This window comes from Zophobas morio, unplaced genomic scaffold (genome assembly GCF_036711695.1).
Source record: "Zophobas morio isolate AGI-343-1 ecotype UQ-CSIRO unplaced genomic scaffold, CSIRO_AGI_Zmor_V1 ptg000011l, whole genome shotgun sequence".
NCBI lineage: Eukaryota > Metazoa > Arthropoda > Insecta > Coleoptera > Tenebrionidae > Zophobas > Zophobas morio.
In genome coordinates this window covers 25,846,486-25,918,574 of record NW_026972116.1, presented here as the reverse complement: position 1 = coordinate 25,918,574, position 72,089 = coordinate 25,846,486, and the positions used below count along the sequence as shown (strand labels likewise).

At 30.0% G+C, this 72,089-nt stretch overlaps 3 protein-coding genes and 1 long non-coding RNA gene across 4 annotated transcripts; 2 read left to right on the top strand and 2 right to left on the bottom strand.

Moving 5' to 3' along the window:
* Positions 1 to 3,922: 3,922 nt before the first annotated feature.
* On the bottom strand, positions 3,923 to 4,710 carry LOC135127389 (pickpocket protein 28-like). Its single transcript, XM_064053835.1, has 4 exons — positions 4,559 to 4,710; positions 4,292 to 4,510; positions 4,126 to 4,243; positions 3,923 to 4,021 (listed from the first exon to the last, which is right to left on the bottom strand). The coding sequence occupies exons 1-4, from the start codon at positions 4,708 to 4,710 to the stop codon at positions 3,923 to 3,925; spliced, it is 588 nt and encodes a 195-aa protein (XP_063909905.1).
* Positions 4,711 to 11,384: 6,674 nt separating this feature from the next.
* On the bottom strand, positions 11,385 to 11,787 carry LOC135126911 (uncharacterized). Its single transcript, XR_010280152.1, has 3 exons — positions 11,711 to 11,787; positions 11,545 to 11,662; positions 11,385 to 11,485 (listed from the first exon to the last, which is right to left on the bottom strand). It is a non-coding gene; the product is annotated as an uncharacterized LOC135126911 (long non-coding RNA).
* Positions 11,788 to 37,271: 25,484 nt separating this feature from the next.
* On the top strand, positions 37,272 to 39,179 carry LOC135127388 (pickpocket protein 28-like). Its single transcript, XM_064053834.1, has 8 exons — positions 37,272 to 37,309; positions 37,371 to 37,568; positions 37,613 to 37,828; positions 37,873 to 37,981; positions 38,030 to 38,181; positions 38,231 to 38,679; positions 38,733 to 38,792; positions 38,839 to 39,179. Exons 1-8 carry the CDS (start codon positions 37,272 to 37,274, stop codon positions 39,177 to 39,179), a joined length of 1,563 nt encoding a protein of 520 aa, XP_063909904.1.
* An 11,610-nt stretch (positions 39,180 to 50,789) lies between these two features.
* Positions 50,790 to 52,357, top strand: LOC135127387 (pickpocket protein 28-like). Its single transcript, XM_064053833.1, has 6 exons — positions 50,790 to 50,962; positions 51,021 to 51,147; positions 51,199 to 51,350; positions 51,399 to 51,847; positions 51,901 to 51,960; positions 52,008 to 52,357. The coding sequence occupies exons 1-6, from the start codon at positions 50,790 to 50,792 to the stop codon at positions 52,355 to 52,357; spliced, it is 1,311 nt and encodes a 436-aa protein (XP_063909903.1).
* Positions 52,358 to 72,089: the final 19,732 nt, after the last annotated feature.

Here is a 72,089-nt window from a genome sequence, read left to right as displayed (position 1 = left end):
CAAATTGCAAAAGCGAAAAGTTGAAAAACTGAAAAATTAAAAATTAGGATACTTGAAAATCGAAACATCGGGAAACGGAAAAGTGAAAAATTCAAAAGTTGAAAAATCGAAAAAAATTGTAAAATAGAAAAACTGCAAAAACTCGAATCATTGAAAAAACGGAAACGTGAAAAATGATTTGTTGAAAAATTGAGGTATTGTAAAATTAAAAATTGCAAATCAAAAAATTGAAGAAACGGAAAAGCGAAAAATTTGAATTGAAAATGGAAAAGTCGTAAAATCGCCAAACTGCGACACGGAAAAATAAACAAAAGATTTTCAGTTTGAAAATTTAAAAAATCGAAAAAGAGGAAAATGAAAAACTTGAAAAAACGGAAAACTGGAGGAACGAAAAATGAAACAATCAAAAACTGAAGAAACGATAAAGTGAAAAATTCAAAAGTAAAAAATGAAAATTTGAAGAAACGACGAATGGAAAAATTTTAAAGTGAAAACTCAAAAAAATTACAAATCGGAGAAGAAATGAAAAATGGTACATTTATGTATTTGAAAAAAATGCAATCGACGAAACGAAATATTGAAAAATTGCTAAATTAAAAATTGAGAAAATAAATACCTGAAAAATTGAAAAAACGATACACTGAAAAAATTAAAAATTGTAAAATCGAAACATCGAATAATCAATTAATGAAAATGTAAAAAATTCAAAAGTTCAAAAATCGAAAAATTGTAAAATTGCAAAAGCTGAAAAGTAAAAAATTTTAAGATTGAAAATAAAAAAATTGTGCAACGAAAAATTAAAGAAACGAAAAATTGAAAAAACTAGAAATTGAAACGAAAAATTGTAAAATCCCCAAAATTGCAAATCAAAAAATTGAAGAAACGAAATATGAAAAATTGAGAAGGTGAAATATCAAAAAAATATAAAGTCGAAAAATTACAAATAAAAAAAAAATTTTTTCGAAAATCTAAGATTTAAAATTCGAAAAACTGAAAAATTAACAAATTCGGTAAATTAAAAAATTAAAAAATCGAAAAGTTGAAAAAATGAGAAATCGACAAAACAGCTGAAAAATCGAAATTTCGAGAAGTCCAGAAATGGGAAAATCAAAAATAGATTAATTAAGAAATCGGAAAACTGAAAATTTAGCAACGTCAAAATTTGAAAAATTGAAAAATAGCAATACTGAAGAACTGGAAAATTAAAAGTTCGAGACAACGAAAAATCTAAAATTTAAAACACTAAACAATTAAAATATCACCAAATTGAAAAATGAAGAAATTCAAAATGTCAAAAAACAAAAACTCGAAAAACTAAAATATAAAAATCGAAAAGCTGGAAAATGGACAAATCGAGAAATCGAAACTCCAGAGTTATATATTTGAAAAATTGAAAACTCGGAGAACTGAAAAATCGCAACATCGAAAAATTCAAACTCTGAGACATCGAGATCTCGAAAAAACCTAGAATTTTACAAATTGAAAAATTAAAATATGAAAAAGATAAAAAATTGAGAAATCGAAGTATAAAACAGTCAAAAAATTGAAAAATCTACAGTTTAACGAAAAACTGAAAATCCACAAAGTATAAAATCGAGCAATCAAAAAATCCAAAAATCGAGAAGTCGAAAAATCGATATGTTGAAATTTCCCAAAGCTGAAAAAATATCCAAAAAACTTGAGAAAATAAAAAATTGTAAAATTGAGAAATTGAAAACCTGGAAAAGCAAAGTCGAAAAATAGTAAGCTTAAAAAAATCGAAAAATTGAAGAGTTGAAAAAATCGAAAATTTGGGTGGTCGAGAAATTGGAAAAAAAAGATAGTTCAGAAATTGGAAAACTGGAAATTTAAAAACATCAAAATTTGAAAAATTAAAAATCAAATTTTTGAAAATTGTAAAATTGAAGAGGATAAAAATTGAGAAATCGTATCATTGAAACATCGGAAAATTAAGAAATCTAAAAATAAAAAAATTGAAATATTGAAAGATCGAGCCATAGCCACAGTTGGAGAATCGAGAAATCTAAAAACCGAAAAATCTCAAGACTGTTACTTTTTAACATTTAAATAACATTTATTCGACAAAATTGACAAAAGTGACATCATCAATTCCTGGAATCATGAATGGATAAATTTAACGATTTAACATGCTTCTAATAACTATAAATTGGAAAAATATTGACGTTTAAGGTAAAGACTCAACACGGACTCATAAACATAATAAGCGTTTTGGCATTTGATAATACGTAGAATTTGAAATGTAGATTGTGTCGTTTGGGACATTAGTTCTCCGTAGTGGATGTGTATCAGATCAGTTCTAACGAAAGTCGACTTATAGACAAATCGCTTAGAGCCGATAGTGGCCTGAGTGCGCCCTGGTCTGTAGATCAAACAAGTTCTCAGGCGACGATCTTCTTAAATAACAATTAAAAAAAATGACGCTGTGGTGACTTTCACCGTTAATATAAATCGCGAAAAAGGAAAAATTTTGCTCACTATTGGTTTCGTGAAAATCTTTTTTGAAGAGAGGCGAATTTCTAGTTCAAAGTGTGCCCTAGATTCTTTCAAATTTCAGAGAAAATCTCTGAGACCCTTTCAAATTACTTCAAACTTAGTTGCTGAACTTAACTACTGTATGAATTTCAACGTTCATTTGAATATAATTTATACCTACAGTAGAACTCATTATCTCCTATTAAAGTATTAAAAGATGAAAACCTCAAATCTTTCAAGAAATGGAATCTTATATTTGTGCATTATAAGCTAACATTTACATATTTCTATTCATTAATTAATTCCATCTACAGCATTAAAAAAGTTGTTGTCAACAAAGCGATCACTTTATCCTACAAAATTACATTTATTTTCACTAAAAAGAATAATTATTATTTAAGTAATATAAAACAAGACATAATTATTTTTTAAAAAGTGACAATTTATTCCACAACCGTCTGACCCAAGCACACAACCATCGAACTAACAAAAAATATCCGATTTCCGCGAGCGATATAATCGAAAAACCCAAAAACAGTCCCAGAATTCCCCCGCAGCTGGCCCAAAAATCTACATCTCCGAATAATTCCTGCCTCTCCAGGACGTCAAATGAGGTATCATCGAATTTTATTCCGACTCGTGTTATAGCAGAATTAACCCAATTAATTCTTGCGTTGTACCGTATCGAATTGCAAGACGGCAAACAATTGCAGAGGGGTAAATTCAAATCATTTTCTCTTAGTCCAGATTCTGTCTCATCCATTATTCCTAAAAAAATCGAAGTTTATTTAAATTTTTTACAATCGGTGATTCACCATCAGATTTGGTGAGACAATGATATGTTGTGAGGTTAGATCTTGCGCAAAGTTTAGTCGTTTTGTTATCTAGAATGTCATAACTTGTGGTATTAGGAAATTTTACGGGATACTTACGTGGTAATTCGTGAGGGACGCAGCCACAATTTCTGAGTGTGTAATTAGCTCGACATTCTAACTTACAATTTGCTTGTGTGTAAAATTTGTAAAATTTTAAATAGCGTTCATCTGAAAAGAAACATTTTTTTCTGTAAGGAGAGTAAGTTTTAAGATGTTCCGATGCGATGATTATTTCAGGCTTAATAAAAATTAAATAATCTCTTTGAATTTCTATGGGGATTATATCCTGCGGGTTCGGAATTTCTCCCGGATGATGTAACTGGATGTAATAATAATTTTCACCATAACATCCTAGTTCTTCCAATCGAGAATTTAGACCTATAGTCAGTACGTCGTCCATAGTTTTCGCTCTGTGAGGATAAACAGATTTATTTGTTTTACAATAATTTTTGTCATAGCTCCAACAAGAGACATTGTCCTGGTTTCCAAAGAAACTTGGTACGTAGCTAAAAGATTATAACTTGGTGGTACAGGTTTCCGAAAAATAGCATTTCTTACCTGGCGTTACTCAGAAGATTCGTTTTGTCCAGCGTATTGAAGGAATAGCAGACTCCTAATCTTGTTAGAGTCGGAGAGAATAGTACTGATTTTAACTGAAATGACACGAAATGTAGAAATTGTTGGGGGAGTATTGCTGTCTAGAAAGTTAAAAAAAAATTAATGTGAAACTTCGTCCTTGAACGGGTGTAGTTTTTACCCGAATAGTAAACTCTTCCCATTTTGGTCCCTCAGAAAATTCCTTCAAGCTAAATTCGTTAAAAAACTTGTAGTGTCCATAGGCTTCACAGGCCTCTGAGGCAGTACCTACGTGCCAGCTAAAATACAATTTAAAAAAATAGAAAACTATTTTTACTTAACTCAACTCTTTTCCGTCGGGGGTGCACGAGAACGTATAATTTGACTGTTTGTTATACGCATAATCAAAGCAAATAGTAACTGCTGGGAATGGAATTTCCCATACACGCACAGGAGTCTGACTAAAAGACACGAAAGTGGGATTTTCCTCCCATTTTTGCCACGTCGACTTAATCAATATCGAACACGTATAGACCGACACAGACAGTACTAAAAACCAGAGACTTCTACGAGAAAACAGTAGCATAATTTAAGCAACCACGAAATTGACTTACTTTTCGAAGATTGTTCGATTACTTCCAGTTAAATATTTAAATCCATGAATGCTGCTATGATCCATAAATTCTGAAACCTGCTTCCATATAGGTCCCAAAGAAGAATTTTTTTTTTCGATTTTGGCTCGGTCTTCCCCTTCTGGTGTAGTCATTTTAGCACGGCCCGACTGCTGTGTTCTCTTAGTTAAATGAAATGCGTTTCGGTAACATTCGCATGTTTCAACAATATGATTGCACATTTACCCCTCCTAGTTACATTAGCGTTTTTTGTTTCGCACTTTAATATCAGAAATTTTAATCTTGTTGACACAATTAAAAAATAATAATGCTCTAAATTTGCAACTAAAATTTACTCACCATTGAAATATATATATTTAGAATTTTGCATTACACAGTAATTACAAAAATAAATAACTGTAATAATAACGTTTACTCCAAATATTTTATTGCTAAATCTTCACAGTGCTTACAAAAATAATAAAATAGTGATATTTTTCTTCTAGTAACATACTACTACTATATCGTATTTACTAAAACAATTTTCGAAATCATTTTCCTATCTTTACAAAAAGCTGAAACTTTTCCCACATTCAGACTACAATTAAAAGAATTATTCAAAATTTGTTTGTGGCTACTTATGACGACCTTTCACGGTTGACGAAGTAGCGAAATGTACATATAATTTGATTTTTTATTATTAAAAAATTACTATAACCAGGACGAATAGTAAGAGCTGGAAACTGTATTTCCCACGGATGTACAATGTCTGACTAAAGCTTATAATAGTAGAATTTTCTTCCCATTTTCGCAAAATTGACTTAACCAAGATCGACCCCGTGTAGATTGATATAGATAAAACTAGAGCCCATAATCTACACAAAATATGTCTCCCATCAACTAAATAAAATCTCTCTTTTTTAAGTACACCAGTCCATGAATGCTGTTGTTATTCATGAATAGGGAGACATTTCCGGAAATGCGACTCAAAAATGCAGACTTTTTGCTAATTTTCTTTTCTTCTTTCTTATTTTCTTCTGGTATAGTGATTGTTACAGACGACATTCTCACTCGATTAGGAGATTTACGCATCAAGAAACCTTGCTTTGGTGACACAGTGCATACGCTAATTTGTTTATTTATTAATGTTTCAATAATGCACACACCACAGTTTACATATAAGGTAGTTGAGGCTTTTACAGATATTAAACTGCGTTTACTGAACATGACTAATTAGGGAAAATTACCATTAACTATTACTTTATTAAAGCACGCAAATATACAAGTTGGGTACTAATAATAGACGCAAATTATGCAGAAGACTATATCTGTAAACAATGAAACCACAAATAAAAGCAAAACACGTCTCGTCTGACATAAATTCTAATTTTATTGGTAAAATATAAAGTACCAGAATCAAAAACATAAACCTATTTAAATTCAACTGCTGGAATAGCCGTCTCCTTAAATTAAACATTAAACAACGAAAAAAGAAATAATATACAATTTCCACACAGGACGCAACAGACAATCCTGTGAAACGACCAACGAGTCCTCCACAACTAGCCCAAAAATTAACGTCACCAAACAACTCCTGTTTCTCCAACGGAATAAATTCCGTATTTTTAAAATTTATTCTAGCAACTGTAATCTCAAAGTGGTTCCCGAAATTCTTTCAAACCATTGAAAGGGGCAGACACACGAGCTCTCCGAGGTTCTTTCAAAAGTTTCAAAGGATCTCCGAAATCCTTTCAAACTACTCCAAAAACCCGGCACAGGAGATCTTCAAAATTGTTTCAAACTATCTTAAAAACAAAACACAAGAGGTATCTGAGCTTATTTTAGACTTCTTCAAAGCGAAACAAAACTGATTTTTGAAAATACTTCAAAACCAAAGTAAAAAAACTAGTCAAGAGATTAACAAAATTCTTGAAATTACTTCAAAAACAGAACAAAAGGGATTCTCGAGCTTCTTTGGAACAACCAAACCGAAAATGATGTTTCACTGGATGCTGTTTTTTTTTTGTTTAACTAAGAATTAATTCTTTAATAATTGTAAATTGGACAATCCGATAATTGAAAAATCGAAAAATTGGAAAATCGAAAATTGAAAAATTGAAATATAGAAGAACTGAAAAATTGAAAAACCTAAAGTTTAAAACGAAAAATTGAAAATCCAAGGAGTAAAAATCGAGAAATCGAAAAATCCAGGACTCGAAAAATCAAAAAGTCGAAATAATAAAAAATCCCGAAACTTCAATAGCGAAAAATTGAAAAAATAGTAGAAAAATTGAAGAATCGAAAAACTGAAAAATCACAAAATGAACGAAATATCCAAAAATTTGGAAATTAAAAAATTGGAAAATTGGGAGATTGAAAGGTTTTCGACTTTTAAATTTTCGATTTTCGAATTTTTTTTTTCGATTTTTTGAATTTTCAGTTTTTAAGTAGGTATTTCTTTTTTTCAATTTTTCTAATTTTGACGTTGCTAAATTTTCAGTTTTCGGATTTCTTAAGTTGTTTTTCATTTTCCCATTTCGTTTCGATTTTTCAGTTCTTCAATTTTTCGATTTTTCAATTTTTGACTTTGCGTTTTTGGTTTTTCGATTTCTCAATTTTCCAATTTTTCAATTTCACAACTTTTGGACATGTCTTTCAGTTTTGGGATTTTTCGGTTTTTCGACTTCTGGATTTTTTGATTTTTCGATTTTTTTTGGATTTTCAGCTTTTGGTTTCTTAAACTTTGGATTTTTCAATTTTTCGACTGTTTTATATTACGATTTCTCAGTCATTCAACTTTTCGATACTTTAATGTTTCAATTTTTAAAATTCTAGATTTTTCGATTTCTCGAATTTGCATTTCATCTATATTTTAATTTTTCAATTTTCGGAAATCGGATGTTTCGGTACTTTGATTGTTCAATCTATCGATTTATCAATTTTTACATTTTTTAAGTTTTCGATTTTTCGATTTTCGCTTATTTACATAATTTCGAAACATCGAAAAATTGGAGAATGGAAAAATTAAGAAATAAATTGGAAAATCAAAAATTGAAAAATTCCTAAAATTGAAAAATTGAAATGTAGAAGAGCTGAAAACTCAAGAAATCGAGAAATCTAAAATTTAAAAAATTAATAAGTTAAAATATCGAAAAGTTGAAAAACTGAGAAATCAAATTACAAAACAATCGAAAAATTGAAAAACCTAAAGTTTAAAAACGAAAAATTGGAAATCCAAAAAGTAGAAAGTCGAGAAATCGAAAAACCCAGAACTCAAAAAATCGAAAAGTCGAAATATTAAAAAATCCGAAAACGTAAATACCGAAAAATTGAAAAATAGGAGAAAAATTGAAGAATTGAAAAACTGAAAAATCACAAAAAAGTGAATATTGCAAAACGAAAAAAACGAAGAAACGAAACATTGTGAAATTGAAATCGACAAATTGCAAAAACGAAAAATTGAAAAACCGGAAAATAAAAAATTAGGATACTTAAATATTGAATACCGGAAACGGAAAAGTGAAAAATCGAAAAAATTGTAAAATAGAAAAACTGCAAATAGAATCATTGAAAAGTTGTAAAATCGCCATTCCGACTCGAAAAAATGAACAAAAGAACAACAACAAAAATTGAAATTGAAAAACTAAACAATCGAAAAAGCGGAAAATGAAAAACTTGAAAAAACGGAAAACTGGAGGCACGAAAAATCAAAAAATCGAAAAACTGAAGAAACGAAAAATGGAAATGGAAAATTTTAAAGCAAAAACTCAAAAAAATTACAAATCGAAGAAGAAATGAAAAATTGTAAAATACGACAGTGGTACATTTATGTATTTGAAAAAATGCAATCGACCAAACGAAATATTGAAAAATTAATAAATTAAAAATTGAGACAATAAAAACTCGAAAAATTGAAAAAACGATATAGTGAAAAAATTAAAAATTGTAAAATCGAAACATTTCAGATGGAATAATGGATTAACGAAAATGTAAAAATTGAAATGAAAAATTGTCCTCAAATTCCTAAAACGAAAAATCGTAAAATCACCAAAATTGCAAATCAAAAAATTGAAGAAACGAAATATGAAAAATTCAAAAGGTCAAATATCGAAAAAATATAAAATCGAAAAATTGTAAACAGAATAATTGAAGAAACGAAAACGTGAAGAATTCAGAAGTTGAAAAGTCGAAAACTCAAAAGAAAATATTTTTCGAAAATCTAAAATTTAAAATTCGAAAAACTGAAAAATTAACAAATCTAGAAATCCAAATTCGAAAATTTAAGAATTCAGAAAATTAAAAAATTATCGAAAAGTTGAAATTATGATAAATCCAAACAGTCGACAAATTGAAATTTGCAAAATTAAAAACATGAAAAACTGAAAATCCAAAAAATTGAAAAGTCGGAGAATCAAAATATTGAAAAAACCCAATACTGAAAAAAGACCCAAAAATCGAGAAATTAAAATGGGAAAATCAAAAAATTTAGCAACGTCAAAATTTGAAAAATTGAAAAATAGCAATACTGAAGAACTGGAAATTTAAAAACCAAAGCATCGAAAAATCTAAAATTTAAAACAATCTACAATTAAAATGTTCCCAACTTGAAAAATGGAGAAACCCAAACTCCAAAAAATCAAAAAATAAAAATTCGAAAATTTAAAATACAAAAATCAAAAAACTGGAAAACTGACAAATCGGAGAACTGAAAAATTGCAACATCGGAAAATTCAAAAACTGAGACATCGAGAAATCGAAAAATCAGAGGATCGAAGAAGAAGAAGAAAAGTTAAAAATCAAAAAATTGATAAATTGAGAAATCGTCCAATCAAAATTTCGAAACATCTCATTCGATAAATCGAGAAATCAAAAGAATTGAAAAATCGAAAAATTTTAAAAAGGGAGAATTGGAAAAATCGAAAATTTAAGAATTCGGAAAACTGAAAAATTGAAATATAGAAAAACTGAAAACTCGAGAAGTCGAAAAAACTAGAATATTAAAAGTTGAAGAATTGAAATATCGAAAAATTGAAAAATTGGAAAATCTAGAGTTTAACGAGAAATTGAAAATCCAAAAAGTAAAAAATTGAGAAATAAAAAAATTAGGAGTTCGAAAAGTCGAAAAGTCGATACATTGAACTATCCCAAAACTGAAATAAATATCGAAAAATTGAGAACTTAAAAAACTAGAAAATTAAGAAATTGAAAAACTAAAAAAAGCGAAAAATTGAAGAATTAAAAAAAAAATCGAAACTGGGAAGTCGAGAAATGTTAAAAATAAAAAAAGATTAGTTCAGAAATTGGAAAACTGAAAATTTAGAACAGTCAAAATTTGAAAAATTGAAAAATCGAAATATTTAAAAATCGTAAAATTCAAGAGGACAAAAATTGGGAAATCGTATCATTGAAACATCGAAAAATTGGGAAATCTAAGTACAAAAAAATCGAGAAATCGCAAATTTGAAGACTGAAAAAATTGAAAAAGCCCAAAATTGAAATATTTAAAAATTGACATATCTACGTCTCAATAACCACAAGTTCAGGAATAAGCTGCTTTTTAACATTTAAATAACATTTATTTGACAAAATTACAAGATGACAAGTTCACTTTTTCCAAAAATCTTGACGTCTAAGGTATTAAAAGGTAATTAAAACAAGAAAACCTCAAATCTTTCAAGAAATATTGTGCATCATAGCTTAACATTTACATATAGTGTTAAAAACAACATTTATATATTTCTATTTATTAGGGACATGGCTATTTTTAAATAAGTGCCAGCATAATAAACCCGGACGAATTTATTTCCACAACCGCTTGACCCAAGCGCACAACCATCGAACTAACAAAAAATATCCGATTTCCGCGAGCGATATAATCGAAAAACCCAAAAACAGTCCCAGAATTCCCCCACAGCTGGCCCAAAAATCTACATCTCCGAATAATTCCTGTCTCTCCAGGACGTTAAATGAGGTATCATCGAATTTTATTCCGACTCCTGTTATAGCAGAATTAACCCAATTAATTCTTGCGTTGTACCGTATCGAATTGCAAGACGGCAAACAATTGCAGAGGGGTAAATTCAAATCATTTTCTCTTAGTCCAGATTCTGTCTCATCCATTATTCCTAAAAAAATCGAAGTTTATTTAAATTTTTTACAATCGGTGATTCACCATCAGATTTGGTGAGACAATAATATGTTGTTAGGTTAGATCTTGCGCAAAGTTTAGTCATTTTGTTATCTAGAATGTCATAACTTGTGGTATTAGGAAATTTTACGGGATACTTACGTGGTAATTCCTGAGGGACGCAGCCACAATTTCTGAGTGTGTAATTAGCTCGACATTCTAACTTACAATTTGTTTGTGTGTAAAATTTGTAAAATTTTAAATAGCGTTCATCTGAAAAGAAACATTTCTTTCTGTAAGGAGAGTAAGTTTTAAGATGTTCCGATGCGATGATTATTTCAGGCTTAATAAAAATTAAATAATCTCTTTGAATTTCTATGGGGATTATATCCTGCGGGTTCGGAATTTCTCCCGGATGATGTAACTGGATGTAATAATAATTTTCACCATAACATCCTAGTTCTTCCAATCGAGAATTTAGACCTATAGTCAGTACGTCGTCCATAGTTCTCGCTCTGTGAGGATAAACAGATTTATTTGTTTTACAATAATTTTTGTCATAGCTCCAACAAGAGACATTGTCCTGGTTTCCAAAGAAACTTGGTACGTAGCTAAAAGATTATAACTTGGTGGTACAGGTTTCCGAAAAATAACATTTCTTACCTGGCGCTACTCAGAAGATTCGTTTTGTCCAGCGTATTGAAGGAATAGCAGACTCCTAATCTTGTTCGAATCGGAGAGAATAGTACTGATTTTAACTGAAATGACACGAAATGTAGAAATTGTTGGGGGAGTATTGCTGTCTAGAAAGTTAAAAAAAAATTACTGTGAAACTTCGTCCTTGAACGGGTGTAGTTTTTACCCGCATAGTAAACTCTTCCCATTTTGGTCCCTCAGAAAATTCCTTCAAGCCAAATTCGTTAAAAAACTTGTAGTGTCCATAGGCTTCACAGGCCTCTGAGGCAGTACCTACGTGCCAGCTAAAATACAATTTAAAAAAACGGAAAACTATTTTTACTTAACTCAACTCTTTTCCGTCGGTGGTGCACGAGAACGTATAATTTGACTGTTTGTTATACGCATAATCAAAGCAAATAGTAACTGCTGGGAATGGAATTTCCCATACACGCACAGGAGTCTGACTAAAAGACACGAAAGTGGGATTTTCCTCCCATTTTTGCCACGTCGACTTAATCAATATCGAACACGTATAGACCGACACAGACAGTACTAAAAACCAGAGACTTCTACGAGAAAACAGTAGCATAATTTAAGCAACCACGAAATTGACTTACTTTTCGAAGATTGTTCGATTACTTCCAGTTATATATTTAAATCCATGAATGCTGCTATGATCCATAAATTCTGAAACCTGCTTCCATATACGTCCCAAAGAAGAATTTTTTTTTTCGATTTTGGCTCGGTCTTTCCCTTCTGGTGTAGTCATTTTAGCACCGCCTGACTGCTTTCTGTTAGTTAAATGAAATGCGCTTCGGTAACATTCGCATGTTTCAACAATATGATTGCACATTTACCCCTCCTAGTTACATTCGCGTTTTTTGTTTCGCACTTTAATATCAGAAATTTTAATCTTGTTGACACAATTTCTAACACCAATTAAAAAATAATAATGTTCTAAATTTGCAACTAAAATTCACTTACCATTTAAATATATATTTAGAATTTTGCATTACACAGTAATTACAAAAATAAATAACTGTAATAATAACGTTTACTCCAAATATTTTATTGCTAAATCTTCACAGTGCTTACAAAAATAATAAAATAGTGATATTTTTCTTCTAGTAACATACTACTATTATATCGTATTTACTAAAACAATTTTCGAAATCATTTTCCTATCTTTACAAAAAGCTGAAACTTTTCCCACATTCAGACTACAATTAAAAGAATTATTCAAAATTTGTTTGTGGCTACTTATGACGACCTTTCACGGTTGACGAAGTAGCGAAGTGTACATATAATTTGATTTTTTATTATTAAAAAATTACTATAACCAAGACGAATAGTAAGAGCTGGAAACGGTATTTCCCACGGATGTACAATGTCTAACTAAAGCTTATAATAGTAGAATTTTCTTCCCATTTTCGCAAAATTGACTTAACCAAGACCGAACACGTGTAGATTGATATAGATAAAACTAGAGCCCACAATCTACACAAAATATGTCTCCCATCAACTAAATAAAATCTCTCTTTTTTAAGTACACCAGTCCATGAATGCTGTTGTTATTCATGAATAGGGAGACATTTCCGGAAATGCGACTCAAAAATGCAGACTTTTTGCTAATTTTCTTTTCTTCTTTGTTATTTTCTTCTGGTATAGTGATTGTTACAGACGACATTCTCACTCGATTAGGAGATTTACGCATCAAGAAACCTTGCTTTGGTGACACAGTGCATACGCTAATTTGTTTATTTATTAATGTTTCAATAATGCACACACCACAGTTTACATATAAGATAGTTGAGGCTTTTACAGATATTAAACTGCGTTTACTGAACATGACTAATTAGGGAAAATTACCATTAACTATTACTTTATTAATTCACGCAAATATACAAGTTGGGTACTAATAATAGACGCAAATTATGCAGAAGACTATATCTGTAAACAATGAAACCACAAATAAAAGCAAAACACGTCTCGTCTGACATAAATTCTAATTTTATTGGTAAAATATAAAGTACCAGAATCAAAAACATAAACCTATTTAAATTCAACTGCTGGAATAGCCGTCTCCTTAAATTAAACATTAAACAACGAAAAAAGAAATAATATACAATTTCCACACAGGACGCAACAGACAATCCTGTGAAACGACCAACGAGTCCTCCACAACTAGCCCAAAAATTAACGTCACCAAACAACTCCTGTTTCTCCAACGGAATAAATTCCGTATTTTTAAAATTTATTCTAGCAACTGTAATCTCAAAGTGGTTCCCGAAATTCTTTCAAACCATTGAAAGGGGCAGACACACGAGCTCTCCGAGGTTCTTTCAAAAGTTTCAAAGGATCTCCGAAATCCTTTCAAACTACTCCAAAAACCCGGCACAGGAGATCTTCAAAATTGTTTCAAACAATCTTAAAAACAAAACACAAGAGGTATCTGAGCTTATTTTAGACTTCTTCAAAGCGAAACAAAACTGATTTTTGAAAATAGTTCAAAACAAAAGTAAAAAAACTAGTCAAGAAATTTACAAAATTCTTGAAATTACTTCAAAAACAGAACAAAAGAGATCCTCGAGCTTCTTTGGAACAACCAAACCGAAAATGATGTTTCACTGGATGCTGTTTTTTTTTTTTTAACTAAGAATTAATTCTTTAATAATTGTAAATTGAACAATCCGATAATTGAAAAATCGAAAAATTGATAATGGAAAATTGAAAAATTGGCAACGTCAAAATTTGAAAAATTGAAAAATATAAACACTGAACAACTGAAAAATCAAAAAATATAGAAATCCAAATACCACAAAATCAAAAAATAAAAATTCGAAAATCTAAAATTTAAAAATCCAAAAACTTTTCGATTTCCCGAGTTTTTGTTTTCGATTAGCTGAAAAATTGAGAAATGGAAGTACAAAACAATCAAAGAATTAAAAAATCTAAAGTTTAAAACTAAAAATTGAAAATCCAAAGAGGAATCGAAAAATCCAGAACTCGAAAAATCGGAAAGTCGAAATCGTAAAAAATCTCAAAACTTAAATAGCGAAAAATCGAAAAAATAGAAGTAAAATTGAAGAATCGAAAAACTGAAAAATCACAAAATGAACGAAATATCCAAAAATTGGAAAATTAAAAAATTGGAAAATTGGGAAATCGAAAAGTTTTTCGATTTTTAAATTTTAGATTTTCGAATTTTTATTTTTTGATTTTGTGGTATTTGGATTTCTAGATTTTTTGATTTTTCAGTTGTTCAGTATTTATATTTTTCAATTTTTCAAATTTTGACGTTGCCAAATTTTCAGTTTTCGGATTTCTTAATTAATCTATTTTTCATTTTCCCGTTTCGTTTAGATTTTTCAGGTCTTCAATTTTTCGATTTTTCAATTTTTTGACTTTGCTTTTTTGATTTTTCTATTTCTCAATTTCCCAATTTTTTAATTTCTCAATTTTTGGACATGTCTTTCAGTTTTGGGATTTTTCGACTTCTGCATTTTCTGATTTTTCGATTTTTTTTTGGATTGTTCGACTGTTTTCTATTACGATTTCTCAGTTATTCAACTTTTCGATATTTTAATGTTTCAATTTTTAAAATTCTATATGTTTCGATTTCTCGAATTTTCAATTCATCTATATTTTAAATTTTCAATTTTCCGATTTCGGATGTTTCGATATTTTGATTGTTCAATCTATCGATTTATCAATTTTTCCATTTTTTAAGTTTTCGATTTTTCGATTTTGGCTTATTTACATCATTTCTCAACATCGAAAAATTGGGGAATGGAAAAATTTAAAAAAAAATGGAAAGTAGAAAATTGAAAAATTCCGAAAATTGACAAATTGAAATATAGAAGAATTGAAAACTCAAGTAATCGAGAAATCTAACATTTTAAAAATTCAAGTTAAAATATCGAAAAGTTGAACAACTGAGAAATCAAATTACAAAACAGTCGACAAATTGAAAAACCTAAAGTTTAAAAACGAAAAATTGGAAATCCAAAAAGTAGAAAGTTGAGAAATCCAAAAAACTTAAAATCCAGAAAACTTAAATACCGAAAAATTGAAAAATAGAAGAATAATTGAAGAATCGAAAAACTGAAAAATCACAAAATTGAACAAATACCCAAAAATTGGAAATTAAAAAATTGTAAAATTGGGAAATCGAAAAGTCAAAAAAGCCAAGTCGGAAAATCGCAAACCAAAAAACGGGAAAAATCGAAAAATTGAAGAACTGAAGAACTGAAAAATCGCAACTTTGGGAAGTTGAGAAATGGGAAAATCGAAAAATAGATTAACTGAGAAATTAGAAAACTGAAAATTCAGAAACGACAAAATTTTAAAAAATTAAAAAGCATTGAAAAACTGAAAAATCGAAAAATCTAAAGTTTAAAGCATTGAAAAATTAAAATATCGAAAAATTGGAAAATGGAGAATTGCAAATCGAAAAAATGAAAAATAAGTAAAACCGAGCAATTGAAGAAAACGAAAAACGAAAAAAAAAATACAAGATGAAAAGGTGAATATTGCAAAACGAAAAAAACGAAGAAACGAAATATTTTAAAATTGAAATCGACAAATTGCAAAAACGAAATCGACACACTGAAAATCGAAAAGTTGTAAAATCGCCAAATTGCGACACGGAAAAATGAACAAAAGTATAACAAAAGAATTTGAAATTGAAAAACTAAAAAATTAAAAATGAAAAACTTGAAGAAAAGAAAAACTGAAGGAACGAAAAATGAAACAATCGAAAAAGTGAAGAGTTCAGAAGTTGAAAAGCCAAAAAATAAAAAAAATTTTTTCGAAAATCTAAAATTTAAAATTCGAAAAACTGAAAAATTAAGAAATCGAGAAATCGAAACTCGAAAATTTAAGAAATCGGAAAATTAAAAAGTCAAAATATCGAAAAGTTGAAAAAAAGAGAAATCCAAATATGAAATAGTCGACAAATTGAAAATTCCAAAGTTTAATAAACGAAAAACTGAGAATCCAAAAAATCGAAACAGTGAAAAAACCCAAAACTGAAAGAAATATCCAAAAATTGAGAAATAAAAAAATTGGAACAATCGAAAAATCGAAGAATAAAGAAAAACGAAACTTCCAGAAGTTTCGAAATGGGAAAATCAAAAATAGATTACTTAAGAAATCGGAAAACTGAAAATTTAGCAACGTCAAAATTTGAAAAATTGAAAAATAGAAATACTGAAGAACTGGAAAATTAAAACATCGAGACACCGAAAAATGTAAAATTTAAAACATTAAACAATTAAAATTATGCCAAACTGAAAAACGGAGAAATCCAAACATCAAAAAATAAAAAAAAAAATCGAAAATCTAAAATATAAAAATTGAAAAACTAGAAAATCGGCAAATCGAGAAATCGAAACTCGAGATTCAAAAATTTGAAAATTTGAAAAATCGCAACTAATTCAAAAACTGAGACATCGAGAAATCGAAAAATCAGAGGATCGAGGAAGAAGAAGAAAAGTTAAAAATTAAAAAATTCATAAATCGAAAAATTTGAAAAAGGAAAAATTGAAAAGTCGAACACATGAACGCATAAAGACACGAAAGTGGGATTTTCCTCCCATTTTCGCCACGTCGACTTAATCAACATCGAACACCTAATTGACTTACTTTTCGAAGATTGTTCGATTACTTCCAATTAAATATTTAAACCCATGTATGCTGCTATTATCCATAAATTTTATCCCAAAAAAGATTTTTTTTTTCGATTTTGGCTCGGTCTTTCTCTTCTGGTGTAGTCATTTTAGCACCGCCTGACTGCTGTGTTCTCTTAGTGAAATGAAATGCGCTTCAGTAACATTCGCATGTTTCAACAATATGATTGTACATTTACTCCTCTTAATTACATTAACAATCCGTGTTTTTATTTCGTATATTAATATCAGAAATATTTAATCTTGTTGAAACAATTTCTAACACTAATTAAAATTTGCAACTAAAATTCACTTACGATTTAAATATATATATTTAGAACTTGGTGTTACACACTATTTATGAAAATCAATAATTATTGCTAAATCTTCTCAGAGCTCACATATTTCGACTAAATAAGGTTTGATGCTTTACGGTTGGAAACATTTAGTAAAGATTATTCACACTACACCAAATTACAATACAATGAACACTCAATGTATTTTCCAGACCAATATGGTGAGTCACCAGAACCTGACAACGGACTGTCAGTCAGTAGCGTAACAAGCACGTTCCCCGAAACGAATTTTGCTTTTATTTTTGGTTTCATTATCTTCAGGTATAATTTTCTGCATTTTTCGAGTCTATTATTAGTCACCAACTCGTAATTTTGCATGTTATAATCAAGTAATGGGTAATAATAAATTTAGCTAATTGTTTCAGTACATTAAACGCAATGTAATATCTCTAAAAGCCCACCTATATGTAAATTTTTGTGTGTGGATTGTAAAAAAAATATTAAATCACCACAGTAGCGTATGCACCGTTTCATCAAAGCAAGCGTCTCCTAATTAAGTGAGAATGTCGGGTGTAACAATCCCTATACCAGAAGAAAATAACAAAGACGAAACTAAAATAAAGAAAAAGTCTGCGTTTTTGGGTCACATTTCCCAAAATGTTTCCGAATTCATGAATAACAGCAGCATTCACGGACTTAAGTACTTGGTTGGAAATGATCGAACACTCCTCGAAAAGTGAGTTTTTATTTAGTTCAATACAGACAAATTTTCTGTAGAATTTTATGGGCTCTAGTTGTACTTATATCAATCTGCACGTGTTCGCTCTTGGTTAAGTCAACTTGGCGAAAGTGGGAAGAAACTCCAACTATTTTAAGCTTTAGCCAGACACCTGTACATCCGTGGGACATACCGTTTCCAGCTGTCACTATTTGTCCTGGTTATATATATAATAAAGAATCAAATTTTACGTTTCGCTACTTCGGCAACGGTGAAAGGTCGTCACAGAAAAAAGCCCCAAATAAATTTTAAATTATTTTTTAAATTGTAGTGTGAAAGTGGGAAATGTTTCATCTTACTGTAACGAAAAGACTACAAATTGCAGATCTTGTTTTAATGAATTCCAACTGTTCGACTTCTTTGAAAATCCAGATGTGGAGAATTTTTTTTCGCAGGTAATAAACATGTTAGTATTTTATACTTGTTTTTCACACAGTTTCTGCATTTTTAGACCTCCATTTTCCCTGAACAGATTTTCAGCTATTGTAGTTGGAACTCGGACGAAGACTGTCAAAAACTATTTTCTCCTGTACTAGCACAAATGACAGTTTGCCATTCGTTCAACATGTTAGACAAAAATGACATTTTTCGCAACGTTAGGTGGGCAGAATTTATCGTGTTTTCACTTAATTGCTCGAAAATATTTTTCAGTTATGTACCAAACACATTTGCAAACCAACCCAAAATCTTCCACTGGACTTTGAATAAAAATTACGATGCTACAAACGAAGACGTTTATCCCCGAAGATCCGAATCTGCAAAAGACATACTGTATTTCAGCTTAAATTCTTTAAAAGAAGTGGGGTGTATAGGATCTGATACGTTTACAATCAAGTTACATCACCCGGTAGATTTTGCCACAAGGCCTCACGACATTAATCTAAACATCAACAAAACTTACAACATATTGATCACGCCGAATATAATCGTCAGTTCTGATATTTTACGCACTTATTCACCTCAAAGAAAAAAATGTTTTTTTCCTGAAGACCGGTATCTACATTTTTACAAAATTTACAGCGTTCAAAACTGCAAAAGTGAGTGCTTGGCGAACCACACACTGAAAATATGTGGATGCGTTCCGTACTATTTACCCCGTAACTGCTTTCTCATTACAATCTTTTAATTATACTAACTAGAAGTTTACAGATAACAAAACAACTAGACTTTGTGCCAGAGGTTACATGAGTGAAGGTGGAAGCTGTCTCTTCAAAGTTGAAGGTACTTTTGACTAAGTGAAAAATGTTTAATGAGAGAAAATTTTCAGAAATGTTTCTTCAGTCAGAAGCTGGAATTAGGAACGGCTCACACTTATCTCTTTGCAATTGTCTACCTCCTTGCAACTGGGTGTCGTATAACGTCGATATTAGATCTACGGATTCTGGTGGAAAAACACATGTCTTAATATATTTTAAAGAAGCAGAATTTATTGCGTTGGAAAGGCAGGAGTTGTTCGGAGATGTCAATTTTTGGGCTAACTGTGGCGGACTCGTTGGTCTTTTCATAGGATTTTCTGTTGTGTCCTTCGTGGAAATTCTATACTATTTGGTTTTTCGTTGGATGTATAATTTTGGCAGGAGGTTGTTGCAGCGGCTGAATCTAAACAGACATGTTATATTTATTACTATGTTGTTTTCGGTTTAATTCTTTACGAAATAGTTGTTCACCCATTGTATTTTACAAACGTAAAGCATTAAACCTTATATAAGTATTCGAAATATGTAGGCACTGTGAAAATCTAGCATTAATTATTATGGATTCTCTTCTCCCCTTGGAATAAATGTTATTATTATAATTATTGCACTATTATTTTTCAATTAGTGTTAGATAGAAATTGTTTCAACAAGATTAAACATTTTTGTGCGTTTGTGGCATTTATGGCGTTTTTTCCTTCCCATTGTGCTTAGGAAAAGGAATTAGAACCCTAAAGGAAACAATTAACAGTACCTTAAAACTGTCTGCAAAAGGAATGTGGTACGTAGAGGTGGAAATTTTCCATCTTCCGTTTATGGTTGATGAATCCATGTTGAGTTTTTACCTGAGGGATTCCGAATTTTGGAAAAAAAAATCAACAACATTTTACAATTTATGCTTATTGGAAACATCTTAAATCGTTAGTCAAAATTTATCCATCCATATCTTCCAGGAATTGATGATGTCATCTTAAAGTTCGTCGAATAAATGTTGTTTAAATGCTAAAAGTAACATAGTCCTGAACTTGTGGTTTATGATTATGGGTTGATTTTTATCCTGGATATTCTCAATTTTGCAATTTGCCGATGTTTCAGTTTGACGATTTTTCAATTTTCTCCTCTTCCATTTTAGGATTTTTAAATATTTCCATTTTTCAATTTTTTGCAATTTTAGAGTTTTCGATTTTTCGACATTGCTTTTTTGCTTCTTCGATTTTTCTGTTTTAATTTCGCAATTTTTGAATTTCTTTCAATCCTGGGATGTTTGAATTTTTCGATTCTTCAATTTTTCTTCCATTTTTTAATTTTTGGATATTTCCCGTTTAGGGCTTTTCAGTATTCCGATTCTTCGACTTTTCGATTTTTGGATATTTCTTCCAGTTTTGGGAATTTTCAATTTTTCGAATCCTTCATTTTACTTATACTTTTAATTTTTTTTTGCTTCTGGATTTTTTGATTCCTCGATTTTGTATTTTCAATTTTTCGTTTTTTAAACTTTAAATTTTTCAATTTTTCGGCTACTTTATACTTCGATTTCTCAATTTTTCAACTTTCCGGTATTCTAATTTTTCAACTTTTAATATATATTTTGGAGTTTTCGTTTCCTCGAGTTTTCAGTTCTTTTATATTTCAAATTTTCAATTTTCCGAATTTTTAAATTTTGGATGTTTAAAATTTGTTCTAATATTTCGATTTTTTCTCAATTTTTGGATATTTCTTCCAGTTTTGGTATTTTTCAATTCTTCGAACTTTTAGTTTTTCTTGTATTTTTTAATTTTTCGATATTTCAGTATTTCGATTTTTTGACTTCTTGATTTTTTGATTCTTCGATTTCGTAATTTTAAATGATCAATTTTTGGTTTTTTAAACTATTTTATACTTCGATTTCTCAATTTTTCAACTTTTCGGTATTTTAAATTTTCAACTTTTAAAATTTCGGAATTATTCGATTTTTCAATGTTTTGTTTTCTCAATTTTTGGATATTTCTTCCTGTTTTGGGATTTTTCAATTTTTCGAATTTTCAATTTTTTATATTTTTTAATTTTTCGATATTTCAGAATTTCAATTTTGTGAATTCTGTATTTGTTGATTCCTCGATTTTGTACATTTTGAATTGTCAATTTTTCGTTCTTAAACTTTAGATTTTTTAATTTTTCGACTGTTTTATACTTTTCGATTTTTGAATTTCTCAACTTTTAAAGTTTTGGAAATTTCGTTTCCCGAGTTTTCAATTCTTCTATTGTACAATTTTTCAACTTTCCGATTTTTTTTTTAATATTTTGAATTTTCAATTTTTAACTTTTTCAATTTTTGGATATTTCTTCCAGTTTTGGAATTTTTCAATTTTTCAATTCTTGAATTTTTCTTATATTTTTAATTTTTCGATATTTCAGTTTTGAGATATTTCCGTATTACGATTTTTTGACTTCTGGTTCTTTTGATTCCTCGATTTTGTACGTTATGGATTTTCAATTTTTTGTTTTTTAAACTTTAGATTTTTCAATTTTCCGACTATTTAATACTTCGATTTCTCAATTTTCCAACTTTTCGGTATTTTAATTTTTCAACTTTTAAAATTTCGGAATTTTCGTTTCCTGAGTTTTCAATTCTTCTATATTTCAATTTTTCAATTTTCCAAATTTTTAAATTTTCGATTTTTCGACTTTTCTTTTTAAAATATTTCGAGTTTTCAATTTTTTATTTTCTCAATTTTTGGATATTTCTTCCAGTTTTGGGATTTTTTTTTCGATTTTTCAATTTTTCATATATTTTTTAATTTTTTGATATTTCAGTTTTGCGATATTTTAGTATATCGATTTTTTTACCTCTGGATTTTTTGATTCCTCGATTTTGAATTTTCAATTTTTCATTTATTAAACTTTAAATTTTTCAATTTTTCGGCTACTTTATACTTCGATTTCCCAATTTTTCAACTTTTCGGTATTGTAATTTTTCAGCTTTTAAAATTTCGGAATTTTCGTTTTCTCGAGTTTTCAATTCTTCTATATTTCAATTTTTCTCATTTAAAATATTTCGATTTTCAATGTTTTGTTTTCTCAATTTTTGGATATTTCTTCCTGTTTTGGAATTTTTCAATTTTTTGATTCTTCAATTTTTTTGTTTTAAATTTCAGATATTTCAGGATTTCGATTTTTTGACTTCTGCATTTTTTGATTCCTCGATTTCGTACATTTTGAATTTTCAATTTTTCGTTCTTAAACTGTAGATTTTTAAATTTTTCGATTGTTTTATACTTTTCGATTTTTGAATTTCTCAACTTTTAAAGTTTTGGAATTTTCGTTTCCTCGAGTTTTCAATTCTTCTATTGTTCAATTTCTCAACTTTCCGATTTTTTTTTATTTCGAATTTTCAATTTTTAATTGTCTCAATTTTTGGATATTTGTTCCAGTTTTGGGATTTTTCAATTTTTCGATTCTTGAATTTTTTCTATATTTTTTAATTTTTCGATATTTCAGTTTTGAGATATTTCCGTAGTTCGATTTTTTTACTTCTGGTTTTTTTGATTCCTCGATTTTGTACATTATGATTTTTTTTTTGTTTTCTAAACTTTAGATTTTTCAATTTTCCGACTGTTTTATACTTCGGTTTCTCAATTTTTCAACTTTTCTATATTTTAATTTTTCAAATTTTAAAATTCTAGAATTTTCGTTGTCTCGAGTTTTCAATTTTTCAAATTTTGAAATTTTGAATTTTTCGAATTTTCTTTTTAAAATATTTCGAGTTTTCAATTTTTTATTTTCTCAAATTTTGGATACTTCTTCTAGTTTTGGGATTTTTTTTTTTCGATTCTTCAATTTTTCATATAGTTTTTAATTTTTTGATATTTCAGTTTTGAGGTACATATTTCAGTATATCGATTTTTCTACTTCTGGATTTTTTGATTATTCGATTTTGAATTTTCAATTTTTCGTTTATTGAACTTTAAATTTTTCAATTTTTCGGCTACTTTATACTTCGATTTCTCAATTTTTCAACTTTTAAAATTTCGGAATTTTTGTTTTCTCGAGTTTTGAATTCTTCTATATTTCAATTTTTCTGTTTTGAAATATTTCGATTTTTCAATGTTTTCTTTTCTCAATTTTTGGATATTTCTTCCAGTTTTGGGATTTTTCAATTTTTCGATTCTTGAATTTTTCTTATATTTTTTAATTTTTCGATATTTCAGTTTTGAGATATTTCCGTATTACGATTTTTTGACTTCTGGTTTTTTTGATTCCTCGATTTTGTACGTTATGAATTTTCAAGTTTTTGTTTTTTAAACTTTCTATTGATTTTTCAATTTTCCGACTGTGTTATACTTCGGTTTCTCAATTTTTCAACTTTTGGATATTTTAATTTTTCAACTTTTAAAATTTTGGAATTTTCGTTGTCTCGAGTTTTCAGTTCTTCCTTATTTCAGTTTTTCAATTTTCCAAATTTTTAAATTTTTGTTTTTTCGAATTTTCTTTTTAAAATATTTCGAGTTTTCAATTTTTGTTTTCTCAATTTTTGGATACTTCTTCAAGTTTTGGGATTTTTCAATTTTTCGATTCTTCAATTTTTCATATATTTTTTTATTTTTTATATTTCAGTTTTGAGATTTTTTGATTCCTCGATTTTGAATTTTCAATTTTTCGTTTTTTAAATTTTTTGAATTTTTCAATTTTTCGGCTATTTTATACTTTGATTTCACAATTTTTCAACATCTCGGTATTTAAACCTTTCAACTTTTAATATATTTTTTTTATTATATTTCGATTTTTTCTCAATTTTTCGATATTTGTTCCAATTTTTGGGATTTTTCAATTTTTCGATTCTTCAGTTTTTCTTATATTTTTCAATTTTTCTATATTTCAGGTTTGAAATATTTTAGTGTTTTGGATTTTTTGATTCCTCGATTTTGTACATTTTGAATTTTCGATTTTTTCTTTTTTAAACTTTAGATTTTTCAATTTTCCGACTGTTTTATACTTCGGGTTCCCAATTTTTCAATTTTTCGATATTTTAATTTTTCAACTTTTAAAATTCTGGAAATTTCGTTGTCTCGAGTTTTCAATCCTTCTATATTTCAATTTTTCAAATTTTCTCTTTTAAAATATTTCGATTTTTCAATGTTTTGTTTTCTCAATTTTTGGATATTTTTTCTTGTTATGGGATTCAATTTTTCGATTTTTCAATTTTTTTTATATTTTTTAATTTCTCGATATTTCGTTATTTCAATATTTTGACTTGTGTATTTTTTGATTCCTCGATTTTGTGTATTTTGAATTTTAAATTTTTCGTTCTTAAACTTTAGATTTTTAAATTTTTTGACTGTTTTATACTTCGATTTTTGAAATTCGCAACTCTTAAAGTTTTGGAATTTTCGTTTCCTCCAGTTTTCAATTCTAATATATTTCAATTTTTCGATTTTCCGATTTTTTTTTTTATATTTCTAATTTTCAATTTTTAATTTTCTCAATTTTTGGATGTTTCTTCCAATTTTTCTTATATTTTTTAATTTTTCGATTTTTTCAATTTTGGTCTTTTTGATTCCTCGATTTTGTATATTATGAATTTTCAATTTTTTGTTTTTTGTATTTTAGATTTTTCAATTTTTCGACTGTTTTATACTTCGGTTTCTCAATTTTTCAACTTTTCGATATTTTAATTTTTCAACTTTTAAAATTCTGGAATTATCTTTGTCTCGAGTTTTCAATTCTTCTATATTTCAATTTTTCAATTTTCCAAATTTTTAAATTTTAGATTTTTCGAATTTTCTTTTTAAAATATTTCGAGTTTTCAATTTATTATTTTCTCAATTTTTGCATATTTCTTAAAGTTTTTAGATTTTTCAATTTTTCGATTTATCGATTTTTTACCTCTGAATTTTCATTTCTCGTTTTTTAAATTTTAAATTTTTTAATTTTTCGGCTATTTTACACTTCGGTTTCACAATTTTTCAAAATTTCGGTATTTAAATTTTTCAACTTTCAATATTTTGGAATTTTCGTTCCGAATTTTTAAATTTTGGATGTTTGAAAATTGTTTTTAAATATTTCGATTTTTCAATTTTTTTTCTCAATTTTTGGATTTTTCTTCCAATTTTTGGAATTTTTCAATTTTTGAAATATTTTAGTGTTTTCGATTTTTCGATTCCTCGATTTTGTACATGTTGAATTTTCGATTTTTCTTTTTTTAAATTTAATTTTTCAATTTTTAGACTGTTTTATACTTCAATTCTTCAATTTTTCAACTTTGATATTACAATTTTTTATTTTCCGAAATTTTAAATTCTCGATTTTTCAAATTTTTGATGTCTTGATTTATTGAGATTTGATTTTTTCATTTCTCGATGTTTCAGTTTTTGAATTTTTCGACGTGTCGGCTTTTCGATTCTTCAATTTTTCAGTTTTTTTTATTTCTAAATGTTTGGAGTACGAATTTGTAGTTTTTGTTGTTTGAATTTCCCGATTTTTCAATTTTTCGATAATTTAATTTTTCTATGTTCTAAATTTAAAATGTTTCGATTTCTCTTCAATATCTGCATTTTTTCAATTTTTTCTGTTCTTGGCTTTTCGATTTTTAAAATACATATATTCAACTTTTCAATTTCTAGACTTCTCGATTTTTCAACTTTTCGATATTTCAGATTTTTCCAATTTTTGAAATTCTGTTTTGCGATTCCTCGAGTGTTCAATTCTTCAATATTTCAATTTTTTAATTTTGCGAATTCTTAAATTTTCGATTTTCCATTTGATTCTACATATTTAGGTCTATCAGTTATTGGATTTTTCGACTCCTCGATTTCTCCATCGTCTTTATTTTCAATTTCTCGAAGAAGTTTTTGAATTTTTTGATGTTTCGATTTTTCGATTTTCCAATTTTTCGATGCTTCGATTTTTCAGTTATCCGATTTTTCAATTTTCAATTTTTAAATTTTGGTTTTTCGATTTTAAAAATTTTTAGACTTCCGATTTTTAGATTTCTCGAGTTTTCCATATTTTCATTTTTTGATTATTATTCAACTTTTCTATTTTTCAGTTTTTCGATCGCTGGGAGCTTTTTCGTCGTAATAAAATTTCAAGATATTCCATTTAACGTCCTTGAGAGGCAAGAATTATGCGGAGACGTCGATTTTTGGGCCAGCTGCGGAGGAATTCTGGGACTATTTTTAGGCAACGCTATTCACAAAATTAATTAATAGATAGAAATATACATACACTTCCAATACTTACATATATACAATTATAAGATTCCATTTCTTGAATGATTTGATGTTTTCATATTTTAGTTACCTTTTAACATATTAACAACATCTAAAGTCGCTAAAGTAACTAAGTTTTAAGCGGTTTTTCACGTTTGTGAGAAATGCCGCTTCTCTCTGAAAGACATTATCCAGAATATATTTTTCACAAAAAATCGAAGTCAATTTTTCACGAATTCCACGAATTTTCTGGCGTATTCTCTCTAACACTTAATTATCCCCAGTCGCTATTTCAATTTAAATAATTAAATGTTATTAATTAAAAATAAAACAAAAAATCGAGACTTACATTATATTAAAACTACAGCATTAAAGCATTAATTAATTTTTTAATTGGGAGCGGCCATTGATCCACTATATTATTACTTAAAACATGCGAATGTTATTAAATGCGTTCATTTAACTAAGCGAACGTTGCAATAAAGTGGTATTAAAATTATCATAAGAGAAACCAAAGAAACGTCCAAAATAAAAAAAGTGTGTACGTTTCTGGCACCTATTTTCAAGCATGTCTCAGAATTTATGGATAGTACCAGCATTCACGGATTTAAGTATTTGGTTGGAAGTAGAACAATCTTCTAAAAGTAAGTAAGTTTGTTAAACTCTTGTCCAAATTATTTTGTTTTTTCTTGTAGAACTCTATGGTTTTTAGTACTGTCTGTGTCAGTTTACACATGTAAGAAAGTAAAAAGAACCATGAAATTTGAATCCAACCTAAAATAACTACCACATCTCTCCCTACCAAAAAAAATGCTTCTTTTCGGACGAAGGCCACTTAAAATTTTATCGAATTTACACGCAAGAAAACTGTAGGGTAGAATGTTTGGCTAACTATACATTGAGGAACTGCGGATGCGTCCCTCGTGAATTAACCCGTAATAATAATCCTTTAATAATTCTGAACACCGCAAGATATGTGACATTGTAGATAACAAAACCGCCAAACTTTGTGGAAGATTCAACCAAACAACTTTTGGATGTATGTTACAGTCACCGAACGTGTGAAATCTAAATAAACTTCAAATTTTTACAGAAATGGTGATCGAACTTGAAACTGGACTTAGCGAAAATCGTTTGAACCTATCCCTCTGCAAATTCTTCGAATCTTCGAATTCCCGTAAAAGTAGGACTCAGGTTACAGTACAATTCAAAGATGCTGAATTTAGCGTCTTGGAAAGACAGGAGTTATTCGGGGATGTGGAATTTTGGGCCAGCTGTGGAGGAATTCTGGGGTTGCTTATGGGGTTCTCGATTACATCGCTTTATTATGAAACGTTTTTGCGTAAAAACTCGCATTATTACCTGTTATATTGAAACTATAAAATGTAATGCGGCTTTTGTTTGTTACGTTTATTAATTTAAGTATATTATGGCATTATTTAGGCTAGTAATCCATAAATTAACAACTACTACTCGACCATTTTGTTATTAAATCGGGCCTGCAAAATTTATTACGTCATATTGTAATTTTCAACAGGCTTCAATATGTTGAAATGAATGAGTTGTTGATATTTTACATTTCTGTGGATTTAGTTTTATTGGTCGAAACATGTATGAATACGATTTACCAAAATTAAATAAATTCAATCAATTTTTTATTTTATTTTATTTTATTATAATTTGTCCACGACATTGTTATTGTCGATTACAAATTTATAGTTGATTCCCTTCAGCCTTTTGATGTGTTTTAATCATATCATGGTAAATTTATTTTGTTAATCCGTCCATTTAAACGTGTTTTAATATCTTTAAAAGCACACCAATACTCTATTACGCAAATTTAAGCGATAATACTTGAACAAAATTTAATTAATGTAATAGTATTACTAGAGCAATGACAGCTGTTAGCATTACTATACCAGAACTAGACAAAGAGCAAGAGAACAAAGGGTTTTTAAATTGGAAAATTTCAGAAATTTGAACAATTTGACCAAATTAAGAAAGGTAAGGAACTTGACAAACCTGTGAAAATTGCAAAACTTTAGAAACTTAAAAAATGTGAGAAACGCGAGACACTTGAAAAAGCTGAAAGACTTGAAATCTTAAAAAATTGAGTCTTAAAGAACTTTGACCTAGTTGAAAATTTTAGAAACGTCAGAAACTTTGTATTTTTGACAAACTTGAGGATTTTTAGAAAATTGAGAAGAATTAGCAGCAATTCAAAAAAATTAAATGGTTTTTAAACTAGAAAATTCCAGAAATTTGAACGTTTTCACCAAATTAAGAAATAAGAAAATTGAGAAACGCGAAAAACTTGCAATACTCTAGAAACTTGAAAAATGTGAGGAACACGAGACACCTGAAACACTTGAAACCTTAAAAACCTGAGCTTTAAAAACTCGACAAAGTTGAACATTTGAGAACGTTTTAGAAACTTCGTATGTTTGACAAACCTGAGAAATTTTAGAAAAATGCGTAACATTAGTAGCAATTTAGAGACCTTAAAAAGGGTTTTTAAACAGGAACATTTCTGAAATTTGAACAATTTGACCAAATTAAGGAAGATAAGGAACTTGGCAAACCTGTGAAACTTGCAAAACTTTAGAAACTTAAAAAATGTGAGGAACCCGAGACACTTGAGAAAGCTGAAAGACCTGAAATCTTAAAAAACTTTGACCAAGTTGAAAATTTTAGAAACGTCAGAAACTTAGTCTCTTTGACAAACTTGAGGATTTTTAGAAAAGCGAGAAGCGTTAGTAGCAATTTAAAAAATTAAATGGTTTTTGAACCAGAAATTTCCAGAAATTTTAACAATTTGACCAAATTAAGAAGCATAAGCAACTTGAGAAACTTGCAAGACTTTAGAAACTTGAAAAATGCGATGGATCCGTGACACCTGAAAAATTTGAAACTTTAAAAACCTGAGCTTTAAAAACTCGACAAAGTTGAACATTTGAGAAGTTTTAGAAAATTCGTATGTTTGGCAAACCTGAGAAAATTTAGAAAATTGAGAAGCATTAGTGGCAATTTAAAAAACCTTAAAGGGTTTTTAAACTGAAAAATTTCGGAAATTTGAACAATTTGACAAAATTAAGAAAGGTAAGGAACTTGACAAACCTGTGAAACTTGCAAAACTTTAGAAACTTAAAAAATGTGAGGAACCCTAGACACTTGAGAAAGCTGAAAGACTTGAAAGCTTAAAAACCTGAGCTTTAAAAACTTGACAAAGTTGAACCTTTTAGAAAGTTTAGATACTTCGTATGTTTGACAAATCTGTGAAATTTTAGAAAAATGAGAAGCATTAGTGGCAATTTAAAAAACCATAAAGGGAAAATTTCAGAAATTTGAACAATTTGACCATATTAAGAAAAATAAAGAACTAGACAAACCTGTGAAACTTACAAAACTTTAGAAACTTAAAAAATGTGAGGAACCCTAAACACTTGAGAAAGCTGAAAGACTTGAAATCTTAAAAACCTGAGCTTTAAAAACTTGACAAAATTGAACATTTTAGAAAGTTTAGATACTTCGTATGTTTGACAAATCTGTGAAATTTTAGAAAATTGAGAAGCATTAGTGGCAATTTAAAAAACCTTAAAGGGAAAATTTCAGAAATTTGAACAATTTGTCCATATTAAGAAAAATAAGGAACTAGACAAAACTGTGAAACCTGCAAAACTTTAGAAACCTAAAAATTGTGAGGAACCCTAGACGCTTGAGAAATCTGAAAGACTTGAAACTTTAAAAACCCGAGCTTTAAAAACTTGACAAAGTTGAACTTTTAAGAAAGTTTTAGATACTTCGTATGTTTGACAAACCTGAGAAATTTTAGAAAATTGAGAAGCATTAGTGGCAATTTAGAAAATCTTAAAGAGGGTTTTTAAACAAGAAAATTTCAGAAATTTGAACAATTTGACCAATTTAAGAAAGATAAGAAACTTGAAAAAACTGTGAAACTTGCAAAACTTTAGAATCTTAAAAATTGTGAAGAACCCGAGACACTTGAAAAAGCTGCAAGTCTTGAAATCTTAAAAAATTGAACGTTAAAGAACTTTGACCAAGTTGAAAATTTTAGAAACGTCCGAAACTTTGTGTCTTTGACAAACTTGAGGATTTTTAGAAAATTGAGAAGCATTAGTAGCAATTTAAAAAATTTAAAGAGTTTTTAAAGTAGAAAATTCCAGAAATTTGACCAATTTGACCATATTAAAAAGCATAAGAAAATTGAGAATGTGAAAAACTTGCAAGACTTTAGAAACTTGAAAATGTGAGGAACCCGATACACCTGAAAAACTTGAAATCTTAAAAACCTGAACTTTAAAACCTTGACAAAGTTGAACATTTTAGAAAGTTTAGGTACTTCATATGTTTGACAAATCTGTGAAATTTTAGAAAATTGAGAAGCATTAGTGGCAATTTAAAAAACCTTAAAGGGAAAATTTCAGAAATTTGAACAATTTGACCATATTAAGAAAAATAAGGAACTAGACAAACCTGTGAAACTTGCAAAACTTTAGAAACCTGAAAATTGTGAGGAACCCTAGACATTTGAGAAAGTTGAAAGACTTGAAACCTTAAAAAGCTGAGCTTTATAAACTTGACAAAGTTGAACATTTTAGAAAGTTTAGATATTTCGTATGTTTGACAAATCTGTGAAATTTTAGAAAATTTAGAAGCATTAGTGGCAATTTAAAAAACCATAAAGGGAAAATTTCAGAAATTTGAACAATTTGACCATATTAAGAAAAATAAAGAACTAGACAAACCTGTGAAACTTGCAAAACTTTAGAAACCTAAAAAATGTGAGGAACCCTAGGCGCTTGAGAAAGCTGAATGACTTGAAACCTTAAAAACCTGAGCTTTAAGAACTTGACAAAGTTGAACATTTTAGAAAGTTTAGATACTTCGTATGTTTGACAAATCTGTGAAATTTTAGACAATTGAGAAGCATTAAGGCCAGTCCCTACGTTTTCTCAGCGGAATTTTCGCTCTATTTTCAAAATGTAATATCTCCGTTATTAACACATCTATAGTTTTCAAATTTTAAATATATGTTGTCCATAACTTTCTTTATATAACGCAAGGGCAATTTTGTTAAAAACAGCTTGTGATCATATTATTTTTTTAATTTTAGTGAAATTTTTGCATAACGTATTTTTAAAAATCAATATCTCAATTATTAAATAAAATTTCAGAACACGGTTTTCAACACTGTTTTCAGCTTACAAAACTCCAGAAATCACACGAGATATATCGTCGATTTTATTTTTTAGAAACGATACACAGTTAAAAAAAGCGTATATAATGGAAGTTGCTAACTTTTATTTTTACTATATCTCAGTCCCAACAAATAAAGTCAAAAATAGACCTCGTAGAATTTCTCAAGTTTTGCAAGCTGAAAACAGTGGTGACAACCCCGTTCCAAAATTTCCATAAGTAACTGAAATATTGATTTTTAAAAATACGTTATGCAAAAATTTCACTAAAATTAAAAAAATAATATGATCACAAGCTGTTTTTAATAAAATTGCCCTTGTGTTATATAAAGAAAGTTATGGACAACATATATTTAAAATTTGAAAACTATAGATCTGTTAATAACGGAGATATTACATTTTGAAAATAGAGCGAAAATTCCGCTGAGAAAACGTGGGGACTGACCTTAATGGCAATTTAAAAAACCTTAAAGGGAAAATTTCAGAAATTTGAACAATTTGACCATATTAAGAAAAATAAGGAACTAGACAAATCTGTGAAACTTGCAAAACTTTAGAAACCTAAAAAATGTGAGGAACCCTAGACACTTGAGAAAGCTGAAAGACTTGAAATCTTATAAACCTGAGCTTTAAGAACTTGACAAAATTGCACATTTTAGAAAGTTTAGATACTTCGTATGTTTGACAGATCTGTGAAACTTTAGAAGGTTGAGAAGCATTAGTCGCAATTTAAAAAACCTTAAAGGGAAAATTTCAGAAATTTGAACAATTTGACCATGTTAAGAAAAATAAGGAACTAGACAAATCTGTGAAACTTGCAAAACTTTAGAAACCTAAAAAATGTGAGGAACCCTAGACACTTGAGGAAGCTGAAAGACTTGAAATCTTAAAAACCTGAGGTTTAAAACTTGACAAAGTTGAACATTTTAGAAAGTTTATACACTTCGTATGTTTGACAAATCTGTGAAATTTTAGAAAATTGAGAAGAATTAGTGGCAAATTAAAAAACCTTAAAAGGAAAATTTCAGAAATTTGAACGATTTGACCATATTAAGAAAAATAAGGAACTAGACAAACCTGTGAAACTTGCAAAACTTTAGAAACCTAAAAAATGTGAGGAACCCTAGACACTTGAGAAAGCTGAAAGACTTGAAACCTTAAAAACCTGAGCTTTAAAAACTTGACAAAGTTGAACGTTTTAGAAAGTTTAGATACTTCGTATGTTTGACAAATCTGTGAAATTTTAGAAAATTGAGAAGCATTAGTGGCAATTTAAAAAACCTTAAAAGGAAAATTTCAGAAATTTAAACAATTTGACCATATTACGAAAAATAAGGAACTTGAAAATCCTGTGACGCTTGCAAAACTTTAGAAACCTAAAAAATGTGAGGAACCCTAGACGCTTGAGAAAGCTGAAAGACTTGAAACCTTAAAAACCTGAACTTTAAAAACTTGACAAAGTTGAACTTTTAAGAAAGCTTTAGATACTTCGTATGTTTGACAAACCTGAGAAATTTTAGAAAATTGAGAAGCATTAGTGGCAATTTAAAAAAACCTTAAAGAGGGTTTTTATACAAGAAAATTTCAGAAATTTGAACAATTTGACCAATTTAAGAAAGATAAGAAACTTGAAAAAACTGTGAAACTTGCAAAACTTTAGAAACTTAAAAATTGTGAAGAACCCGAGACACTTGAAAAAGCTGCAAGACTTGAAATCTTAAAAAATTGAGCGTTAAAGAACTTTGACCAAGTTGAAAATTTTAGAAACGTCAGAAACTTTGTATCTTTGACAAACTTGAGGATTTTTAGAGAATTGAGAAGCATTAGTAGCAATTTAAAAAATTTAGAGGGTTTTTAAACTAGAAAATTCCAGAAATTTTAACAATTTGACCAAATTAAGAAGCATAAGCAACTTGAGAAACTTGCAAGACTTTAGAAACTTGAAAAATGTGAGGAATCCGAAACACCTGAAAAACCTAAAAACTTAAAAACATGAACTTTTAAAACTCGACAAAGTTAAACATTTTAGAAAGTTTAGAAACTGCGTATGTTTGACAAATCTGTGAAATTTTAGGAAATGGAGAAGCAATAGTGGCAATTGAAAAAACTTAAAAAGTATTTTTAAACTGGAAAATTTCAGAAGTTTGAACAATTAGACCAAATTAAAAAAACAAGGAACTTGACAAACCTTTGAAACTTGCAATACTTTGGAAACTTAAAAAATGTGAGGAACCCGAGACACTTGAAAAAGCTGAAAGTCTAGAAACCTTAAAAAAATGAGCTTTAAAAAACTTTGACGAAGTTGAAAAGTTTAGAAACATCAGAAACTTTGTATCTTTGACACACTTGAGGATTTTTAGAAAATTAAGAAGCATTAGTAGCAATTTAAAAAAATTAAAGTGTTTTTCAACTAGAAAATAGTAGAAATTAGAACAATTTGACCAAATTAAGAAGCATAAGCGACTTGAGAAAAGCGAAAAACTTCTAAAACTTTAGAAACTTACAAAATGTGAGGAACTCGAGACATTTGTAAAAGCTAAAATTCTTGAACTCTTAAAAATTGAGCCTTAACAAACTTTGACGAAGTTGAAAATTTTAGGAACATCAGAAACTTTGTATCTTTGACAAACTTGAGGATTTTTAGAAAATTGAGAAGCATTAGTAGCATTTTAAAAAAGTTAAATGATTTTTAAATTAGAAAATTCCAGAAATTTCAACAATTTGACCAAATTAAGAAGCATAAGCAACTTGAGAAACGCGAAAAACTTTCAAGACTCTAGAAGACGTTTATCCTCGAATATCTAAAGACTCGTTTGGCAAGTTATCACTGGGTTTAAATTATTATTTGGAGGTGGTAGCGTGCCAAAGCTCTGGTTCTTTTTCAATCATGATACATCACCCAGCGAAGACTCCGTCCACCGATCGTGCAATTTTCTTACAAGAAAACAAAAACTATAAAATTGTGCTCACGCCGAATATTGCTTTAAGCTCTGAGAGATTGCGAAATTATTTACCTCAAAGAAAAAAAATCAGATATCATATTCGAGCCACTGAAGATTTTCTGGCCAGACAATTCATAGTAGAATTTAAACGCCCTGAGTTTATTGTTTTAGAAAGACAACAGTTGTTCGGGGACGTTTGTCTCCTTTGCAGAAATTGTCTACTATTTGGTCTTTCGTTGCTTGCACCAACTGTTTCAATTTTTAGTGGCTAAAATTAGAATTTTGTTGCGCTAAAATTATAAATATTCAGCAATAAAATTAATTTCGACAAATTTAATATTAGTAATGTGTGAAACTAAAAAACAAGCACGAAATCTGCATTAGGTGAAACTGGAGAATTAACTCACCAATTCGTAGTTTAATTATTATTATCCATTAAAATGATTAAAACATGCGAAGTGCATTTCATGTAACTAAACAACTATCGCAGTCAGGCGGCGTTAAAATGCCACCACCAGAAGAGAAAGAATCAACCAAAATTAAAAAAAAATGCAATTGTTTGGAACCTGTTCGTGATAATGTGTCAGACTTCATGGACGCCACCACCATTCACGGATTTAAATATTTGATTGGAAATGACCGAACGATCTTCGAAAAGTAAGTCTATTACAACTTTGTCAAACAATAGTACTATTTTTTTTTTTGTAGAATTCTTTGGTGTGCAGTCTTGGTTGCGTCATTTTACACGTGCTCGTTGATGGTTAAGTCGACCTGGCAAAAATGGCAGGAAAATCCCACATTTATAGGTTTCGGCCAAACTCCTGTGCTTTTATGGCAAATCCCATTCCCAGCCGTCACTATTTGTCCCGGTTATTTGTTGAACAAAGAGTCAAACTATACGTTCTCATTCACCGTCGACAATGACAAGTAAAGTGACCTAGAGATATCCTCTTTATTCGTGTTTGTGTTTTAGTTGGCGCGTGGGAAATGCCTCAACTGTATGTGACGCCTATGACGGAACCAATGAAGACGAGTTTCTAACCGAATTCGACACAATGGATTTTTCTGAGGGACAAAAGTGGGAAGAGTTTTTGTTGGAGGTAAAATTCACACTCGTTTAAAGAATTAATTTTTCTGGATCTTTCCAGACAACAGTCCTGCGCAGCCAATTTATAAAGAACTTGTTGTTCGGCTCGAAACCAACATCCATGTCACCGTTTTTATCAAAATCGGTTTGTTATTCGTTCAATATGCTTGACAGATCGAGTATTCTGCGAGACGTCGCGTAAGAATGACACTTTTCAAAAACGCGTACCATTTTAGAAATTTTTAGCCACTTGGGAAGCGATTTCGGGAACCAGAATAGTACTTCTTGTTGGAGTTTCGATGAAGGTTATTGTAAACGAAACGAGTCCGTTTATCCTCGTAGAGCTAGAGCTACTGAGGTCAAACTCGAGATGAATTTAAATTCGGAACTAAATAAAGTGGCATGTATGGGTACTAATGAGTACTACATCCACCTGCACCATCCCGGAGAGTTCCCCGACGCGAACAACCGAATCTTAATAGAAATTAAAAAAAAGAACGAAATCATCATCAAACCCGAAATAACCATCACATCAGAAAGTTTAAGAAATTTACCACCTAGCCGAAAAAAATGTGTCTTTTCAACGGAACGCTACTTACAATTTTACAAAATCTACACACAAGGAAATTGTAAGTTGGAATGTCTGGCTAACTACACTCTGAGAAACTGTGGCTGCGTCCCTCACGAACTCCCACGTGAGTATAAAATCCTCCTCAACATTACAAAATCTGTGGCTTTGTAGACACCAAAACCGCTAAACTTTGTGGCAAGTTTAACTCAACGACCGTTGAATGTATGTCAGAGGCTGAGGGTAAAAAAACGACCACACGAAATCTCAATACGCATCATTTTTTTTATAGGAATGATGGACGAGCTGGAGTCTGGATTAAGCAAAAATTACCTGAATCTGCCCCTGTGCAAATGTTTGCCGTCTTGCAATTCCAGAAACTACGACGCTAAAGTCAAATTGTCCAATTCTCGCAAAAATAAGACTTATGTTACGCTACAATTCAAAGAGACCGAATTCAGCGTCATGGAAAGGAAGGAGTTGTTCGGGGATGTCGATTTTTGGGCCAGCTGCGGGGGAATCCTGGGACTGTTTACGGGATTCTCGACCATATCGCTTGCAGAAATCGCATACTTTTTGTTGTTTCGGTGGCTGTTTGCTTGGATTAGACGGTTGTGGAAAATAATGCGTCCGAATATGTTAACATAGATATTTACTTTATGGTGTTTAATATAAGATTTGCCTTTTACAAGCTGTGAAAACTAAGAATAAATAAAATGCAACATTCTTGTTTTTCTGATTCATTAACGTATGTATTATAATTACCAGTACTGCGCCAATGTCTATGATTCGAATGGATCGCTCGATATTAAATTCTAGTGAGTACATTCAACATCCAGTAAATGTAATAGTTTTTATACACGGAAATGAAAAAACTAAATTAAAAATCTAATTAACTAGTTTAGTACAATTTTTTTGTTTGATTAATTTAAATAGCTCGTACATTATTGATAATTACAAAAAGGCTTTAACGAAATGGAGAAATTATTAATTTGTACCCAGGTGACTTCCAAGTATATTTAAACGACTAATAACGCAAACATTGTTCTACATTTATTCGAGAGTTGGTTGTAGAATGTCGGGACAGTCCATAACAGCTGCACCAGAAACTGTAGACGAAAAACCAAAACCGAAAAATGTAGAACGAAAACCAAAATCAAAATTTCGTCATTGGCGTGGTTACATGTCCGACCAAGTTTCAGAATTTATGAGCAATAGCAGCATCCATGGGTTTAAATATCTCGTGGGAAATGAAAGGACACTTTTTGAAAAGTAAGTATTTTTGAGAATTTTCCAAAAAATTAATTTTGTTGTAGAATTATGTGGTTTGGGGTTTTGCTCGGTTCGATCTACATGTGCTCGTTGTGGATTATATCGGCCTATCAGGCGTGGGAGGAAAATCCAGCTTTTATTGGGGTCGGTCAAGCTCCTGTGCGTGCCTGGGAAATCCCGTTTCCGGCTATTACCATTTGTCCCCAATATACGTACAACAAGTACTCAGCCTATAGATTTCCCAACATAGAAGAGTTACGGTGAACCAAACAGTATGTCATCTCTATTACATTTTTTTTTGTAGACAGAACATCACGACCCTTCTAGATTTGTGCATTTACTTTCAAGAAAATAATAAATATGATAACATAGATTTTTTCGAAGGAGAACCATGGGAAAAATTTTTGACAGAGGTAAATTTCGGCTTACACCAGACTTGTTGTGTTGGATTTTTTTTGTAGACAGCACTTTCACCCAACCAATTTATTTTAAAATCGTTTCTGACTGACGGGACTGATACGATGGATGTTGGTTTTTCAACCATACTGAACAAATGGGGAGTCTGCCATTCCTTTAATATGCTGGACAAGGCAGACCTTTTTCGCAATGCCACGTGAGTTCGTACGTTATCGCTGACTGTACCATACAAATTGAAATTTTAGACACATATTTCAAAGTTTCGGGAAACAAAACCAGGTCTCTTATTGGAGCTTCGATCAAAATTACTATAAAAAAAAAGAATCTGTGTACCCTCGACGCTTGAAAACTTTAATAGATAACTTAGTTGTCGATTTAGAGTCTGAATTGGATTATATAGCGTGTTCGAGTTCTAATAAATATTACATTAACTTGCACCATCCAGGCGAAAGTCCAACTCCGGGTGGTATAATCGCGGTCCAGTCAGGAAAAGACTACACCATTTGGATCAAACCTGAAATTACCATGGCTTCAGAACGACTAAGATCATATTCCCCGTCCCGAAAAAAATGCTTCTTTTCAGACGAGCGCTATTTACAATTTTACAAAATTTACACAGAAGAAAATTGTAAATTAGAGTGTCTGGCTAACTACACTCTAACAGTCTGTGGGTGTGTCCCTGCACATTTTCCGCGTAAGTACTTAGCATCAATATTATATCTGATTTTATAAAATACATAATTGTAGACAACAAAACCACCAAACTTTGCGGAAGAAACCGCACCGGGTGTCGGCAAAAATCAGAAAGTACGTTTTCGAATTTGTCCAAACCAAAAATGTATCGATTTTTTAGGAACCATGGCTCGTTTCGAGTCTGGTTTGAACGAAGATCCCGTCTGTAATTGTCTGCCGTCTTGTAATTCAATAGTTTACACTTGGGAAGTCGAGACTAGAAAATCTGATATTGTGCATCGTATCTCTGTTAAAGTGCAATATAAAAATGCGAAATTTAACGTACTGGAAAGAAATGAGTTGTTCGGAGATGTGAATTTTTGGGCTAGCTGTGGTGGGATTCTTGGATTATTTACAGGATTTTCAGTTCTGTGTCTTGTTGAAACGATTTATTATTTATTTTTTCGGTTGATGTACAAGCTGTTCAAAATGTTATGGAAGAAGCTGCATCTTAAAGGGTGATATAATCGACTTAGACAGAATATTTATGTCATCATTTATACATATATGAATGTTTCTAAGTAGATGCATTAAATTTTGATGTGTACTTACATAAGTGTGTTTAAAATATATGTTATATGTGCTACATAAAGTTACTGATTTTCCTTCCACCAGGTCTGTATCCAAAAATACATAGTAAGTGAAGTCAAATTTGTATTTAATTTTTTTTTTCAAATTATAATTAATATTAATCCGTAAAAAAATTAACCAATAACAACCGAAACCAAAATTAAGCTTCTGTCCTTCCATTTTTCCAAAGTTTCCAATACGAAATTTGGAAATTTTGAAGAGATTTAAAAAATTTTGAATTTAAAAACGAATATTTAGAAAATCTTGCTCCGCAACCATAAACAACCTATATTTTTCGAATCAGCACCTCGAGATCTGTGTCACAGATTTTTTTGCTGATATTTGGGCAATTTTTCCAAAAGCTTCATTTTTTAATATCCTCACCTTATGAAATTTTCGGTTATTGTTCGACCACCTTCTAAAATTTGCCAACCAGATTTTATTGTTGGTTTATATCTCCAGAAGTTATTTTAGGCTTCATTTCCCGGAAAATTTCTTGCGTTTTTCCATAAATTCCCAATACGAAATTTGGAAATTGTGAAGAGATTTAAAAAATTTTGAATTGCAAAACGAATATTTAGAAAATCTTGCTCCGCAACAATAAATAAGCTGTATTTTTCGAATCAGCAGCTCGAGATCTGGATCACAGAATTTTTTGCAGATATTTGGACAATTTTTCCAAAAGCTTCATTTTTTAATATCCTCCCTCTATGAAATTTTCGGTTATTGTTCGCCCACCTTCCAAAATTTGCTAACGAGATTTTCTTGTTGGTTTAGATGTCCAGAAATCATTTTAGGCTTCATTTCTTCGAAATTTCTTGCATTTTTCCAAAAATTTTCAATACGAAATTTGGAAATGTTGAAGAGATTTAAAAAATTTTGAATTTCAAAAGGAATATTTCGAGATTCTTGCTCCTCAACCATAAACAAGCTGTATTTTTCGAATCAGCACCTCGAGGTCTGCATCACAGAATTTTTTGCAGATATTTGGGCAATTTTTCAAAAAGCTTCATTTTTTAATATCCTCCTTTTATGAAATTTTCGGTTATTTTTCGCCTACCTTCCAAAATTTGCCAACGAGATTTTCTTGTTGGTTTAGATCTCCGGAAGTTATTTTAAGCTTCATTTCTTCGAAAATTTCTTGCATTTTTCAAAAAGTCCCAATACGAAATTTGGAAATTTTGATGAGATTTAAAAATTTTGAATTTCGAAACGAATATTTAGAAAATCTTGCTCCGCAACCATAAATAAGCTGTATTTTTCGAATCAGCACCTCGAGATCTGGATCACAGAATTTTTTGCAGATATTTGGACAATTTTTCCAAAAGCTTCATTTTTTAATATCCTCCCTTTATGAAATTTTCGGTTATTGTTCGCCCACCTTCCAAAATTTGCCAACGAGAGTTTCTTGTTGGTTTAGATCTACAGAAATTATTTTAGGCTTCATTTCTTCGAAAATTTCTTGCATTTTTCCAAAAATTTCCAATACGAAATTTGGAAATTTTAAAGAAATTTAAAAAATTTTGAATTTCAAAACGAATGTTTAGAAAATCTTGCCCCGCAACCATAAGCAAACTATATTTTCCGAATCAGCAACCCGAGATCTGTATCCCAGATTTTTTTGCAGATATTTGAGGCAATTTTTCCAAGAGCTTCATTTTTTGATATCTTCACCTTCCAAAATTTGCCAACGAGATTTTCTTTTTGGTTTAGATCACCAGGAGTTATTTTAGGCTTCATTTCTTCGAAAATTTCTTGCTTTTTTTCCAAAAATTTCCAATACGAAATTTGGAAATTTTGAAGAGATTTAAAAAATTTTGGATTTCAAAACGACTATTTAGAAAATCTTGCTCCGCAACCATAAACAAGCTGTATTTTTCGAATCAGCACCTCGAGATCTGCATCACAGAATTTTTTGCAGATATTTGGGCAATTTTTCCATAAGCTTCGTTTTTTAGTATTCTCCACTTATGAAATTTTCGGTTATTGTTCGCCCACCTTCCAATATTTGCCAACGAAATTTTCTTGTTGGTTTAGATCTCCAGAAGTTATTTTAGGCTTCATTTCTTCGCAATTTTTTTACATTTTTCCAAAAATTTCCAATACGAAATTTGGAAGTTTGGAATAGGTTTAAAAAATATTGAATTTCAAACCGAATATTTAGAAAAGCTTGCTCCGCAACTATAAACAATCTGTATTTTTCGAATCAGCACCTCGAAATCTGCATCACAGAATTTTTCAGATATTTTGGCAATTTTTCCAAAGGCTTCATTTTTTAATATCCTCCCCTTATGAAAGTTTCGGTTATTGTTCGCCCACCTTCCAAAATTTGCAAACTTGGTTTTCTTGTTGGTTTAGATCTCCAGAAGCTATTTTAGGCTTCATTTCTCCGAAAATTTCTTGCTTTTTTCCAAAAATTTCCAATACGAAATTTGGAAATTTTGAAGAGATTTAAAAAATTTTGAATTTCAAAACGAATATTTAGAAAATCTTGCTCCGCAACCATTAACAAGCCATATTTTTCGAATCAGCACCTCGAGATCTGTATCACAGGATTTTTTGCAGATATTTGGGTAATTTTTCCAAAAGCTTCATTTTTTAATATCCTCCCTTTATGAAATTTTCGGTTATTGTTCGCCCACCTTTCAAAATTTGCCAACGAGATTTTCTTGTTGGTTTAGATCTCCAGAAATCGTTTTAGGCTTCATTTCTTCGAAAATTTCTTGCATTTTTCCAAAAATTTCCAATACGAAATTTGGAAATTTTGAAGAGATTTAAAAAATTTTGAATTGCAAAACGAATATTTGTAATATATAATTATTATATTAAGAGTCCGTGTTTTTTTTTCGTACAATAATATCAAAAATATTTAATCTTGTTGAGACAATTTCTATCTAACACTAATTGAAAAATAATAATGCTCTAAATTGGCAAATATAATTCACTCACCATTTAAAAATACATATATATTTGTTACACAATAATTATAAAACTTAATAACTATAATTATAACATTTATTTCAAGAGGACAGCAGAATCCATAATAATAATGCTAAAACTTCACAGTGCCCATATATTTCGAGTACATAACGTTTAATGCATTACGCTTGGAAACATTTAACTAAGATTATTATTAACATTACACTAGTTTAATAGTTTATCCACATTACTTTGAACTCCAATCAAATCCAACCGAAAATCTAAAATACTTAACATATTGTTTACACTTCAACAGGATTAACAAACTCTCAAAACCGTAATTTTCGTTTTTATGTGCAGTGGGTGACTATTTTGTAGAGATTTAAACCGAAAACAACATAGTGATAAATATAAGAAGTCTGTTTAGATTCAGCCGCTGCAACAACCTCCTGCCAAAATTATACATCCAACGAAAAAATAAATAGTATAGAATTTCCACGAAGGACATAATAGAAAATCCTATGAAAAGACCAACGAGTCCGCCACAGTTAGCCCAAAAATTGACATCCCCGAACAACTCCTGCCTTTCCAACGCAATAAATTCTGATTCTTTAAAATATACCATAACAACTGTCTTTCCATCAGAGTCCGCTGACCTAACATCAACGTTATACGAAACCGAATTACAAGGAGGTAGACAATTGCAAGGAGGTAGGAGTGAATCATTCCTAATTCCAGCTTCCGTCTGAAGAACCATTTCTAAAAATTTTTTCTCATTAAACATTTTTCACTAAGTCAAAATTACCTTCAACTTCGAAGGCGCATCTTCCGCCTTCACTCCTGTAACGTCTGGCACAAAGTCTAGTTGTTTTGTTATCTGTAAACTTCTAGTTAATATAATTAAAAAGTTGTAATGAGAAAGCAATTACGGGGTAAAAAGGAAGGGACGCATCCACATATTTTTAGTGTGTGGTTCGCCAAGCACTCACTTTTGCAGTTTTGGACTGTGTAAATTTTGTAAAAACGCAAATAACGGTCTTCATTAAAATAGCATTTTCTCCTTTGAGGTGAATAACTGCGTATACTATCCGAACTGACGATTATATTCGGAGTGATCAATACATCATAACTTTTGTTGTCGTTTATGTTAATTTCGAGAGCTCTAGTGGAAAAATCGGCAGGATGATGTACCTTTATTGTCAACGAATTAGACCCTACACACCCTACGTCTTTTATAGAATTTAAGATTAAAAACAGCATGTTCTTTATAGTCGCGGATCTTCGGGGATAGACGGCTTCGTTTGTTGCATCGTAATTTTTATTCAAAGTCCAGTGGGAGATTTTGGGTTGGTTTGCAAATGTGGTTGGTATATAACTGGAAAATATTTTCGAGCTATTAAATAGAAGCACGATAAGTTTTGCTTACGTAACGTTACGAAAAATATAATTTTTGTCCAACATGTTGAAAGAATAACAAACTGACAATTCTGTTAGTACACGAGAAAACAATTTTTGACAGTCCTCTTCCGAGTTCCAACCACAAAAGCTGAAAATCTGTTTAGGTAAAATGGAGGTCTGAAAATGCAGAAAGTGTGTGAGGAACAAGTTTTGACTTATGTTGATATCTTTCTTCAAACTACTAACATACTACCTGTAACAAAAATTTCTCCAGATTTGGATTTTCAAAGAAGTCGAACAGATGGAATTCACTAAAACAAGGTCTGTGATTCTTTCTGGTCCTTTCCTTACAATAAGATGAAACATTTCCCACTTTCTCGCTATAATCAAAAAAATAATTTAAAATTTATTTGGGGCTATTTTCGGTGACGACCTTTCACCGTTGATGAAGTAGCGAAACGTAAAATTTGATTCTTTATTATAATTATAACCAGGACAAACAGTAACAGCTGGAAACGGTATTTCCCACGTACGAACAGGTGTCTGGCTAAAGCTTAAAATAGTCGGAGTTTCTTCCCATTTTCGCCAAGTTGACTTAACCAAGAGCGAACACGTGTAGATTGATATGAATAAGACTAGAGCCCATAAAATTCTACACCAAATATGTCTTTAATCAACTAATAAAAACTCACTTTTCGGGGAGTGTTCTATCATTTCCAACCAAGTACTTAAGTCCATGAATGCTGCTGTTATTCATGAATTCGGAAACATTATCGGAAATGTGACTCAAAAACGCAGACTTCTTGGCTGTTTTCTTTTCCTCTTTGTTATTTTCTTCTGGTATGGTGATTGTTACACACGACATTCTCACTTGATTAGGAGATGCATCAAAAAAAGCTTGCATTGATGATACGGTGCATACGTTACTGTGTTAATTTAATATTTTTTTGACAATCCACAAACGAAAATTTACATATAGATGGGCTTTTAATGATATTAAATTGTGTTTATTAAACTTCATTAATTAGGTAAATTTACAATTACCTATTACTTGATTAAAACACGCAAAATTATTAATAATAGTCTCGAAAAATGCAGAAAATTATATCTGAAAATAAAAGCAAAATACGTCTGGTGGGATCTAAATTCTAATTTTATTAGTTAAATTTGAAGTAACACAACCTAAAACATAAACCGATTTAAATTCAGTTGTTGGAACAGCCGCCTCCCTAAATTAAATATCCAACGAACAAATAATAGACAGTTTCCACACAGGACACAACAAAAAATCCTGTGAATAGACCAATGAATCCTCTACAGTTAGTCCAAAAATTGACGTTACCTACTTCCTCAAATTCTTTGATATATTTGTCATAATAAAATGTGGCCTGTAACCTGTAACCATGTTCCCCACCTCGTTATAATCGGCTCTGGGGGCAATGGTATGTTTGGAAATTTTTCCTTAAAATGTTGCACTCTTAGTGGGGCTTTAACAAAAATCTTTTTACCATTTGCCACTAATTTATTAACAGTAGGAAACTGAAAACGTATTCCTTCAGTCACTCTGTTTAAACCGTGGGTAATGCAAGTAGAGTGAATTAAATTGGGGTACAATATTTTTAGATTATTCCCTGCTTTCAACATATAACGAGCTGCATCCGAGATCATCAATAAAATTTTATTGGCAAAAATAGTGACGTAAGACTGTCATTTACAAATCTGGTAATCGTATTGCCATTTGTTTTATCTAACATTTTCAAACTTACTACATACCCTCGACTAGGGAAATTTTTATTTAAGATTCCAACAATTAAACTTGCCACGTATCTTCCACAACTATCGGTTGTTTCATCGACAGCGAACCATAAATAATTATCTCCAATGCGATGTTTAATTTCGTTGTAAACTTGTTGAAACACTGGGCCTACATAATTTTTACTTTCAACCGGATTATGTCGATTGCAGTGTTTTTCAAGGAATTCTTGAAGAGGGCCTTTCTCCAATTTTTTTAAAGGTATATTGGACTGGATCATCATTTTACATAAATCGAAATTAAACTGAAACTGCTCATCTTTTGTGGAAGTAGATGCAACAGATTCATGTATGGTCTGCTGTTTAATTTTAGAAACTTCAAATATTTTCTTCCTTTCTACATGAAGAGTCGTTCTGACATGTTGCGTCACGTTATATTTTTTATCACTTTGAATCTAAAACAACGTACATATACAGGAATAACAAAGAAAAATAGATACAAAAAAATTAGTGGGCTTACGGTTTTCACACAAGCTCTGCAGAATATTTTGTTGTTTTCTAATTTTAATTCTCGAAAATCCCTTATTCACTCATCCGGCGTCGACTTTACTTTCGGCATTCTTTTAAAATATCAGTAATATTACCAAAAAGAACTCAACATGTAACAAGGGAGAACCACGTATAACACTGTACTACGACAGATGCGATGACTGATGGTTGTGAAATAAACGGTTCATTTACTTAAAAGTTTCCATTAGAAAAATTTTAAGGTAGGTAATTGGGTACAATAATCCTTTTTTCTAGAAAATCTTCAACGGTCTTGCCGCAAAATGCCGAAAAAGAACATCTGGTTAAAAGCTTTAATTCATTATCAACGGAAGTAAGGATCTAAAGTCATAAATTCTATGGAGTAATTTTCCAATCCTATAATAAAATTTTATTACCCAAACGACCGGAACCTATTCACAGAAAGGGTCTTCAGTAAGTGTACTTCAATGGTCAAGTCCAGGTAAAATGCATACGATACGATACGGCTAACTAACAAGTATTTTTCATCCCGACAAGGCCGGCATTTGTACAAAATATGCATTAAAACTCATATTCGTCGAAAAAAGCATTAAATAAGCATATAAGTTTTAACATGCACAAAATTGAAAAAAAAGCAATTAAGCATAAAAAAATGGGTCAAATGACTCCAAATTGTATCATAGTTACAGATATAAAAAAGTTTTGAAGCGCTTACATTTTTCACAAAAAGCATTAAACCTAGAAATCCGCTCTCTACATATAAATGTTGTTATATTTAACACTATATGTAAATGTTAATTTATAAAGCACAATATAAGATCCCATTTCTTGAATGATTTGTTGTTTTCATGTTTTAAGTTTTTATGTCCATCCTTATTTAATGAACTTAATTTCGTCCTATTAAGGCACAATAGTCGCTCCCAAATTATTTTTTGTTATGTTATACCACAAACGTTCCATCACTTGAACAGTCCTCACATTACTTGCCTTAAAGATTCATTAATTCCATCGCAGGTTACAACATTGGTATATTTAGTTGTTTATTAGTATTACGTTCCATTATAGACTTGTAGTCTGCTGAAAATAAAATTATTATTATTATTATTAAAAAAGGTGACGTTGCGTAAAAGTTTTACGTGTCAGGGCAATAAAATTTTAGGTTTCTTGTTTTATTAGTTTATTAATTTAATTAGCTAATTTCTAAAATATCGGTGTACATTTTTTCATAAATACACAAATGCTTTAACGAAATGGAGAAAATATTAATGAGTTGGACCCAGGTGACTCCAAAGTATGTGTAAGCCACAATGCATCTGTTTATTAACCCACATCATCGAAATAACACGCACATTTATTTACATTCGAGAGTTTGATGTGACAATGTCCGGACACACAATAATAGCGATATCAGAAAATGCAGAAGAAAAACCGAATCCAAAAATCATAACACCACCACAAAATGTCGAACCAAAACCAAAATCAAAATTTCTTCATTGTCATGGGTACATTTCTGAGCACGTTTCAGAATTTATGAGCAATAGCAGCATCCATGGGTTGAGATATCTAGTCGGAAATAAAACCACCGTCTTAGAAAAGTAAGTGTTTTTCAGAAATTTCCGAAAAATAAATTTTCGTTGTAGTAGTGTTTATTATTTGCCTTACAGGCTTAATAATATTCCCAGTAGGGGTACAAATTAACTTAATCTACATCAAATAAATCAATAAAAATAAATAAAATAAAATAAATATTCGGGTTTTATATAATAAATGTTCTATTGTTTCTGCTTGCCCACACCTTGCCATAGTTCCCTTATCTTAAATACTTCTGTCATCCACTCCAGTCCTCTTGCATCTCCGTTTACGAGTTCATCCTTTACTATTTTTCTATACTCCGCATTATATCTAGACTCCGATATTCTCAATCTGCATTCTTGCTTATTTATATCCTTATCTCTTACACTCAGTTCTTCTTTCATACTCCTTCCCATTTCTCTCATTCTCTCTAGTTCTTCACATGCATATCCCTTTCCTTCATAATACTTGTCTCTTTCGTTCCAAACATGTTTTCCCCTTTTCTTTCTTATTTCTTTCCAACATTCTTGCAATATTTTGCAGTCACCTCTTTCACTGAACTTCTCTTCAAATCCAACCGCCCTTTCACCCGCTTTCACTCTCATTTTCTCCCTTTTTGTTTCTTCTCTCACTATATATCCCGGCGTATACTTTTCCAATCCCAATGCCCATTTCAAGTATTTTTCTTGCACTCTCTCTATTTCTTCATATTCCCTCCATCCCCAAATCTCAACTCCGTACATGAATACACTTTTGACCAAACTATCAAACATCATTATTCTTCTCTTATAATCATGTCCAAATTTCCTCTCTCCTATTCCCCATACTATTCCTACCACTTTGTTCGCTTTTTGGACCATTTCTTGAATATGCGCTCTATCTGAATTATTGCTCTTTAATGTATATCCTAAGTACTGGAATTCTTTCACCTGTTCAATTTTCTTCCCTCTCCATGCCCACTCTTCCTTCTCCTTTCTTACTTTCTTCCCAAACACCACCATTTTTGTTTTTTCCACATTCACTTCCAATTCCTTTTTTTTTACATACTTCTCCAGACTTTTAATCATTGCTTTCATTTCTTCTCTTTTCTTTGCCACAATCACCAAATCATCTGCGTACGCCAACGACCACACTTTCTCTTTGCCTATTCCCACCCCTCCTGTCTGTGCTTTTCTGAACATTTCATCTGTATCTCCTAGATAAGCTGCAAACAATGCGGGCCTGAGTGGGCATCCTTGTCTCACTCCTCTATTTGTATAAAAACTCTCCCTTTCTATTCCATTCACTCTCACCGTATTTACTGTTTCTTCATATATTTCTTCCATTTTCGTTACCAAGTATGCATCTACTCCCTTTCTCCTCAAATACTCCCACATTTTCTCTCTATTCACGCTATCAAACGCTGCTTTGAAATCTATGAACAATGCGTACATTTGTCCACCCTCTTTCCTTATTTCTCATCCCACTAAATGCCGCAGGATGTACACACTGTCCATAGTACCTCTTCCTTTCCTAAACCCTGCCCGACCGTCTGGTAACATACCCCTTGCTTCCATCTCCTTTCGTAACCTCTTATCGAGTATCATTGCATATATCTTGTACGCCATATTGAGCAAGGTAATCCCTCGGTAGTTCTTCACATCACTTTTTTGTCCCTTTTTAAATAATGGGATTATTATACCTTCTCTCCACTGCCGAGGAAACCCTTTTCCCTTCCAAACTCCATTTACCACTTCCCATATCTTTTCTTTCACTTCTTCTGTCCCGAACATCCACGCTTCGTTCTAGATTCCATCCCCTCCTGGTGCCTTTCCTCTTTTCAGTCTTCCAATCTGTCTTTCTATTTCATCTATTGTTATTTCCGAACCTCTCCACATTTCTTCCGTCGTTGTGATTCCTTTATTTATTTTGCAGCATTTTTCCTCACAACCTCCCAATAATTCCATAAAGTGTGTTTTCCATTCATGTATTTTGATTTTCCGGCTAATTTCAGTCTTCCTTCTCCGTTCCTTGTTTATATATCTCCATACTTGCTCTTCTGTTTTCAGGGACTTTATTGTCTTTTCTTCTTCTTCTCGTTTTTCTCTTTATCTTTCTTCCCATTTTCTCCTATAATTCTCTCTTGCTTTTAGGTACTCTTCTTTCCTTCCCTTGTTATTCTTCCATTTTTTTAATTTTTCCCTTGCTTTTCTCTTCAACTCACTACATTCTCCGTTCCATCCATTATCCTCCCTTGCCATATGTATATCTTTCTTTTTTCCGTAGCTTCTACAATTAGGTTGCTCAGTTCCACCATCATAGCTTCTATATCTTCTTTTACTTCGAATTTCTTTTTTTCTAGTCTACTTCTGTATCTTTGAATTCCCTCTTCATGCCATATTCTTTTTTCTAATTCTTTTCTTTTGAGTCTTCTCTCTTGTTTTTCGTACTCTTGCTCTTTTCCTTTGATTTTTATTTCTAGAGGCATGTGATCTGATTCTATCCTTTCCCCCACTTTGAAACTCTCTATTTCTTCCCACGCCTCTTCGTTGATAATCCCATAATCTATAGTTGATTCTCCCATCGCCCCTACGTACGTCCATTCTTCTGCTTCATCTCCTTCCTTGTTTCCTTTCAAAATTTCCCATCCCATTTCTTCTAATATCTGCCACAATATTTTCCCTTCTTTGTTATTTGCTTTATCTTTTGATCCTCTTTTTTCTCCCTTTTCTTTATCTATTATTATTGTCCCCTTATCGCCCAATCTTGCGTTAAAATCCCCTCCTATAAGTATTTTTTCATCTCCTTTTTCTTTTGTTTCCTTTTCTATGTTTATCTAGGTTTCCTCCATTTTCTTGCTATAAACGGTTATTATTTCCCATCGATTGTTATCCAGCTGTATTACTTTCTTCATTAGTTCATTTTTATTATTACGTCCCTTTTCCAATTCTTGCATTTCTTTGCGAATTCCCATTATTATTCCCCTGTTTGCTCTCCCCTTTTTCTTTTCCTTCCGGTGGTAGTGTCTCTTCCAATTTCTCCCAGTTTTCTCTTTGTACCCAAATCTCTACTAGCCCCACAATATCAAATTTTCCCACGTAGTCCCAGAACTCCTTTTCCTTTTTTCGCAACCCTTAGACATTCCAAAACAGTACCTTCACCACTTTTTCTCCTAATTTTGTACCATCTTCCCTTTTTCCGATTTCGCTATCTGCATCCTTTATTCCTTTTCCTTTTTCTTTGCCTTGTTCCCTTCCATTTTTCCTCATTTTCTTCCTTAGCTCTCTTCTACTCTTCATACTAAATTTTCGTTGTAGAATTGTGTGGTTTGTGCTTTTGCTCGTTTCGATCTACATGTGCTCATTGTGGATTATATCGGCCTGGCAGGCGTGGGAGGAAAATCCGGCTTTCATAGGTGTGGGTCAAGCTCCTGTGCGTGCGTGGGAAATACCATTTCCAGCTGTTACCGTTTGTCCTATCTATCGTTACAACCAATACTCAGAATATAGATTTCCTAACATAGAAGGGTGACGATGTCAAAATTACCAAACAACATGTCATCTATGTATAGTTTTTTTCTTGTAGGGAGAGTACTACGAATGAATCAGTTGTTTTGGAACCTTCAGACAAGTGCGATTACTTTAAGAACAATGACAAATACGGTGACACAGATTTTTTTGAAGGAGAACCGTGGGAAAAATTTTTGACAGAGGTAAGAGTTTCGCTGTAGTGAGTTAAACCACACTTGTCTGTGATTTTGTAGACAGCACTTTCACCCAACCAAGTAATTTTAAAGTCCTTTCTGACCGACGGGAACGATACGACAGATATTAGTTTTTCGTCCATACAGACACAATGGGGGGTTTGCCATACCTTTAATAGTCTGGACAAAGCAGACCTTTTCAGAGACCTTACGTGAGTTCGTACCCCACTTATGATTTTTCACTGCAACTAAATTTGTAGACACACCCCTGAAAGTTTTTGGAAACAAAGAACCATTTCTTATTGGACTTTTGATAAAAATTACTATAAAAAAAATGAAGCTGTGTACCCTCAACGCTTGAAAAATATGATAGACAACGTAGTTGTGCATTTAGAGTCCACACTGGGTTATGTAGCATGTTTTACTCCTAATGAATATTACATTTCCTTGCACCATCCAGGAGAAAGTCCGACTCTGGGTCACACTATCACAATCAAACCAGAAAAAGACTACAACATTTGGATCAAACCTGAAATCACTATTGCTTCCGAACGACTCAAACCATATTCCCCGTCCAGAAAAAAATGCTTCTTTTCAGACGAGCGCTATTTACAATTTTACAAAATTTACACAGAAGACAATTGTAAATTAGAATGTCTGGCTAACTACACTCTAACAGTCTGTGGCTGTGTCCCTGCATATTTTCCGCGTAAGTACTTAGCATCAATATTATATTTCAATTAATAAAACACATTATTGTAGACAACAAAACTACCAAACTATGTGGAAGAAACCGTTCTGGATGCCTGCAAAAATCAGAAAGTACGTTTTCGAATTTTTCGAAACCAAAATTATTTCGGTTTTTTTAGGAGTTATGGCTCATTTAGAGTCTGGATTGACCCAAGATCCCGTCTGCAATTGTCTGCCGTCTTGCAACTCAGTAATTTACACTTGGGAAGTCGATAGTAAGGAGTCTGAATATCAGCATAGAATCGTTGTTACGTTGCAATACAAAAACGTCAAATTTAACGTTCTGGAAAGGAACGAGTTATTCGGAGATGTGAATTTTTGGTCTAGCTGTGGAGGCATTCTGGGATTGTTTGCCGGGTTTTCAGTGCTGTCTCTGGCAGAAATTTTTTATTATTTGGTTTTTCGGTGGATGAACAATTTGTTCGGAAATTTATGGGAGAAATTGCATCGTTTGTACTTATCTTTCTAAGTGTATGTAAAGTTAATAACTGTTTCTATCAAATTCAACTCTAGCAAAAAAAATATAAGAAGAATATTTTAAGTCGATGTGCATGTTTTGAAAATACAGTGTCCAATTTCCTCTATTTAAAATGTAGATTTTAAATAAATAAATATAGACATTTTCACCTGTGTTTGACCATGCTTGCATGTTTCGTCGGTGTTCACAATTATTTTCATGTTATTTACGGAGTTGTTTTTATGTTTTTGTATTTCAACTGGGTTAAATTAATCAATACTTGCTAAAATTGGCATTTCTCGCCATAAAAAACGTGAATTAAGAGTTAGTTCTATTTATACATTGACGTGAAATGTCCGACAAAGTAGACTCCGTGCTAATAAAAGAAGCTGATGAAAAATCAGCGAAAACAAACAGCACCAATTACAAGACTGTTATTTCAGGAAATATTTCCGAATTTGCTAGCACCAGTTCCATCCATGGAATCAAATATTTTGCAGGAGAAGATCGAAGTTTATTCGAAAGGTATGTTTTATTTAATCTACTCCGTTTATACAAACTCATGCTTGCAGAGGCTTCTGACTTATAGTTCTATGCTTTTCTACATACACGTGTATGATACTAATTTTAGTTATTGTTTAGAGTGGCAGGGAAGCTTAAAGTAAATGCAATACGGCACCTGAGAACTTGTTTGATCTACTGACCAAAGGGCATTCAGGCGAATGTCGACTCTAAGCGTTCGGGAACGATTTGATCTATAAGCCATGTTCCATGAACTCTCCTAACCGGTTTGGACTACAATTTCTAAGGAAAGATTTACTTGGTCGGACTTCACAATCACAACGAATAAGTGAACATTTTGTTAGACACATGTGTTAATTATTGACATGCAACTATTTTTTGTGTAATTAAGAAATAATTGTGTTTGGTACTAGTAAAATTCTGCAAATTAACAACACTGTTGGAATCGTTTTCATGTAATAGACTCTTTTTCACAAAATGTAGTTATTTTTATCTTTTGGAAACGTTAGGATCTATTTTGCATGAATTTTTGTTTATTTTTGAATTTAAATTTTTAGCAGTTTTTCTTCTCTTCAATTTTACGATTTTTAAACAAGTTGTTTCGAATTTTCAATTTTTGACTTTTATAAACTCTTAATTTTTCAATTTTTCAGTTAATCGGTGGTTTCGAATTTTCGAATTTCCTTTTTTGATTTTTTGATTTTTTAATTTTTCAATTTTTTAATTTTTCAGTTTTTGGATACTTCAGTTTTGGGATTTTTCAGGTTTTCTTCCATTTTTCAATTTTTCGAAATTTCAGTTTTGGGATTTTTCGGTTTATTTATTATCCAATTTTTCGATTTTACAATTTCTCAAATTTTCAATTTCACGATTTTCAATTTTTCGATTTCTCAATTTTCCGATATTTCAACTTTACGCGTTTCTTTTTCTCCTCTTCAATTTTCACGTTTTTAAATATTTGGTTTTAGCAATTTTTCAAATTTGACTTTTATAAACCCTCAGTTTTTCGATTTTTCATTTCTTCAATTCTTCAATTTTTCAATTTTTTACTTTTTGATTTCTCAAATTTTCAATATTTAATTTCTCAGTTTTTGGACATTTCGCTTTTGAGATTTTTCAGGTTTTTGATCTTTCAATTTTCTATTTTCTAAGGTTTCGAATTTTTGAATTCACTTTTTTGATTTTTCGATTTTTCAATTTTTCAATTTTTTATTTTCTCAGTTTTTGAATACTTCAGTTTTGGGATTTTTCAGGTTTTCTTCCATTTTTCAATTTTTCGAGATTTCAGTCTTGGGATTTTTCAGTTTATTTATTATTCAATTTTTCGATTTTACAATTTTTTAATTTTTCAATTTCACGATTTTCAATTTTTCGATTTCTCAATTTTCCGATGTTTCAATTCTACGCTTTTCTTTTTCTCCTCTTCAATTTTACGATTACTAAATATTTGGTTTTTACAATTTGTGAAATTTGACTTTTATGAACTTTCAGTTTTTCGAATTTTCATTTCTTCGATTCTACAACTTTTGAATTTTTACTTTCTGATTTCTCAATTTTTCAAAGTTTAACTTCTCAGGTTTTGGATATTTCAGTTTTGAAATTTTTCCGTTATTATGTTCTTCAGTTTTTCTTTCATTTTTAGATTTTTCGAAATTTCAGTTTTGGGTTTTTTTGAGATTATTTACGATCCAATTTTTCAATTTGACGATTTCTCAGTTTTTCACTTTCTCGATTTTCAGTTTTGCTTTTCAATTTTACTTTTTTTAAATGCTTAGATTTTTCAATTTTTGACTTATCTAAATTCTCAATTTTTCGAGTTTTCAGGTTTTTGATTTTTCTATTTTTCTTTTTTTAAGGTTTCGATTTCTCAGTTTTTGAATACTTCAGTTTTGGGATATTTTAGTTTTTCTTTAATTTTCCACAATTTTTCGAAATTTCAGTTTTGGGATTTCTCAATTAATTTATTATTCAATTTTTCGATTTTACAATTGCTCAATTTTTCAATTTCACGACTTTCAATTTTTCGATTTTCTTAATTTTCCTATGTTTCAATTTTATGTTTTTCCTTTTTTTCCTTTTCAGTTTTACCGATCTTTAAATTTTGGGATTTTGCAATTTTTCAAATTTGGCTTTTATAAACTCTCAGTTTTTAGATTTTTCATTTCTCCAATTCTTCAATTTTTCAATGTTTAGGTTTTTAATTTTTTAATTTTTCAATTTTTTAATGTTTTGAGTTTTCGACTTTTTGACTTCTCAATTTTTCAATTTTTAATTTCTCAGTTTTCGGATATTACAGTTTTGAGATTTTTCTGATTTTCCATTCTTCAATTTTTCTTTCATTTTTTCTTTTATTATTCAATTTTTCGAAATTTCAGTTTTGGGATTTTTCAGTTTGTTTATTTTTCAATTTTTTTATTTTACAATTTCTCAATTTTTCAATTTCCCTATTTTCAATTTATTTTTTCAATTTTTTCTAATTTATCTAAATTTTCAATTTTTCGATTTTTCAATTCATCGATGTTCTGTTGTTCCCATTTCTTGACTTTTAACTGTCTCGGTTTTCCACTTCTACAATTCTTCAAGTTTTTCATTTTTCAGGTTTTTGAGTTTTCAATTTTTCTATTTTTCAAGGGTTTCGATTTTTCGACTTCAATTTTTTGATTTTTCGATTTCTCAATTTTTCAGTTTTTTAATATCTGAGTTTTTGGATACTTCAGTTTTTCTTTTATTTTTCAATTCTTCGAAATTTCAGTTTTAGGATTTTACAATTTCCCCAATTTTCCGATGTTTCAATTTTACTCTTTTCCTTTTCCCCTCTTCAATTTTACGATTTTTAAATATTTAGTTTTTGGAATTTTTCAAATTTGACTCTGAGTTTTTCAATTTTTCATGTATTCAATTCTTCGATTTTTCAAATTTTAGGTTTTTTATTTTTCAATTTTTAAGGTTTTGAGTTTTCTACTTAACTTTTTTAACTTTTTGATTTCTCCATTTTTCAATTGTTAATTTCTCATTTTTGGATATTTTAGTTTTGAGATTTTTCAGTTTCTCCATTCTTCAGTTTTTCTTTCATTTTTCGATTTTTCGAAATTTCAGTTTAGGGATTTTTTTATTTATTTGGTATTCAGTTTTTCGATTTTACAATCTCTCAATTTTTCAATTTCTCGATTTTCAATTCTTCAATTTTTGACTTATCTAAATTTTTAATTTTTCGATTTCTCAATTAATGGACGTTTTGTTTTTTCCATTTCTAGATTTTCGACTGTTTCAATTTTCTACTTTTTCAATTCTTCAATTTTTCGATTTTAGAGGTTTTTGATGTTTTCAATTTTTCTATTTTTTAAGGTTTCGATTTTTCGAATTCACTTGTTTGATTTTTCAATTCCTCAATTTTTCAATTTTCTAATTTCCCAGTTTTGGAATTTTTCAGTTTTCCTTTCATTTTGCAATTTTTCGAAATCTCAGTTTGGGGATTTTTCAGTTTATTTATTATTCAATGTTATATTTTACAATTTCTCAATTTTTCAATTTCTCGATTTTCAATTTTTCTTTTTTTGACTTATCTAAATTCTCACTTTTTCGATTTTTCAATTTGTTTTGTTTTTCCCACTTCTTGACTTTCGACTGTTTCGATTTTCGAGTTCTTCAATCCTTCAGTTTTTGGATTTGTCAAGTTTTCGATTTTTCAATTTTTTATTTTTTAAGGTTTCGATTTTTCGACTTCACGTTTTTGTTTTTCGATTTCTCAATTTTTCAATTATTTAATGCCTCAGTTTTTGGATACTTCAGTTTTGGGATTTTTCAATTTTTCTTTCATTTTTCAAATTTTCGAAATTTCAGTTTTAGGAATTTTCAATTTGTTTATTGTTCAATTTTTCGATTTTACCAATTCTCAATTTCGTTCAATTTTTCAGATTTGATTTTTATAAACTCGATTTTCGTTTTTTCATTTCCTCAATTCTTCAATTTTTCGATTTTTCAGGCTTTTGATTTTTCAATTATTCGATTTTTTAAAAGATTTTTCTCCTTCACTTTTTTTTGACTGCTCAGTTTTTCTCTTTAATTTTACGATTTTTAAATATTTAGATTTTTCAATTTTTCAATTTTTGACTTATCTAAATTCTCAATTTTTCGATTTTTCCATTAATCCATATTTTGTTTTTCCCACTTCTTGACTTGCGACTGTTTCAATTTTCCAGTTCTTTAATTCTTCAATTTTTCGATTTGCCAAGTTTTTGATTTTTCAATTTTTAATTTTTTTTTATTGGTTTTGAGTTTTCGACTTCATTTTTTTGACTTTCCAATTTCTCAATTTTTCAATTTTTAATTTCTCACTTTTTGGATATTGCAGTTTTGAGATTCTTCAGTTCTTCCATACTTCAGTTTTTCTTTCATTTTTCAATTTTTCGAAATTTCAGCTTTCAGATATTTCAGATTATTTATTATTCAATTTTTCGATTTTACAATTTCCCAATTTTCCAATTTCTCGATTTTCAATTATTTTTCTCTTCAATTTTGCGATTTTTAAATATTTCGATTTTTCAGTTTTTCACTTTTTGACTTACCTAAATTTTCAATTTTTCGATTTTTCAATTAATCTATGTTTTGTTTTTCCCACTTCTTGACTTTCGACTGTTTCGACTTTCCAGTTCTTCAATTCTTCAGTTTTTCGATTTTTCAATTTTTTATTTTTCGATTTTCCCACTTCACGTTTTTGATTTTTCGATTTCTCAAATTTTCAATTATTTAATGTCTCAGTTGCTAGATACTTCAGTTTTGGGATTTTTCAATTTTCTTTCATTTTTCAAATTTTCAAAATTTCAGTTTTGAAATTTTTCAGCTTCTTTATTGTTCAATTTTTCGATTTTACCATTATTTCTCAATTTCTTCCAATTTTTCAAATTTGATTCTTATAAACTCGATTTTCGACTTTTTTAATTTTTTAAGGTTTTGATTTTTCGACTTCACTTTTTGACTGTTTGATTTCTCATTTTTTCAATTTTTTAATTTCCCAGTTTATATAAATGTTTAACTTTTGATAATTTTCAGTTTTTCCATTCATGAGTTTTCCGTTTTTTCAATTTTTTTCTTCAATATTGCGATTTTTAAATATTGAGATTTTCCGATTTTTGCTTTTTCTAAATTCGGTTTTTCGATTTTCCAATTAATTTGATTTTCTCATTTTTTGACTGTCGACTCTTTCGATTTTCCTGTCCTTCAATTCTTCAATTTTTCGATTTTTCAGGTTTTTGATTTTTTAATTTTTCAATTTTTTTGATGATTTCGGTTTTTTACTTCACTTTTTTGATTTCTCAGTTTTGTGGTCTTTTCAGTTTTTGTTGCTTTTCAGTTTTTCCATTCTTCAGTTTTTCACTTGTGGATTTCTCAATGTGTCGATTTTTTTAGAGTTTTGAATTTTTCGATTTTTAAATTTTAGATTTCTCAATTTTTTTGATATTCTAAATTTTCAATTTTAAAAATTTTCAGAGATGTTTCGATTTCTTAATCTTTCGATTTTTCGAGTTAGAGTGTTTCATGTAAAAGTTTTTGCAATTTCCTCTATTTAAAATATAGAATTTAAATAAATAAATATAGCTATTTTCACTTCTATTATATATATAATTACCTAAACCTGTGTTTGACCATGTATTGCATGTTTGGTCGGTGTTTACAATTAATTTAATGTTATTTACGATGTTGTTTTTCTCTTTTTATTTAAAACTGGGTTAGATTAATCAATACTCAGTAAAATTGGCATTTCTAGCCATCAAAAACGTGAATTAAGAGTCAGTTCTATTTACGTGTTAACGTGAAATGACCGACAAAATAGAACCCGTGTCACCAAAAGAAGCTGATAAAAAATCAGCGAAAACAAACAACACCAATTACAAGACAGTTATTTCGGGAAACATTTCCGAATTTGCTGAAAGCACTTCCATTCATGGAATCAAATATTTTGCAGGAGAAGATCGCACTTTATTCCAAAGGTAAGTTTTATTAAATCTGCTCCGTTTTTACAAACTCGTGCTTGCAGAGTCTTCTGGCTTATAGTTCTATGCTTCTCTATATACACGTGTGTGATGCTAATTAAATTAACTTGGCAAAAATGGGACGAAAATCCGATTTTTATTAGCTTCAGACAGACTCCGGTGAATATCTGGGAGATACCGTTTCCAGCTGTTACAGTTTGTTCAATGTATACAATGAACAGGGAATCCAATTTTAATTTTAGTTATTGTCTAGAGGGTCAGGGGAAGTTAAAGTAAATAAAGTGAATGCAATAGTTTCAAAAAGCGATAATATCTTTAAATTTTTGTAGCTGGGAGACTGGGAATGCTTCCAGTTTCTGTGATCAACGAATAAGTGATTCAGGTTACATTACGGAATATGAGTATGCAAACTTTTCTGACGGGTCAAAATGGGCTGAGTTTTTGGTTCAAGTACTTAGAAAAAAAAACTGTTGACTACTATATTGTAGTAAATTAATTTCAGACTTCACCCCGTAAGAAGCAGGTGTTTTCGGGCTGCAACTGGGACGACAAAGATTGTGAAATATTTTCACCTCTAGTGACACCCTGGGGAGTTTGTTATTCTTTCAACATGCTAAGCAACGATGAAATTTTTACCACGAATGCGTAAGCAGTTAATTAATTGTGACAATATACTTACAACGGTCGAAATTTTAGGCATCAATCCATCACTCACGAAAATCACTACAATATTTCTAACTGGAATATCGAAACAAACTACCCCAAAACCGACCAAGCTGTTTATCCTTTTAGGTCCACCAGTGCTGAAGCTTTTCTCAATTTTTTGCTTAAGAACAACTTTAGTCGAGTGGCTTGCAACAGCCAAAACTACTACCAAATTATTTTGCATCACCCTGCAGAGCTTCCAGAGGACGATATTGAAGCTATAACTGTCCAAGACAATCAAATTCACGAAATTGTTATTCAACCAGAGATAACTTTCACCTCTGATGATCTCAAATCTTACTCACCTCAAAGACGAAAGTGTTTCTATGCTCACGAACGAAAACTGCACTTTTTTAAGATATATACTTTGGTTAACTGCAGAATGGAATGTCTGGCGAATTATACACTAAAAATGTGTGGATGTGTACCTTATTACCTGCCTCGTGAGTTTCATTTTCGCACTAGATACGTTATTAGTTTTAGTTATTTTTAGATAATAAAACTACAATTCTTTGTGCAATCTCTAACTACGATAACATTCAGTGTTCCCGCACAGCCAAAGGTTCGATTTACGATTGGCCTAAACACGAATGTTCTAAAATCATGTTTCTAGAAAAAATGGGAAATTTTGAGTCAGGGATTTGGAGCAACCAATCAAGAGCTTCTTGCAACTGTCTACCGTCTTGTAACACGATAAGTTATAATAGCAAATTTACATCCAAGAAGGCTGATGCTAATATGATTGCGGTATCATTCAAGAAGACCGAGTTCATAGCTCTGGAGAGGCAAGAACTGTTTGGAGATATCAACTTCTGGGCCAGCTGTGGAGGGCTGCTTGGGCTGTTTACGGGATTTTCGGTTATATCGCTAGCGGAAATAATTTATTATTTCTGTTTAAAGTTGCTGCACAATTTGGGAAAACTTATGTTTTAAAATTGTTAGTATTTCAGTTTTGCGATTTTCAGTTTTTTGATTATTCAGTTTGACGATTTTTCAATTTTTCGATATTTCAATTTTGGGATTTTTCAATACATATTTCAATTGTTCGATTTTTCGGTTTCCCGATTGCTTGATTTATCAATTTTTCGATTTTCCGATGTCTCGATTTCTTGATTTTGCAATAAAATTGTTTGATTTTCCTATTTTTAAATTTTTGGAATTTTTTGATATTTCAAGTTATCGATTTTTCGTTTTCTCTATTTTTCGACTTTTCAGTTTCTCGATTTTCAAAATTTCGATTACTCAATTCGCTTTTGAGATTTGTCAGTACTTCAATTTCTCGATTTTCGCATGTTTTAGCTTTACGATTTTTCAATTTTCTAATCTTTTAATTTTTCCGTTTTTCAAAATTGCATTTTTGGTGTTTCAAAGTTCTCGATTTGCCGATTTTTCGAATATTAATCAGTTTTCCCACTTTTCGACTTTTCAATTTTTCCGATTTTTTTGTTTGCCGATTTCACGATTTCTCGACTTTTCGATGTTTCTATTTTCTGACTTTTCAGTTTTTCAAATCTTCAATTTTTCGATTTTTCAATTTTTTAATTTTTCGGTTTTCCAGGTTTTTGATTCTTCAATTTGACGATTTTTCAATTTCTTATTTTCAATTTTTTTATTCAATTTTGGGGTTTTTCAATTCGATTTTTTAGTTATTTTATTTTTCAATTTCTCGAGTTTCCGGGGTAAAGGGTTTTCAACTTTTCGATTGATTAATTTTCCGTTTTTTAAATTTTTGCAATTTTCAACATTTTGGATTTCTCAGATTTTCGATGACTTGGTTTTAGGATTTGCATTTACCGATTTATCAATTTTTCGATTTTTCAATTTTAGGATTTTTCAATACATATTTCAATTGGTTTGAGTATTCTCGATTTCAGTCCTTAGATTTACCTATTTTTTAATTTTTGGAATTTTTTTATGTTTATCGATTTTTGGATTTCTCCATTTTTCATGTTTCAATTTCTCGATTTTCAATTTTCCGATTGTTCAATTCCTCGATATTTCGCTTTTGAGATTTGTCGATTCTTCAATTCCTCGATTTTTCAAATTTTCGAGTTATCGATTTTCCGATAATTTACCTTTACGATTTTTAAATTTTCTGATTTTTAAATTTTTCTATTTTTCAAATTTTGTTTTTGGTGTTTCAAAATTCTCGATTTGTCGATTTTTCGAATTCTCGATTTCTCTATTAATCGATTTTTACACTTTTCGACTATTCCACTTTTCCGATTTTTTTATTTTCCTAAGTATTTCACGATTTCTCGACTTTTTCTTTTTTCAGTTTTTCGATTCTATGAATTTTTGGATATTACGATTTTGGGATTTTTCAATATTCCGATTCTTAAAATTTTAATTTTTCGATTCCTCGATTTTCCGATTTCTCGATTTTTTCATTTTTTCTATTTTTTGAGTTTCGAGATTTTGGTTTTTCAGTGTTTGAGTCTCCAACTTTTCGATATTTTAATTTTTTAATGATTCTATTTTTCGTTCTTTTGACTTTTCGACATCTTGGTTGTTGATTTGTAGATTTTTCAATTTTTCGATTTTAAAAGTTCCGATTTTTCGATTTTTCAATTTTTCGATTTTATGATTTTTTGATGTTTCGATTTCCCGATTTTTTAATATCTGGTTCAATTTTTCGATTTCTTGAATTTCCGATTTTTCGACATCTCAGTTTTCCATTCTTTAAATTTTTACCGATTTTTCGCGATCTTATACTGAAATCTACCTTTAATTCTATGACAAATCGAAATAGGTCCTTGTTTTATGGTTCTTTGATTTTATTTTACTTAAGTTGATGCACAATTTAAAAAAATAAATTCATTCAAAATAATAATTTTTGTTGTAAAAATTTCTATTGGATGTGAAGATAATTGTTAAAGTGTTTAATAAATTCTCAACAATTCCAACGATTATTTTTGAAAATGTTACTTGATAAACTCTTAAAAGTTGTTTCAAATATGAATGCGCTCGAATAAAGAATAAATAATTTAAACAGACGAAAGAATATATATGGAGTGTTTTTAAATTAAAATTGTTGTGATCACAAAATTAATTAATTTTTTTTTCGATATTTTAATTTCAGGTTTCTCGAAATCTCGATTTTTCAGTTCTGCAATATTTGTATTTTTCTAGTTTCCAATTTTTCAATTTTCCGAATTTTTGGATTTCTAACTTTCGATTTCATAATTTCTCGAATTTTATGTTTGTCAAATTTTCAATTTTTGGCGCTTTTAAGTTTCCGATTTGTCGATTTGACGAATTCTCCAATTAATCTATTTTTCCACTGTCCGATGTTATTCGTTTTTTCAGTTTTTCAACTATTCAATTTTTTAAATTTTTAATTTCTAAACTTTACCATCTCTCAATTTCTTAATTTTTCGGTTTCTCAGTTGTTCCATGTTTCAGTTTTGGTATTTTTTAATTTTTCAGTTTTGAGGGTTTTCAATATTTAATATTTTTAGACTTTTTGAGTTTTCGACATATCGATTTTCCGATTTCTCGGTTTTTTGAGTTTTCAAATTTCGATTTTTTGATGTTTGGGTTTCTTGATTATATTTTATTTAGTTTCTTGATTTTTTTAACTTCAGATTGATTGATTTGTCGATTTTCCAGTTTTTTGATCTTTCTATTTTTCACGTTTTCACTTTTCAAATTTTCAGAATTTTTAGATTTTGGACTTTTATTTCTTGAATTCTATAGATTGTTCAATTGTTACATCTTCTGATGTTTCAATTTATCGTTTTTTCAATTTTTCGATTCTTCAGTTTAACAATGTTTGAATTTTTACATATTTTTTCAATTTCTCCATTTCTCAGTTCTTCGACTTTTCTATTTTTCAATGTTTCGATATTTTAGTTTTAGATTTTTTTATATTTCTATCTTTATATTTAAAATTTTTTTCAATTTTCAAAATTTTGGATTTCCATTTCCCCATTTATCAATTTTTCAATTTTTCGATTTTTCAATACGTATTTCAATTTTTCGATTTTTTGATTTTTCGATTTCTTGTATCAGTTTTTCGATTTTCTGATGTCTCGATTTCTTGATTTTGCAATTTTTGGATTTTTTAACTTTAGGTTTGAGGTTTCTCGATTTCAGTCCTTAGATTTTCCTATTTTTTAATTTTTGGGATTTTTTGATATTTCAGTTTACCGATTTTTCGATTTCTCCATTTTTCAATTTTTAATTTCTAGATTTTCAATTTGCCGATTGCTCAATTCTGGGATATTTCGCTTTAAAGATTTGTCAATTCTTCAATTTCTCGATTTTCCAAATTTTTGATTTATCGATTTTCCGATATTTTAGCTTTACGATTTTTCAATTTTGTGATTCTTTAATTTTTCCATTTTTCAAATTTGATTTCTGGTGTTTCAAAGTTCTCGATTTGTCGATTTATCCAATTCTCGATTTTCTTATTTTCCTAAGTATTTCACAATTTCTCGACTTTTCGATAATTCTATTTTTGATTTTTCGGTTTTTCAATTTTTTAATTTTTCGATTTTCCAGGTTTGTGATTCTTCAATTTGACGATTTTTCAATTTATTATTTTCAATTTTGTTATTCAATTTTTCGAAATTTCAATTTTGGGATTTTTCAATTCGATTATTTAATTATGTTATTTTTCAACTTCTCGAGTTACCAGGTTAAAGGGTTTTCAACTTTCCAATTGTTTAATTTTTCGTTTTTGAAATTTTTCCAATTTTCAAAATTTTGGATTTCTCAGATTTTCGATGACTCGGTTTTGGGATTTCCATTTACCGATTTATCAATTTTTCGATTTTTCAATTTTAGAATTTTTCAATACATATTTCAATTTTTCAATTTTTTGATTTTTTGATATCTCGATTCCTTGATTTATCAATTTTTCGATTTTCTGATGACTCGATTTCTCGATTTTGCAATTTTTGGATTTTTTAGCTTTAAATTTGAGGTTTTTCGATTTCAGTCCTTCGATTTTCTTATTTTTTAATTTTTGTGATTTTTTGTTATTTATCGATTTTTCGATTTCTCCATTTTTCATTTTTCAATTTCTCGATTTTCAATTTTCCGATTGCTCAATTCTTCGATATTTCGCTTTTGAGATTTGTCAATTCTTCAATTTCTCGATTTTTCAAATTTTCGATTTCTCGATTTTCTGATATTTTAGCTTTACGATTTTTCAATTTTCTGTTTCTTTAATTTTTTCATTTTTCAAATTTTCATTTTTGGTGTTTCAAAGTTCTCGATTTATCGACTTTTCGAATTCTCTATTTCTCTATTAATCGATTTTTACACTGTCCGACTTTTGCAGTTTTCTGATTTTTTGATTTTGCTATTTCACGATCTCGACTTTTTCTTTTTTCAGTTTTTCAATTCTTGAATTTTTTGATTTTTTAATTTTTCGGTTTTCCAGGTTTTTGATTCTTCAATTTGACGATTTTTCAATTTCTTATTTTGAAACTTTTTAATTTTATTCAATTTTTCGATATTTCAATTTTGGGATTTTTCAATTCGATTTTTTAGTTATTTTATTTTTCAATTTCTCGACTTTCCAGGTTAAAAGGTTTTCAACTTTTCGATTGTTTAATTTTTCGTTTTTAAAATTTTTCAAATTTTCAAAATTTTGGATTTCTCAGATTTTCGATGACTCGGTTTTGGGATTTCCATTTACCGATTTATCAATTTTTCGATTTTTCAATTTTAGGATTTTTCAATACATATTTCAATTTTTCGATTTTTTGATTTTTTGATTTCTCAATTTCTTGATTTATCAATTTTTCGATTTTCTGATGTCTCGATTTCTCGATTTTGCAATTTCTGGATTTTTTAACTTCAGGTTTGAGATTTCTCGATTTCAGTCCTTCGATTTTCCTATTTTTTAATTTTTGGAATTTTTTTATATTTACTGATTTTTTGATTTCTCCATTTTTCATTTTTCAATTTCTCGATTTTCCAAATTTTTGAGTTATTGATTTTCCGATATTTGACCTTTATTATTTTTAAATTTTCTGATTCTTTAATTTTTCCATTTTTCAAATTTTCATTTTTGGTGTTTAAAAGTTCTCGATTTGTCGATTTATCGAATTCTCGATTTCTCTATTAATCGATTTTTATACTTTTCGACTCTTCCACTTTTCTGATTTTTTTATTTTCCTATTTCACGATTTCTCGACTTTTCGATAATTTTATTTTATGATTTTTCAGTTTTTTTCTCGACTTTCCAGGCTTTAGCCCCTTTAGGGTTTTCAACTTTTCGATTCTTTAGTCCTTCGATTTTCCTATTTTTTAATTTTTGGAATTTTTTGGTATTTATCGATTTTTCGATTTCTCCATTTTTATTTTTCTATTTCTCGATTTTCAATTTTCCGATTGCTCAATTCTTCGATATTTCGCTTTTGAGATTTGTCAATTCTTCAATTGCTCGGTTTTTCGAATTTTCGATTTCTCGATTTTCTGATATCTTAGCTTTACGATTTTTCAATTTTCTGTTTCTTTAATTTTTTCTCAGTTTTTCAATGACTCGGTTTTGGAATTTCCATTTACCAATTTATCAATGTTTTGATTTTTCAATTTTAGGATATTTTAATACATATTTCAATTTTTCGATTTTCTGATGTCTCTATTTCTTGATTTTGCAATTTTTGATATTTCAATTTATAGATTTTTCGATTTCTCCATTTTTCAATTTTCAATTTCTCGATTTTCAATTTTCCGATTTCTCAATTCTGCGATATTTCGCTTTTGAGATTTGTCAATTCTTCAATTCTCGATTTTTCCATATTTCTGATTCTTTAATTTTTCCATTGTTCAAATTTTCATTTTTGGTGCTTCAAAGTTCTCGATTTGTGGATTTTTGGAATTCTCGATTTCTCTATTAATCGATTTTTACACTTTTGGACTTTTCCACTTTTCCGATTCTTTTATTTTCACGATTTATCGACTTTTCGACAATTCTATTTTTTGTTTTCTGTTTTCCAGGTTTTTGATTTTTCAATTTTTCGAGTTTTCGATTTATCGATCTATCTATCTATGGATATTACGATTTTGGGATTCTTCAATATTTCAATTCTTAACTTTTTTAATTTTTCGATTCCCCAATTCTCCGATTTCTCGATTTCTTCATTTTTTAAATTTTTTGAGTTTTGAGATAAACAGAAAATTTTTCAGTTTCCGATTTGTCGTCGATTTTACGAATTCTCCATTCGATTAATCGACTTGTTCATTTTTCGACCGTTCGATGTTTTTCGTTTTTTCAGTATTTCAATTGTTTAATTTTTTAATTTTCAACTTTTCGATTTCTCAGTTTCGGTATTTTTTACTCCTAATATTTTAGTTTTGAGAGTTTTCATTATTTCGATTTAAAATTTTTCGACTTTTCAATTTTTCGACATTTGGGTTTTCCAATTTCTCGGTTTCTTGAGTTTTCGATTTTTCGATTTTTTGATATTTGGATTTCTTGATTCCTCGTTCTTTTTTTTTAATTTTTCTAGTTTTCAATTTGTAATTTTTCGTTTGAATTCTTTTCACGTTTCGATTTCTCGATTTTTCAATTTTTCGAGATTTCAGTTTTGGGATTTTTCAGTTTAACTATTTCTCTTCAATTTTTGTTTTTTTAATTTCGAGTTTATAGATTTTAAGTTCTTTGATATTTCGATTTCTCGTTTTTCTGATTCTCCAATTTATCAAATTTTAGATTTTTCGATTTTTTTGACTATTTAATATTTCAATTTTTTCATGAGATAATTAGGTTTCGAAGATTAAAGCATGTATTGTACTGTATTGTAGGTTTCAGAAATCGATTTTAAAAATTTGCTGTTGACAGAATACATATTTAACGGTGCGTGTGTAAAATTACTTTACTATAGCGATATTTATTTGAAGTTTTTTCGTTTTAATTACCTAAGTGATAACTTAAATTAATCAATACTATAAATAACCATTACTCGCAATAAAACGCCTGAATGCACAGTAGTCCGTGAACATAAAATGACCAACAAGGTAGAACCCATACAACTAAAAAAATATGAAACAACAACAAAAACTAACAATTCCAATTACAAAAAACTGATTTCCGGATATTTTTCCGAATTTCTAAAAAACAGTTCAATCCACGGAATCCAATATATTTCAGGAGCAGAACGAACTTTATTCGAAAGGTGAGTTTTATTTGCCCCATCTTATTGATACCAACAAATCATTGCAGAAGTTTTTGGCTCATAGTTTTATCCATTTCCATCTACAGCTGTGTGGCGTTAATTAAATCGGCTTGGTCCAAATGGGACGAAAATCCCATTTTTATCAGTTTTAGACAGACTCCGGTGAATATATGGGAGATACCGTTTCCAGCTGTTACTGTATGTCCAATGTACACAATGAACAGGGAATCCAATTTTACCTTTGCTTTCCGGCCTAACCTTCAAGGAAACACCAGGTAAGCGAAAAAGTTTCAAAAACCGTCACATTTTTAAATTCTTGTAGTTGGAAAATGGGGAATGTGTCGAGTTTCTGTGACAATCGAGAAAATTACTTCACAGAATATGAGGATGCCAACTTTGCTGACAGTCCAGAATGGACACAGTTTTTGGTTCAAGTAAATACGCGGAAAAACAATATAGTTAGAGTGCTACACTGTACCATATTAATTTTAGACTTCACCTGGTAGGGACCAGATTTTTTCTGGATGTGGCTGGATTGACAAAGAAGATTGTGAAATATTTTCTCCATTATTGACACCATGGGGAATTTGTTTTTCTTTCAACATGTTAAAAAACGACGACATATTTACCACAAATGCGTAAGCATTGCAATTATAGTCAATAATTAAAAAACCACACAAGGGTTGACATTTTAGGCATCGATCTTACACATATGAAACGCAGAACAATATTTCTACTCGTAATTGGAATATAGAAACAAATTACCCTAAAACAGACCAAGCTGTATACCCTTGGAGGTCTAGCAACGTACAAGATTCTCTTAATTTTTTGCTAACGAATAATCTGAGTCAAATCGAATGTGGAGCCAAACACTACTACCAAATATTTTTACATCACCCTGCAGAACTTCCAGAGAGCGATCTTGATTCTATAAACGTGCAACATAATCATCTTCACGAAATTATTATTCAACCAGGTGTAACTTTTACCTCTGACAATCTAAAAACTTATTCTCCTGAAAAACGAAAGTGCTTTTATGCTAGCGAACGAAAACTATATTTCTACAAGATATATACTTTGAATAATTGTAGAATGGAATGTCTGGCAAATTACACCCTCAAGCTATGTGGATGCGTCCCTCATTTTTTGCCTCGTGAGTGTTTTCCTTGATTGTTGAAATTATATTTACTACTTGTTGTCTTTAGATAACAAAACAACCACTCTTTGTGCAATTAACAAATACGATGTCGGGATGTGTCTCATCACAGCTAAAGGTTTGATTAACGATTCATCTACACTGTAAGTTTCTAATTGATAATTCTAGTAAACATGGGAAATTTGGAATCGGCCATTTGGCACAACAAGTCTAAAGCTTCTTGCAACTGTCTACCTTCTTGCAATAGTATAACTTATAACAACAGATTTAAAACGCTGGATGTTGATGCCACTGTGATTATAATATCATACAAAGACAACGAGTTTTTAGCTCTGGAGCGACAGGAACTCTTCGGCGATATCAACTTTTGGGCCAGCTGTGGAGGAATTCTTGGACTGTTTACGGGGTTTTCGGTTATATCTCTTGCCGAAATAATATATTATTTGTGTTTGAAATTGGTGTACAATTTGGGAAAATTTGTGTTTCGAAAATGTGTAAAATCTTAATTATTCCATCAACTGATAACGTCATGGAAATTTCATCTGAATTGCCTTAATAGCACTTATAAAATTGTCCATTATATTATTACTAACTTTGTAAGTCTTGATGCATTGTAATTCTACACTAGAAACTTTAAAAGTGCCGCCTTTGACTTTGTAACAGTTCGAAATAAATGTCTGCTTAAGTGAAGTTCATGATTCCTCTTAATCCTCGTCTCGTGCGGTGTTGAATTGCGGCTCTCCGCGTAATCCGCCCGTCGTAAAAGAAATTGCGTTACGACAGTGACCCTCAATGCATTTCGTGCCACTATAATCGTTACCTCGGGACCAATTAGGCCTCTTGCTTTCTTTAAATTTTTCATTTTTTTCGAATTTTCGAAGTATCGATTTTGCTTCATATTAAATTCGTCGGTATAAACCGAAGCACGAAAAGTTACACGTTTCGATTTGTCGATGTTTCAATTTTTCAATTGTTCGATTTTTCATTCTTGGATTTATCGGTTTTTGGATTTTTCGATTTTTGGATTTTCCAGTTCCTCGATGACTCTGTTTTTAACTTCTCGAGATGTCAATTTGAAATTTTTCAATTTATCTGGTTTTAAATTTTAGATTCTCCAATTTTCGATTTATCAATTTTCCGATTTCTTAAATTTTTTAATATTTCAATTTTTCGATTTTACGATTTTTTGTTGTTTCGATTTCCGATTTTTAAATTTTTTATTATTTCAGCGTCTCGATTTGTCAACTTTCCCATTTCCCGACACCTCGGTTTTTTTAGAATTTCCAATTTCTCGATATCTCGTTTTTTTTCGACTCTCTTGATCTTAGATTTTATAGTTTTTTAATTTTTCTATTTCTCGATTTTCAGCTTTTAGATTCTTCAATTTTTCGATTTTTCAGTTTCGGTAATTTAAATTTTCGACTTTTCGATTTCTTGGTTTCTCGTTTTTTCAATTTTTCAATTTCAATTTCTTAAATTTTACATGTTTCGATTTCCCGATTTTTTACTTTTTTTAATTGTCAATTTTTCAGTTGTTCGAATTTCCGATTTTCAAACATCTCTTTTTTCGCTTTTAATTTTGTTCGATTTCTTGATATCTCAAGTTTTAGATTTCTCAATTTTTGATCATTTCAATTTTGGGAATTTTTCAATTTTTCGATTTTAAACTTCTAGATTGTTTGATTGTTCAATTTAGATCTCTCGGTTTTTCGATTTTTAGATTTCTTGATTTTCTAATTTTTCGATCTTTCAGTCTTTCAACTTCCCAAATTTGACATTTTGCAGGTATATCTGTTTTTCAATTTGTGGATTTCTTAAATTTTCCATTTTTTGATATTTCAATTTTTCGATTTTACAATTTTTTGAAGTTTAGATTACCGGCTTTTAATTTTTTTGAAACTGCAGCGCTTCGATTTGTCAAATTCCCTATTTCCCGACACCTCAGTTTTTCTTGAATTTTCAATTTCTTGAGAAATGCGTTTTTCAATTTTAAAAATGTTTCTATTTTTTTGATTTTTCGATCTTTCAAGCTTTCAATTACTCAGGATTTCAATTTTGGGAATTTTCAGCATCCGCATTTTCCAATTTTTCGATGTCTCGATTTTTCAGTTATTCGACATTTCAGTTTTGGGGTTTTTAATTTATCAGTTTTTCACTTCTTTGATACTTTAATTTTTCGACTCTCGGTTTTAGATTTTTCAGTTTTTCAATTTTCTTTTTTTAAAATGTTTAATTTATCTATTTCTCGGTTTCTCGATTTCTAGCTAGATTTTTGTATTTTCCATTTTTACGATGTCTCGATTTTTCTGTTTTTCGACGTATCAATTTTGGAATTTTGCAATTTACCTACTTGTCAATTTTTCGATTCTTCAGACATTCGATCAGTTTTTAAATTATTAGATTTTTGTATTTTTCAGTTTTTCAGTATCTCGATGTTTTTATTTTTCGACATATCACTTTGGGAGTTTTCAATTGATCTATGTTTTAGTTTTCTTCTTTTTTTTCGTTTTTCAGTTTCGGTATTTTAAATTTTCGACTTTTCGATTTTTTGGTTTCCCGTTTTTTAATTTTTCAGTTTTCGATTTTTCAATTTTCAGTTTCAATTTCTTAAAATTTGCATGTTTCAATTTCCCAACTTTTTCATTTTTTTAATATTTCAATTTTTCGGTTTTTCGATTTTCCGATTCTCCAATATCTCTTTTTTTTCTTTCAATTTTTTTCAATGTCCCGATTATTCAATTTTTGGATTTCTCAATTTTGAATCATTTCAATTTTAGGAATTTTTAAATTTTTTTATTGTTCAGTTTTTGTAACTGCATAGATTTTTCCATTTCGGGATTTTTGGATTTTTCGATTTTTCTGTTTTAAACTTTTCGATTTTTAAAATGTTTGATTTTTCAATTTTTAGATTTCTGGATTTTCCAATTTTTCGATGTCTCGGTGTTTCAATTTTTCGACTTTACAATTTGGGATTTTTCAACTTTTCGATTCTCCAATTTTCATTTTTCAGTTTTTCGATTTCTTAAATTTTACGATTTTTTTATGTCACGATTTCCCGATTTTTTTGTTTGTTAATATTTGAATTTTTCGGATGGTAGAATTTCCGCTTTTTCGATATTTCGGTTTTCCATTTTTTAAATTTTCTGATTTCTTGATTTAAGTTCTCGATTTCTCAATTTTTGGACATTTCGATTTTCGAAATTTTTCAATTGCTGGATTGTTCAATTTTATGTTTT

Excerpts from the sequence above, each read along its gene's own strand:
- LOC135127388 (XM_064053834.1), top strand. The coding sequence starts at position 37,272 with ATGGAGAAATTATTAATTTGTACCCAGGTGACTTCCAA. Across the intron at positions 37,982-38,029 it reads GGGAAAAATTTTTGACAGAG|ACAGCACTTTCACCCAACCA; the intron begins GTAAATTTCGGC and ends TTTTTTTTGTAG. Across the intron at positions 38,182-38,230 it reads GACCTTTTTCGCAATGCCAC|ACACATATTTCAAAGTTTCG; the intron begins GTGAGTTCGTAC and ends TTGAAATTTTAG.
- LOC135127389 (XM_064053835.1), bottom strand. The coding sequence starts at position 4,710 with ATGACTACACCAGAAGGGGAAGACCGAGCCAAAATCGAAAAAAAAAAT. Across the intron at positions 4,511-4,558 it reads AATCGAACAATCTTCGAAAA|AAGTCTCTGGTTTTTAGTAC; the intron begins GTAAGTCAATTT and ends GTTTTCTCGTAG. Across the intron at positions 4,022-4,125 it reads GGGAAGAGTTTACTATTCGG|TTAAAATCAGTACTATTCTC; the intron begins GTAAAAACTACA and ends GTGTCATTTCAG.
- LOC135127387 (XM_064053833.1), top strand. The coding sequence starts at position 50,790 with ATGTGCTCATTGTGGATTATATCGGCCTGGCAGGCGTGGGAGGAAAAT. Across the intron at positions 51,148-51,198 it reads GGGAAAAATTTTTGACAGAG|ACAGCACTTTCACCCAACCA; the intron begins GTAAGAGTTTCG and ends GTGATTTTGTAG. Across the intron at positions 51,848-51,900 it reads TGTCCCTGCATATTTTCCGC|ACAACAAAACTACCAAACTA; the intron begins GTAAGTACTTAG and ends ACATTATTGTAG.